This window comes from Dromiciops gliroides, chromosome 5 (assembly GCF_019393635.1).
Source record: "Dromiciops gliroides isolate mDroGli1 chromosome 5, mDroGli1.pri, whole genome shotgun sequence".
NCBI classification, from domain to species: domain Eukaryota; kingdom Metazoa; phylum Chordata; class Mammalia; order Microbiotheria; family Microbiotheriidae; genus Dromiciops; species Dromiciops gliroides.
Genome location: NC_057865.1, coordinates 290,680,361 through 290,751,963, shown reverse-complemented (window position 1 = coordinate 290,751,963; position 71,603 = coordinate 290,680,361). Strand labels below are relative to the sequence as shown.

Below are 71,603 nucleotides of genomic sequence, written 5' to 3'. Positions count from 1 at the left end.
TGTTAAAAATTGTGTTTATGTGTAATTGGGGAAAAAATAAAATATTAAAGCCAATATACTTTCTACTAAAAAAAAGGTATAGTGGAAAGAACACTGAATCTGTTTTTTTTTCTTTATTTAGAATTTTATTGTTTTTCCCCAAATTACATGTAAAAACAAATTTTAGGGGGCAGCTAGGTGGTGCAGTGGATAAAGCACCAGCCCTAGATTCAGGAGGACCCGAGTTCAAATTTGGTCCCAGACAACTGACACTTACTAGCTGTGTGACCCTGGGCAAGTCACTTAACCCTCATTGCCCCCCCCACAAAAAATCCAAACCCCCAAAACAAATTTTAATATCAATTTTTAAAACTTTGTGTTCCAAATTCTCTTCCTCCCTCCCTCACCATCCCACCTTAAGACCTGAAGCAATTGAATATAAGTTATACATGTGTAGTCATGCAAAACATTTCCACATTAATCAGGTTTTGAAAGAAAACAGACAAAAAAAACTTTAGAAAAAGGAGCTAACAAAAAAAATTATGCTCCAATACAATATGTATTCAGATACCATCAGTTCTTTCTCTGGAGATGGACTACATTTTTCATAAGTCCTTCAAAGTTGTCTTGGAGCACTGTATTGCTGAAAATAACTAAGTTATTCACAGCAGATTATCTTACAATATTGCTGTTATTTTGTATATAGTACATTTCACTTTGCATTAGGCTCATGTAAGTCTTTCCAGGTTTTTCTGAGAGCATCCTGCTCAATCACTTCTTACAGCACAATAATGTTTCATCATAATCTCATTCCACATTTTGCTCAGCCATTTCACAATTGATGGGCATCTCCCCAATTTTGAATTCAACTTTTTGGTTTGTTTTTTCAAATCTCTTTTTGGATACTAACCTAGTAGTGGTATTAGTAGGTCAAAAAGTATGCATAGTTTTATAGCCCTTTGGCCATAGTTCCAAATTGCTCTAGAGAATGGTTGAATCAATTTACAACTTTACCAAGAAAGAACACTGAATTTGGAGTCTGAGGCCTGAGATCCAAATTCTAGTTCCAACTCTTGTTTCCTTTGTGACCTTGGGCACCAGTACAAGCAGTGCTAAAACAGTTCACCTGCTAAAGAACCTTGAATCTCATGGCTCACCCTGGAGCAACCATTTGGACATTCTCACTGACTGCAAAGGCCTTGATGGGTAAAAGCACTGAGGCCAAAACAGCAATGGAGGCATGTACCTAAGCTGGGCAGGTCACCAGTAAGCTCTTATTGCTCTTATCACAGTCCCCTCACAGTAGGAAACAAAGCTGGTTTTCACTTTAGGAATATTCTTGCAGACACAATCAACATTATTAATCTTATCAAAGCTTGACCCTTGAGTATACATAAATACTGCATCTGGAGCCCAAACAACAGGTGTTTGTAGCAGCCCCAGGGCAGTGGTCATTTAGGAAAAGCACTTAGAACTGCTGCTTTTTCCTGGATCTGCCATTTTTACTTGAAAGAGATGCCGACTTGGGCATTTGGCAGACATTTTCTCAAAAATGAATGAAGCAAACCTGTCACTTCAAGGGAAACAAATTAAAGTATTTGTTGCCAGTGATAACATTTGAGCTTCCTGGCAAAAATTAGAATTTTGGAAAACATGAATCTGTAACCATGAGTTTAACAGCTTCCTGGTACTGAAAGGCCTAGGATGAGATGGGCGATGAATCTAACAAATCTGACTTGGGATATTATTCAAAAAAATGTATCAACATTTGGAAGACTGGCAGGCCAGTAAGCCAATGTTGTCCAAATGACCGATGCATGAGGTTACAAACTCATCCATGTTTTACTTAATGCAAGACGAACCAATGGACATGAGTGTAACAGGGTGGAAAAGTTTCAGGAGCTACTACCATTCGTTGAGTTTTGGTGCAATCTCAAATAATATTCACAACAATCTAAAAAAGCTCTTCCAAAATTTCTCCACTTTCTACCTACATCTCCTACATCTTTATCTACTTCAACCAAAACAACCAAAATCAAATTGCCTTCTATGAAGCCAGACATTAAAGAGATATGCAGAAAAGTAAAAACAATGCCACTCTTCCCATTAAAGTTCTTGTTTTGGAAAAGTTATTTTTCATAAAAATGTTATTTATGTTCATATATAATGAATTTATTATTAAATGAATTAATGAATATTTAAATATGTTTTCAGTTTAAATGTCTAATATGGAAAATACCAATAAATATAATCCACATAAGTAAAAACTCTGTGTGTGTGTGTGTGTATGGGAAGGGTCCTCAACAATTTTTAAGTGTCAAGGTCTTGAGACAAAAAGCTTGCAAACCATTAGACTAGATGGCACCAAGGTCCCTTCTAGCTATAGAACTTGGGACCTATAAAACAGTGGCATCTTTTTTCTCCATTTCTAGTGATGACCCTGACAGGAAGAGGGCTCTTCATCTGACAAACACTCCAACTTCGTTTAGGCCAGATTGGATTCTGCTGGATGGAGGGTCTGTGAACATTTTCTCCCTCTGAACACTTTCCCACACAGAGATATAAGCTGAATCTACAAGGCACCTCCTGGAACTTTAAACCAGGAAGTCTTCCGTTTTGTGTCCCAATCTCTGAGAGATGGGACTGGCTTGCCCAGGACCACAGAGTCTGTCAGGAAGCAAATTGGAAGCCAGGACATCCCTCTTTAACACGCTGGGCTCAAGTCTTCTTAGTGACCAGCAAGACAGGCTTGCATCTCCTTAGTTAGAAGGGGCAGAATGCCAGCGGAAAGGCCTCAGAAGACCCGAGTTCGAATCCTCCTTTTGATTTTTCTCTCTTAAGTGACGTTTAGCAGGTCCCGCTCCCTTGGCTGACCTTAGCTGCCTCATCTAGAGGATGAAGGAAGGGATCAGACTAGGTCATCTCTAAAGTCTTTTCCAGCTCTGGGTTTGCTATTGTGTAAAGCATGTCGGGTTGGATGCCAAGGCCGTAGGAAACTGGTCCCTGCCCTCGAGAGGTTTACATTCCATCTTCTCCCGCCCCTCTTCCCGCCCCCCCACACCCCACACCCCTCCGCCGCAGCAAGGAGCACGTGGCCTTCCTCTAGATGCTACTGCATAAGACACATACCGGGGAAGGGGGGAATCTACGCACCCCTTGTCCTCCCTAGCTCCGCCACCGGGAGGCGCACGCATCGGGGAGTCCGGCCCCGTGAGATCAGAACGCTGTCGTGCTCGAGGCCCCGCCCCTCCCACAGCTGAGCAGTGCGCCTGCGTGCCGAGGTTCCCACTCCAGGCCCTACGCGAGGGGGCGCGCGAGACCGCCTCAGAATGGCGCGAGGGAAGCCGGAGGTGCCAGCGCGCACGCGCCATGTGAGGGGGAGGGGTGCTGTCCGTAGGCAAGGGGAGGGTCCGCAGCGACGCGGATGGGATGGGAAAGGGAGAAGTCCAGTCAGGCCGAGCTAAAAGGCTCCCTCCCACCTTGGTCGAAGCGGACCGATTTCTCCCTCCCCCCTGGCCCAGCCTATCCCGGCCCCCAGCCCCGTGGCCGGACAGCGCCGGCCCGCGGGTGGCTTCCTCACACTCTGCAGCAGGCTCCTCCTCTGCGCCGCCATCTTGGAGGGAACCAACCCCCTAACCCCTCCACCGCCGCGGCTGAGCAGGCGAGTCGAGGGGCTAGAGAGGCCTCATACTTTGGAAGTGCGCATGCGTGTGTATAGGAGCGGCGACTGAAGCGGAAGGGAGGAGTCCGGACAGGATGAGACCTTGCGGATCTCCCGCTATGGAGCATGCGCGCGGCGACCCCTCGTGTCCATCCGGGGAGTGGCTCCACTGCCTGACTGCGCAGGCGCCCTGCAGGGCTCTCCTAACTTGGCGTACAGCTTCCATAAGAGTTGGGATTTGAACCCAGGGCTCTTTCTCCAAGCCTGTTGCTCTGTTGTTACCAGGTGGTAACGCTGCCCACACCTCACACCTTCCAACCCCCGAACGCCTCCTCCCTAAAACTGGGATCCTTTGTTTACATGTCTTAGCCCTTCTCCAGGATAAAGCAATGATTAAGCACTTACTGTGTGCCAGTCCCTTACTGGGCTGCAAGCTACTTCACAAATGTCCCCTAATCCCTGTAACCTAAACAAGCACTGTTATTTTTGTCCCCATTTGGCATTTCAATGGCTTGTCGAGGGTCATGCAGCTATTAAGTGTTTGAGGGAAGGGGACCAGCATTTATTGCGCGCCTACTACGTGCTAGGCCCTGTGCCAAGTGGAGCGGTATCTCCTAGTTTCATCCAACCCCTTCACTTTACAAATGGGAAGCCTGAATCCCCAAAGCCGGATAGTACCTTTGCCCAAAGGGTCAGGGCGAGGATCTCCACCCCCCACCCCCGTATTTTTTGTGCAAGGATCCTCCCGAGTTTCTGACTGCAGCTCTGGTATTCTTTGTTATGTTGCTCTGTGCCCTCTCCACGGGCATCCACTAGCCCTCTCCAGCCTATCCCACGTTGTCCAGATGCCGTGTCTGTGGACGCAGCAGCTGTCTGGAAGGTGGTCTCACTTCCTCTATCTGTCAAAGAACGCTGGTTTTTCTCGTGAGTTAAAGTCAAAGTGGGGGGGGGACAAACTTCCCAGATACTTGCAGGCCATGAGTCCCAATTCTCACCGGGAATAGGGCTGGACCACATTAACAGTTGGTGGATTACTGAACAGGAGCCCAGAAAAGCTTGGCTGGTCCTACTCATCCTCATTCATAGGAAATACGGCTTAAGACGTTTATATCCAGGAGATACAGTAGAAGATGAAGATTAAAAGGCTTAGATTAGAAGGCCACCAAGAGTCCCTCCCAGCTCCGACCCCTTCCTTCCTCCGAAGTACATCCGTCTTGTTAGAAACACCGTTCTTAGTATTGCACAGCTCCAGCGTTGGCAGCACTAGTGTTACTAATAGGTCACCGTTCAGAAATTCCAAGCAGACAGCAGTTGGTGAGCGAAGGCTTTATTCATCTTCACAAAGACGCTTCTAAACTTGCTAGAGAGTACACTGAAACGAAGACCCTCACTTCTATTTATACCCCTCAAGGGGTTCCCCTCCCACCAATCACATTAAGGCATTTCAATACCCCTTATTTACATATTCCCCACATCACAGCATAATAGTGACCAATCAGATTGTACCAAATGGACCAATCACAGTGCTAGAAACCAGTCAGGCGGTACGAGTTGACCAATCAGATTTTACAAATTACGATACCAGGCCTTAACCCAATTCTGGGCAAGAGTGTAGGCTCTCCCTCAGAACAATACTGTATTAACGGTATGTAACTCTTCAAGCAAGAAAACCTGTCTTGGGGTTTGACCAATCAGATTGCTCCGTTTACTTACCAATCAGATTTTACAAACTACGATACCAGGCCATAACCTATTCTGGGCAAGAGTGTCCGTTCCTCCTCAAAACAATGCTGTGTTAACGGACATAACTCTTCAAGAAGGAAAACTTGTCCTGGAGTTTGACCAATCAGATTGCTCCGTTTACTGACCAATCAGATTGCGGCCTTAGGCCTCAACCCTATGCGGGAGTAAGAATGTCCTCATTCCCCACTAAACAGTGCTTGTGGAAACAAAACCTTTCAAAACTAAACTCGAGTCGGGGCTTGAGCTCTGAGTCACGTGGGGATCACCTCGGGTGCCTCAAGGTGAACTCCCAGTCCAGCCCGACTCCCACAAAACCCAGGCCCTTCTTCAGGCCCTGCTCTGGCCTAAGGCCCGGGAACCTCGGCTCAAAGCCTCGTGTGCCGAGCAGCCCCCTGCTGGGAGGTTTGTGCCACAAAGCTGTTGGGCCTGAAACCGGACTCACTCTGCCTTTAGGGCGCAGAGAGGAGTCCAAATATAGTCTTTTCTCTCGCAAGGTGTTTGCATCCAGGAGACGCTGTCGAAGATGAGCTTTGAGAGGCTTAGACGAGGAGACCTCTAAGAGCCCCTCCCAGCTCTGACCCCTTCCTTCCTCTGAACAGCATCCCCCTCCTTCAAGGGCAGTACCAGGCCTTCGTCCTCCGCCTGGAGTGTATGCTGCCCGGTGGTTCTGTTTCTTCTTGAGCACAGGACCAGCTCTCTGTGCCTCACAAGGTAGCAGCTAGCTAAGCACAATAGAGCGCAAGGGATTGTGGGAATACCTTCCCTAGAGCTGTCTCAACTAGTGTCGATGCTGCAGCAGTTAAGGAAAAACCCCAAAGGTATCACCTTCTATTCTACAGTTATATTTACAACCATATGCTTCACCTTGCCCCGATGTTTTACATCAGAAAGTTAAAAGAACATTCAAACACTGGCCCTGAAGTTGGGAGGACCTGAGTTCAAATCTCACCTCAGACACTAGCTGTGGTGACCCTGGGCAAGTTAACCCCAATTGCCTCAAACATCCTGGGCCATCTCCAGATGTCCTGATGTCTATCTTGCCACTGGACCCAGGTGGCTCTGGAGGAGAGAGTGAGGTTGATGACCTTGTTCAGCCCTCCCTCCCTTAAATTCAATTCAGTTGCAAGGATGACATCACCTCCGGATGTCATGGTCCTCTCTGAGAACGAAGGACAAACAACAGCAGCAACAACATGGCCCCAGCCAGTCAACATGATTTACAAGAGGATCTCTCTGGCAAATTTTAATATGAGAAAAATTGTTAAACTGTTTAAATATTCTCCAGTGAGAAATTCTCTTTGGCAACAGGAAATAATCAAGAGAGAAAAAATGGAACCACAAGCCACTTTGGACTATAAAACATGCTAGGACACATTAGAGAGAATGAGGGAAAGGTTTTTAAAGATCCTAAATCTGATAAAAGTTGTTTTACCCCAGCTGAAACCCTGTGTCTTATGGAAAGAGGAATATTATGAAATAGTGAGAGGCATGTTAAATTGCCTCAAGACCTTTCAACTGGCAGTTGAAGCATTAAGTCATCATGATGCAAATCTCCTAACAGGGTTTTAGGTTTCTTTTTTAGCAGTCTGGAAAAACAATTCTGCTTTGAGCAGTATGCTTTTAAAAGAAATTAGAAATGAACTGATTAAATGTAGGAATAAAGATTTAGTATCCCTTATTTAATATTTAAACAATGTTAGTCGTTTATGAGGGAAAAGACAACTTGAGGCTTTGTCAGACAAGAATAAAATCCTCTTCTTTGGTAAAATCATTAATGAAAAGACTTTTTAAAGGAATATGCAACAGAAGAAATGCAAAAGAGAAGAGACAAGTATTGTGGGATGCTGTGATATGAAATCAGAAACTGATCTAAAATCAGAATTAGCAAAAGCAATAGCAATTTCAGTGGCAAAACCAAAATTGAGCCAAGCAGACAAAGTATTTTTATCACTAAAGGAAATGAGCTTGTATGAATAATGCAACATGTACTCAATGTCAACACCAAATGAAAGATTTTTTTTCTTTTTTTTCTGTGGAATATTTGGCACAAAACAAAGATCAAGACTACCAGATAAGATACTGAAAGCTTTGTGTTTTAAGATTTCATTTTAGGAACGATAACTTTTGGATAGTAAATATTTGTGGTATCATTTAATTTTTAAACTATGCATTTATTTTGCATAATGTTCCCTTCTAAAACATCTTCTAATATCAAATATCTACAATCTTGTCATAACATATTGGCTCATAGTAATGATGTCATGCATTTGTTGTCTTTTTTACAAAAAACTTATGAAACTTTTAGTAAAACTATCACAGTAAATGGTTCACTGTTTATTATTACAGTCATTATTATTTAAAGCAAGCAAATAAAGTGTTATGAAAAATACAGAATAATGGGTGGTTTGGGAAGTTCCCTAGAATTCCTGGGAAGTCTAATTTCTCATTCCTGCATCTCAAAGATTAATATGTTAGGAATTTGTAAACACTAGTCTGGAGTCAAAGTACATAGGTTCAAATCTCAAATCTGTAGTTTACCTAGGGGTGTAATTATGGGCAAGTGCCTTCCCCTCTCTGGACCTCAGTTTCCTCCTCTGTAAAGTGTTGGGGCCAGACTAGATGACCGGAAATCTGTGGCTCAATGACCCTTTGAGTTAATTTTATAGAATACTCTCTCCTAATGAAGAGGGCCCCTTCCTTCAATTACCAGATCCTGTGTACATTTTCTCTTGTGTGAATAAAGCAACATGTATTATTACATTCTGGAGATAATGGCTCTAGGGCCTGACCCGAGGAGAGGCCAGGCCAGGTCAGGAAGGTGGGAGTGATGCAGTCAAGCTAGCCTGGGAGAAGTTTTAAGACCAGAGGGGTGCTCCTATCATATCGTGCAGGCATCTCCATACTCTGGAGCATAGCACTGACCCCTGTCCCTAAGATCTTCTCGGCTCAATAGACCAAATGACCTGGAGGCTTGGGAGCAGTTATCCAATCTGATCAGCCCCTGGGCATCTGTGACAGTACAGTCTGCTCATGTTTGGGACATTCTCTCTCCCCAGAACCCTGCTGCCTTCTCTTCCTACTCAGAGCTATCCCATAAGACTTTACTCCAGTTCACTTGCTACTTTCTAGTTGGCATGATAATTGTCCCTTGAGAGACCACATTGTATCCTTCTGGCCGCCTGCTCAGTCTCCTCTGGAAGCTACTTTGTATATAATACATTGGATCTTGCCCTGTGGAATGGAAACTCTTTGAAGACATGGGATTGGCTTCCAGGTTTTTTTTTCCTCAGGATTCCCAGAATCCAGCACAGTGTCTGCTGGTACATCATGAACACATAAATGTTCAATTGGATTTAATTGACTCTCTGCTTCTTCTAGACCCTCATCTTCCTGCCCCTGTCCTCAGCTGTTTTCTTTGTCATTCACCCTTGGGTTTAGGTATCACCTTTATGCAGGTGACTGGATACAAACTGGGTTCCAAATGCCACACGGCCACTTATTAGCTGGGTGACCCATCCAGGCCTCAGTCTTCTACAAGGTGGAACAGGAGGATTAGAGGCAGTGATTCCTAAAGCCCTTTCCAATTTGAAAGTACCATAAATCCGGTGCATCTAATGTGACACGGTGGATAGAGCACTGGCCCTGGATTCAGGAGGACCTGAGTTCAAATCCAGCTTCAGACACTTGACACTTACTAGCTGTGTGACCCTGGGCAAGTCACTTAACCCTCATTGTCCTGCAAAAAAAAAAATAGCATAAATCCTAAGATTCTCAGATCTCTACCTATGTCCCAGCCTCTCTTCAGAACCTCAAGCCACCATTTCCACAGGATATTTCAAATTTGATGTCTTCCCTGCACCTCAAATATGTCCCAAAATGAATTCAGTATTTCATTCTCTCAATTGAAGACTGTCTGACTTGTCTCTGTTGCTGGCACTGGTGTCTTCCTAGCCCCCAGGAATGAACCTTTCATTTTAAATTCCTTACTCTGATACGTGTTTGGGGTCAGGACTGATTCAAGCCAGGCCAGTCATTCAAGCTCAGTGGAATGAGACACTCACAGACTTTCCAACAGTGAATAAGAAAGTGCATTGAATAGCACAGAAAGGATACTCAGCAAAAATACAGGGTTGTTCCTGTTGGGCACTGCTTCTGGTGGCAATGATATGTTCAGTTGTGCAGCAGCAGGAAATCCATCAAGTCTGAGGAGTACTGACTAACCACGGGTTGGACTCTTAAGCCCTGAGTCAGCAGATTTTGTTGTTGTGGTGGTGGTGGTGGTGGTGATGGGTTTTTTTGGGGGAGGGGAGCAGGGCAATGAGGGTTAAGTGACTTGCCCAGGGTCACACAGCTAGTAAGTATCAAGTGTCTGAGGCCAGATTTGAACTCAGGTCCTCCTGAATCCAGGGCTGGTGCTTTATCCACTGTGCCACCTAGCTGCCCTCTGAATAAGTCTTAAAGACGGTTTCATTGCCTTTTTAGGGGAAAACTAGCTTTTGTGTCAGGGCCCTTTTAGGCTGACTGTCATGGGTCTCATCCAGGTTAAATAATGTTCCTCCTGCAGCATCCAAGCCCTCTTTTTCTAATCCTGCCATATTGCTTTTGTTCATTCCTGTCTCTTCATTCCCCCTACAGCTGTTCTAATGCACACCTTTTTCTTTTTTCTTTCTTTTTAAAAAAAATAAACATTTTTATTTATAATTTTGGATTCCAATTTTTATCCCTCTTTCCCTCCCTCCCCTCTCCCCTCCCTGAGGCAGCAAACAATCATATATGGGTTATACATGCATGATTATGTAAAACATTACCATATTCATCATTTTGTAGAAAAAAACTTGATTTAAAGAAAAAAAATGAAAGAAAGCGAAAAATAGCCTGCTTTAGTCTGTGTTCCATCAATATCAGTTCTTTCTTTGGAAGTAGATAGTATGTTTCAGCAATAGTCCTTTGAGATTGTCTTGGATCATTGTATTACTGAGAATAGTTAAGTCATTCACCGTTCTTCATCAAACAATATTGCTGTCTCTGTGTACAATGTTCTCTTGGTTCTACTCACTTAACAATACATCATTTCATACGTGTTTTTCTGGTCCTTTCTGAAGTCATTCTGCTCGTCATTTCTTATAGCACAATAATATTCCATCACCATCATATACCACAGTTAGTTTAGCCATTCCCCAATGGATGGGCATTCCTTTGATCACTAATTCTTAGCCACCACAAAAAGAGCTGCTATAAATATTTTTGTACAAATAGGTCTTTTTCTCTTTTGGAGGGATGTCTTTGGGATATAAACCTAGCAGTGGTATTGCTGAATCAAAGGGTATGCACAGTTCTATAGCCCTCTGGGCAGAGTTCCCAATTAATGCAAGCCTTTCTCCGACTCACTTCTGAACTATTGTAATAGCCTCTTAACTGGTCTTCCTGCCGCGTGTCTCCTTTCTGTTTGATCCGTCATCCACATAGCCACCCAAAGAATTTTCCTAATGCATAGGCCTAATCGCTCCTCTATCCCAGTATCGTCAATGGCTCCCCACTGATTTTGGAGTGAAAGGATAAACCCCTTAGTTTGCTATTCAGAGCCTCTACCATCTGTTCCCAACCCACCTTTCCAGCTTCCTCTATTGCTATTCCTCTTTACTTCTTTTCCAGGCTGTCTAAAGTGGACAAATTGTTTTTCCCCCATTCTTCCCCTCCCTGGTCCTGGCCTTGTGCTCAGATTCGTGCCAGTGCCCCTCCCTGTCCCCAATCCCAGAGTGGACTCCATGACTTCCTGCCGTGAGGTGATGCATACGACTTACAGGATGGCAGAGATGAAAAGGAGAAATCTATCTGGGATGCCTCTGCTTGGGCCCAGGAACTCAGACTCCAGAGACAGCCCTTGCTCCTACCCCCACTGCTCTGGGGTGTCTGTGAAATCCATATTCCTTCTCCCTTTGACATCCCCAGGTGATAGCTAAAGAGGGTCTCCCCTCCCCTCCTCCCAGTTTGGGTTTGTACCCTGTGCTTCCAGGGAACAGGCACCACCCTTTCCCCACCCAATTCAGGCCCTCTCTTCTATTCCTTCCCCTCTTCCCATAAGACTTCATAGAGGTCATCACCTTCCCAGGGGCGGGCCTGATGCCCCATAGGGTTTCACCATCTGTCAGCAGGTCTGCTCCTCCACCTGGCCATCAGAGTCAATATCTCCCCTCTAAAGAGCTGCAAAAAGTTCTGTTTTACTGCTGGCCTCTGTCCCCTGCTCAGACCTCACTTTGACAGGGTGGGGGTGGGGTAGAAGGTATGTGTGAGCCAATTTATAAGGACAGTTGGCCACAGCCAAGATGGGGTTAGGGTTAAAACTGAGTTTCTCCCCCCTTTTTTGTGATGTCCTAATATATTTTTCAAATTTCCCATTTTGGTTGGATTTCTCCATTACTATGATTCTTTTTTTTTTTTTTTTTTGCGGGGCAATGGGGGTTAAGTGACTTGCCCAGGGTCACACAGCTAGTAAGTGTCAAGTGTCTGAGGCCGGATTTGAACTCAGGTACTCCTGAATCCAGGGCCGGTGCTTTATCCATTGCGCCACCTAGCCACCCCGCTTTGATTCTTAATATGTTTGTGTTTGTATGTCAACTTCCATCCAAAAAACACTTAAGAGCCAACTATGCTGGGTGCTCAAAGAGACATGTAGCTAAGACATAGTCCCTAACCTCCTAGAACCTCTCAAGAGTCCAGAAGGGGGAAAACAAATACAGATAACTACACAAATTGTATGTGAGCACACTGGAGAGTTCCAAAACAGTGTTGTGTGAGGCCAGGGGAAAAAGACTTATCAACGACTATGTGTTGGGGGGCAGCTAGGTGGCGCAGTGGATAAAGCACTGGCCCTGGATTCAGGAGGACCTGAGTTCAAATCTGAACTCAGACACTTGACACTTACTAGCTGTGTGACCCTGGGCAAGTCACTTAACCCCAACTGCCTCACAAAAAAACAAACAAGCAAAAAAGAGTCTACAAGCCTGGCCCACTGAGATAATTCCCAAGGGGAAAGAAGAACACTGCAGAACTCAAATATTGTCTTCTCTACAAATTCTTCCGGCCATCCCCAGGTCTTACGGAATATTCTCTTTTGTCCCTTTCTAATGTGTCATCATATGATATTTTATACTGTTATTGAGTGCTTATATCTCATCTCCCTATTTACTGCAAGCTTGAAGACTCATCTAAACCAAGTATCTTCCCCAAGAACATTAGGCATAGTACACCTGAGTAAATGAGGTAAGATCCTGAAGAACCTTCTTGGGGTGCCCTAGGATTTGGAGCTGGAAAGATCAAATGGAGACAGAAGGTCCCTTTGAGATCATCTCAGCTAGTCTCCTTTTACAGATGAAGGAAGAGGTACAGGGAGGTCATTTATCCACTGTCACCCAGGAAGTAAGTGGCTAAGTCTGACTCTGAGCCCAGATCTCTCTGACCTCAAATCAAATAGCCTTTCTTTTTTAGGATACAGAAGCCTTGGCCTGTAGGGGGACAAAGGGGCTGACCTGGCTGAATGCTCGGTCCTTTACAAATCTATGTCTACTGGGGAAGCTAGGTGGCTCAGTGGATAGAGCACCGGCCCTGGATTCAGGAGGAACTGAGTTCAAATCCGGCCTCAGACACTTGACACTTACTAGCTGTGTGGCCTTAGGCAAGTCACTTAACCCCGATTGCTTCACCAAAAACAAAACAAAACAAAACAAAACAAATCTATATCTACCTCCCACCCTTCCCCATTCCCTTCCCCCTCCCCTCATGTCTGGGAAAATCAAGAACACAGTGGCCAGCCATCGGGTTTGGAACACCACTTTATTGATAATGTCACCAGTAGTCACCACCTTCACTTGGTTCAGCACAAATATAAAGGACGGAGCCAACACAGGTTCTGAGAGTCCCTCTTGGGCAACCAGATGGAGTGGCTAAGGGCTGGTGGGCAGGGCAAAGGTCTGAATACACCAGGGAGAGCCAGATGAACACTCTACTATGGGGTCTGCGTGGAGCTGACCATCCTTTACTATTCTCTCACATTCACTCACACACACACACGCATATATATTTGTATAGCCTTATATTATACATCTTATATATATAAAATATATATTTATACTATACACAGGCAGTAATGCTGCGGGAGGAGGGAGAGAGGGATGTAGGGGACACCCAGTTAGGACCATAGCCACCCCAAGGATGCAGTCAGAGGGAGCAGAGGGCCAGGTGCCTATCCCTCCACAGCTCCTAAAGTGGGGAGCTTTGCCCCAAAGTGGTGCTTGAGGCCACCCTCTGCTTTCCAGGGAGGATTCTTGGACCCAGATTTAGCCAGGAGCAGGAACAGGGCAGAAAAGCAGGGTCTAAGGAGGGGAAGGGACCGAGGACCCTCAGTGAGTTGAGGGAGGTCTGGGGGGCAGCAAGGACCTCGAGATAGTGTAAAAGTCAGGAAACAGATTAGGGGGGGAGGCAGGCTAGGAGGTAAAAACCTTGGGCTCACATGGAAGTAAACAGATGCTTTGCTATAAAGGCATCATGGACCTCTGAAACAGAGCTGGGCCTGCTAGAGGCACTCCAGGAACCAACAAGTCTGGAGCCCCTCAGGGTCCTCCTAGGAGCTAAGTGGAGGGAAATCCGGGGTTAGGACAGAGGGGAGCCATCAGTCACCAGGGCCTGACTGCTTATAAAAGCCGGGGCAGTACACATGGGTTTGGGTATGATTGAATAGGGAGATCCTGGCTGGCGTTGGGGGTCGGGGAGAGGGATGAGGAGTTGGAGTACAGCAAGGAGAGAAAATGATCCCCCATAAGCATCACCTTCTTCCACCGTGCCCCTGCTCTCATAAGCCCCCACCAAGTTGAGAGCAAACTTGCCTCCCTCTCAGAGCCAGGAGGGGTGTCCAGAGGTCATGTGCTCTAGCACCTTGCCTTCGGGTAAGTAGGTAAAGTGGCACTCCCATTTTAGGTGAGGCAGCCGAGGCCCTCAGAAGTTGAGAGCTTTGTCTGGGGTCCCCTGGGCAGTAAGCAGTGTCAGGAGGATCAAAGCCCAGGAATTCTGCCCTGAAGTACAAAATTCTAGGGCCTCACTGGAGGTGATTATGAGACAGGGTGTGTGTGGTAGGGTTCTGGGGTGGGAGTACCCCCTGAATCTTTCACAGATGAACATCACTTTGAGTATTTTCACACTTTTTATCTCATTGGGACTTCATAACATTCTACCAGGTAAGGTGGACAGAAATCAAAACTCCAATTCTGCAGATGAAGAAACTGGACCTTAGACAGGGGAACTGACTTGTCTGGTGAAGCAGAACAAATCCTTGAACTGGAAAAGAATTCAAATGGTATCTAGCCCCTTCCCTTCGTCTATCAAAGCCTTTATACCCAGCCACTGCTGGAAGGCTTTTAGTTACAGAGGGCTGTCAGGAGGCTCAAAGCCCAGGAAAATCCTCGCTACCTCCTGAAATAGTCCATTCTACTTTTAAACAGCTGTTACCTCTACTGAGCCCAACTGTGCTTCCTGTAATTTCCACTCATTACTCCTAGCTAGGTCATAGACCCACAAAATGTCAACATGGGAGAGACCTTAAAGTTCCCCCAGTCATTAGATCATCAATTTGGAGGCTATCCAGTCCAACCTTGCCATTGTATAGCAGAGAAAGTGAAGGCTGAGATAGTGAAAGGGGCGTCTCCAAAGTCACATGGCTGACCAGTGTGGGATCTGAACTCTTTGGAGTCTTCTGACCCCAAATCTGGGCTCTTTTCACAATTGCCTTTTAATGCCTCTTCCCCATCATGGCCTTTCAGATACTTAAAGAAAAGCTTCATTCTGTCCTGCCTGAGGACAGTGAGGCCAGAATGGTCTAGAAGGAACCAGCCAGCCCAGGCTCCCCCCACCCAATTCTGTCATTTGCTGTGTGACATCAGACACATTGTTCTGACTTCTCTGGGCCTCAGGTGCCTCACCTGTGATGAGAAGCAATGGGAATATAGTGTAAACAACACTGGATTTTGGGTTGGAGGCTCCAGGTTCCAAACCCGCCCATTAATTACCTTCCTGACCTTGAGAAAGTCACTCCTTTCTCTGGGTTACTCCTCCAACCTCCAAAGATTGGGGAAGGATGAGGCAGGCACTGGACACTCTCCAGCGAAGTCCCAACAAAAGGGGGATTATGCCAGAGAGCATGAGCAGGCACTCTGGCATGCTGGGACAGGACAGGCAAGTCCACAAGCTCTTTGCCCTTGGATAGCAGGCAAGAGAGGGCATGCAGCTGACATTCAAGGCTCTCTATCAGGCCTCAGCTTGCCTTTCCAAGCTTTTCTCCCCTTCCATCCCTCATTCCTTTTACTCCAGCCAAAGGCCCTATGCTTCCCCAGCCTCAGAATCTAGAGGACCTGGGTTCAAGTCCTGTTTGTGACCCAAGGCAAATACTTAACCTCTCCAGCCCCAGGAGTGCTCTCTGGCTAACTTGCAGAGCCAGTCCATGTCTACATTTTCTCCTTCCCCCAATGTAAGAGGAGGGAAGTCTTCTTCAGAGTTCCCTTTACAAGTGAAATCTCCAGCCCAACCCAATAACAAAGAATGTTCTATGTATAGATGCCTTACCCGCCCCAGCCAGCTCCACCATGAGTCCGTGGGCTACATGAGGACAAGGACCCTAGCTTCCTCAGCATGAATCTCACACTTAGTATCTGGTTCAAGGTTGAACATAGGAAAGACGTGCTGGAAACTTTTGGTGAATGATTAATTCAGGATACCAATGCTTGACACACCCAGCCCATTTATAGTCTGGCTATATACAAGGCAGCTTTGACTTGCAGAAAACATGTGTGTGGGATGGCTTAAATGAGGCAGTGGGATAGACTTCCCTTCAGAAGGGTCTTTCCAACCCTAGGTCTCAGAGATACAAGAATCAATTGTTGGGTTGGATTTGGGGGCAGACAGGATGGGGAGATGGAGGAGGTTGGGGATTGGGGGAAGCATGGGATGGAGGAGGCTGCTCTGGTTTTCCAAAGGAGAGGGATGTCCAGGCAGTGCCTGCTGTTCCCAGAGGATGCTGAGATCCATAGCTGGGTCACTCATGGATGACACAGGCCAAAGGAGCCAGGAACCTGCAGGAGAAGAGCTCGGGACAAAAGGGGGAAGGGAGTTCTTTGAGGGGCACTTCAGCAGCATGGGGACCATGAACTGCTCTCCAATGTTTGGGAGGCAAGTTCCTGTGTGGGCATTGTTGAGCATTGTCCCCGTCCCCTTGAGTTAGTGACCTGGAGAAGGTGATGAGTACCTTCACTTTGGTCTGGAAAGCACTGGGGTCAAGAGGACATACAGATCAGCAGAAACCCTGTAGAGCTGGGACAAAGCCTGGCCTGGGGATGTTCTGTCACAGGCACAGAAGAACCTGTTAATCCTTCCCATCGAAGCCAAGTGGGACCCTGGGAATGGCGATAACACTGAAAGGGCCCCACAGCACCAGGACCCTGGAAAAGGAGCCCAGAGTCTGAGGGGAAAGGCTGTGATGGGGTCGGGATTCATCCCTCAACAGACATCGGGGCTGGAGGGATCTAAGCGGGCAGGCATCAAGGCCAACCAATGGGGAAGCTCTTCTCACTCTTGGATCCAGTGCCTTCCCCCAACACAACTGAGCCTTCTGCCACTGGGCCCTGCTCCATGCCACTCCTGAACAAACTTGCAAAGCCTTCTCTACCACCCATCATATCCAAGTATACTTGCACTTCCTCAACTCTCCCAACTCCTTCCACCCTCTGGTGAGTACACACACACACACACACACACACACATACATGTGCGCGCGCACACACACTCCTCTCCCTCAACCATCCCCCATTCACCCCCAGGATGGACACCGCCATCCTCTCCCTGGATGGTCAGACCCCTTGGATACTCTGTTGCTTTCTCCTAGGACCCAGGAGGAATTCAGAGACAATTTCTAATAAAATTTGAGAGGGGCAGGATACACATACCTCAGCATGATGGAACTATACTCCATTCAGCTGGAGGAAATGAGGCCGGGGATTGAGAGAGAAGAGTAAGTGTGGAGTCTGTGTGTGCGTAAGTGTGTAACAGCTGGGGCTGGAGGATCAGGAGTGAGAAGGCAATGGGGGTATCTTTCTTTGCCTCTGGCCACTGAGGTGGAGAGGCCAAGGGGGAGTGGGGGTGGGGGCCTGAAGGGATTGGGGGAGGGGCCCATCACTGGCTTAATACCCCTGTGTCTGGTACCCCTGCGTCTCAGCATCAAAGGCGTTGGCAGGCTGCTGGTAGGAGCCGCCAATGTCAGGCCCAGCCTCCGGCTCATTGGCATAGGGGGCATAAGGCATGCTTGAATCCTGGCTTGGGTCCGTGTAGTCCTGGGAGAAGAGGGCTGAGTCAGCGCCGATCCGGTACCTCTGGAAGGCCAGCACGGCTTGGCCCACCTTGGGAGCGAGTGGACGGCCAAAGGTAGGAGGGAGGGAGAGGGAACACCAGGGAGGGGAGGAGACACAGACAAAAGCCAGGTTAGTCAGTGTTAATGGTTAGTACGTGCACCATGCTACTCTGTAGGGTTAGTGCCCAAAATAAAGTGGTTAATGCCCAACAGGGAGCAGGAGTGACAGATAAGGAAACCTGCCTTCCTGCATTCTGGGAATGACCCACTGCCATCCGCCAGCTTGCTGGTCAAGGGCAGCATTGTAAGATGTCAGAAGCAACAAGTCAAAGGAAGATGTGTGACCTGTCACACATTGTTTGTGTTACTCACTCTGCAGGATTGTCGTGAGGCAATTGTTCTTTTTAACCTGACCTGTCTACAGATGGGACTTGTTGTTATTACTGCTCTCATCCTGAGAGAAGATTGAGAGGCAGCCTTGGCATGAGGGGGCTTCCCTCAGGCCTCCTTTCATGCTGCCCAAGGGCAGAAGGCCCAGGGAGTTGTAGCCTTTGATCTGAAGACAAAGTTGGGAGTTTGTGTAGATGGATGGGAATTATCCCCTTTTGACAAGCTTATCTATGAGGAGAGTTACCACTTTGCTGCTTCTGCTGCTGCTAAAAGGCATCATCACATTGAGCCTTGACCCTTATAAGCCAGGGATGGGGCTGGAAAGAAATTAGGCCTTAAAGAAAATGCCTAGTGGGCTTTGTTATGGCAAAGAGTGCAAGGTACTGACAGTGCGATCCCCGATAGTGCCGGAAAATGTGACAAGCTCTGGGAAATAAGTGGGCTTGGGAACTGCCCAATAAAGTCCCACATCAATCTAGCGGACTCTGGACAGCCAAGCACAGAATGGTTTCTGTATTTGGGGGCAAACTGACAGTCAACCAGAGATGGTTAAGGGAAAGAGAATGGGGTGGGGCGGGGTGGGGAGGGCAGCTAGGTGGCGCAGTGGATAAAACACTGGCCCTGGATTCAGGAGGACTTGAGTTAAAATCCAGCCTCAGAAACTTGACACAGTAGCTGTGTGACCTTGGGCAAGTCACTTAACCCTCATTGCCCCACCCCTCCAAAAAAAGTTTGTGTAAAAGCTCATGAAAACATGGAAGAAGAGCAGGGCAGTGCCTGGGGGTGGTGATGGGAAGAGAGTGTGTAAATGGGATGGGGGAGTCATGCTCCTGCCAGATGCTCAACACTCCCCAGAAAGGTAGCACCTATGCCACAAATCCAGAAGAGGATCCCCATACCAGCCAACCAGAAAGTTATGGTCAGATCACCCAAAGGGACCAAGATTGTGTAGCTTAGAGAAGAGAGAACCCAGAGGGGACATGAGAAGAGCAGCTGGAAATCTATCCTATGGACAAAGCCCCAGGTGCTAGGATGAGAAGCAGAGGGTAGAACGTTCAGAGGGAAATCTGCCTAACCCTCAGAGAGCACAGTGGGCTGCCTCAGGAGACGGTGAGCACCCGGTTACCCAAGATTCTCAAGGAAGGTCTGGGAGTCCCCTTGTCTGTGATGTTGCAGAAGGAATTCCTTCCTGCAGGATGACCTAGGAGGGAGACTCAGAGATGCCCTGCACTGGCCATGGCTCATCTTCCCTCAGATCCCCTTTCCTTCATCCAGAATACAGAGGCGGCTGAAGCCCTTTTCACAGAACACGTGTGGGCATTCTCTCTATTTCTGCGGCTTAGCCCTCCCAGCTTCCTAAAGGCCCAAAGGGATCACATCCCGCCTCCTTCCCTGAACCCAGCCTTCACATAGGCCAGTTTGCGTGGGCAGGGACAATCGCTGCTGTTGTTCTGAGGGGAAATGCCCCACCTGCCCAAGATGACTAAACCAAAGAGGGGCCTGGGAGAAGTGCCTGATGGGAGAAAGGGGCTCCCCTTAGATGCAGGGGTGGGGGACACGGCGATCTCAGTGTAACACCCATCAGGTAACCTGTGTGGAAGGAATCCTGAAGATTCTGGTATGTGAGGGGTGAATGCACCCATGAGGGTGGCAGGGTCTGCACAGTCTAGGCAAAGAAGAAGAGCTGGAGAAGAAGATATCACATGTTTATCCAATACTGTCCAGGGGAGATGGGGCTCTGGTTTACTAACAGGGGGATGGCTGCCAGGCATGAATGGAGGACTCACAACACCTCAGGCTATTGGGGCTGGGCAACACCCATTCATGGTACTTTACTCCCTTCACTCTGATTCCCTCTGACCTCACCAAGCTCCCTGATCTGAATACAGTCTCCCAAGTAGACCTTCCTATTGGGAAGGGAATGTGCTGACCAGCTGTCACACACACATATTTTAACCTGCTTGGCCAACATGTTGACCTGTAAAAATGGACATGTTAGTCCTCTGGCCTTCTGGGAATTTAGTCATTGTGAATCCACTCTTCAGAGCTTGATCATCCCTTGATGAGCTGAGGAAAGTGAAATCATTTAATTAGCTGGGAAGGGTGCTAGACCTTTGACCCCACTAAAGTACAGGTATGGACACCCTGTAAATGGGACTCAGGGTTGAAAGGGCATATCAATTTCTCTCTGACCCATCTTTGTTATGACTTCTGCTCCTGTCTTTCCCCCACACATGCCAACCTCCTCTCCCCTCTGACCCCAAGCCAGGGACACAGAGGTCTGTGTAACAAGAGCCAGTGTCTGTCCTGAGGCCTAGAGGGGTCAAGCAACTGTGAGGAGGGGAATTATGGCTGAGGTGGAGGAGGTGTGGGGAAGAGCGTGCTGTACTCTTCCTGAAAGGTGATATCCTTGAGTCTCCGGGAGGCCAGGAACGCAAGCATGCTCTGTAAGGAGAGAGCAAGGTTGAGTGGGTGGGGAAAGATCAAGACTTTAGAGCTGAAAGGGGCTTTAGGGAGCCTCTAGTTCAAGGACCCATTTTACAGATGTTGAAATGGAGGCCAAACAGAGAGCAAATGCACTGTCTAAGGTCCCTCAGGGAATAAATGGTGGTGCCAGGATTTAAATGCAGGTTGTCTACCTTTAAACCTGGGACTTTTCACTGTCCCACAGCACTTAACCAGAGGAGAATATGTCCTTAGCCCAGGGAAGGGAAGGAACTTGCCCCAGGTCTTATAGGAAGCAGGCATCCAAACCAGGAGGGGGACCCAGGTCTTCTACCGTATCCTTTCTACCATCGCAGGGATGGATACCCACACTAACTCTTCTGGAGGAAGAGGCTTGAATATAAATCCATGGAATGTAGGTCTGACCAGGGGCTTCTTTGTTTTTAGCTGGGCAGCTAGGTGGCACAGTGGATAGAGCACTGGCCCTGGATTCAGGAGGACCTAAGTTCAAATGTGGCCTTAGACACTTGACACTTACTAGCTGTGTGTGACCCCAGGCAAGTCACTTAACCCTCATTGCCCTGCCTGGAAAAAAAAAAATTGTGTGTGTGTGTGTGTGTGTATAAAGGTGGGTAGCTAGCGAACTGTCTCCCTCACCTTTCTTCTTCATACCCAGGACTCAAATCCCTAATGAGGTTATGGTAACTGTGCTTTTTGGTCATTGCTAGCCAAAGGCTTCTTGGAGATGAGCAGGAGCAGACAAGGCAGGTGGCTGCTTGGACCACAACAAGGGATGCCTTTTATTCTGACTTATTTGTACGTTTCATCTTCTCTATTTGGCTGTAAACTCCCTTAAGGCAGGGACTGTGGTGCTTTTCATTTTTGCAGTCCCAGAAACAAGGACAGTGCCTCGCGCATTTGGAAAATGAGGCACTGAGAGTACGGAGTGAACACAGTTGTTTTGGATCAGGAAAATCTAGAGATCAACAGTATCGCCTTGTTGTTCCTCAAGCTAGTGGCCAAAATCAAAGACTTAATGACCTTGGATTGTGAGTGACCACCCTTTTCTACAGGACACAAAGCTCTCCTTTTGAAACACATCACTTGGTCCCTGTCCAAAGACTGTCATTCTTCTCATATCTATACCTCTTCTCCCCACCCCAATCTCTGTCTCTCTCTGTCTGTCTTTCTCCCTCTTCTCTCTCTCTGTCTCTGTCTCTCACTCTCACTCTGTATCTGTCTCTCACTCTCACTCTGTATCTGTCTCTCTCTCCGTGTCTGTCTTTCTCTCTCTCTGATTCTCTCTGTCTCTGTGTCTCCTCCCTCTGTCTCTGTCTCTCTGTCTGTCTGTTTCTCTCTCCCTCTTCTCTGTCTCTTTCCCTCTCTCTCATCTGTTTCTCTATGTCTGTCTGTCTTTCTCCCTCTTCTCTGTCTGTCTCTCTTTGTCTGATTTTCTTTCTGTCTCCCTCTTCTCTCTCTCAGTCTCTCTCTCTCTCTCTCTCTCTCTCTCTCTCTCTCTCTCTCTCTCTCTTTCTGTTTGTCTCCTTTCTCTCTGTCTCTCTCTCTGCCTTATAGTAACACTGACCAGCTTGCCCATTCCTATCACTCCATACAGCCAGAGCAAGATATTCCCAAAGCCTTACTTGTGGAACCTGCCCACAAGAATGGACATCAAGGGATTACCTGGACAACTGGGTTTAGAGGACTGGCCGCAATTTCAGACCTTCTGTCAGACCTCCATATGTTTAGCTCCATCATTGCTCATAACGCCTACAGTTAATACAGAGACATGCTCTGGCCAAATGCTGGTGTATGGTTGGTGACAGGTGTGGCATGGCAGGGAACGTTCACTGGACTTGGCATCAGAAAACTGATGCTTCACCATGATCTAGCTCATTGGGTCATCTTGGACAAATGCCTTTATCTCTGTAAGTCTCAGTTACCTCATCTGTGAAATGGGGAGAGTAATTTTTTCATTGCCTTCCTTGTAGGGAGAAGAGCACTTAGTAAGGCCCTATGGAAACACAAATTATTATTATTATTTATTATTATTCCTCCTGCAGAGCAGTGCAGATGGAAAGGCTTTGCCAGCAGAGACCAAACTGTGACAAGTCTCACCGAGCTGGAAAGGCTTTTTGGGCAGGGCTAGTGATGGACTATCTGCCAACCAAAGACCAGCCTACTTAGTAGCAAGGGGGTTAAGAACAGATGGGCCTCAGCTGATGTATTGTTTCAGTCACAGTAACTCATGATACAATCAACTAACTCATGCATAGGATGCATCCATGGAGTTTTGTTACAACAATCGTTGGGTTTTATGGACATTTGTTCATTAGCCTCAGAATGGGATGTTCTTTCTCCATTTTGCAGAGGGGCAGAATGAGGCACTGAGTAAGAGGAAGTGATCTCTCTCTCTCTCTCTCTCTCTCTCTCTCTCTCTCTCTCTCTCTCTCTCTCTCTCATCAGCAGTGTGGGGTAGGTAGCCAAGTTAAGAACCAAGTAGAGGCGTTGGTCCAAATCCTGGGCCCCTTTCCTCCCTCTGGACTCACCAGACTTCCTGGCAGTCACTGATTGAAGTATTATGGAGTCCAGTAAGCTCTGCCTGCAAATAGTTGGCTCCTACTGAAACCAACCCAGAGGGAGAAAAACATGCTTTTTAGTAGCTGGACCAGAAGCAAAGGGTCTCAACTTACCCAGGTAAAGATGGAGAAGAAGGAGAAGGTGATGGCAGCTCGAGCAGCATCTGTCCCCTCATTCATAGGGTTGTCCGTAGGTTTGGAGACCTGCCACTGGTTGGCCAAGAAACAGAAACCAACGAACCAGAGAAATGCCCAGAAGGCTGCAGGGGCCCAGGAGAGACAGAGGCAGGGGTGGGAATAGGAGAGGAGGCATGGGAGGAGAGAAAGAGAAGAATATACACACACACATGCACACACATGCACACACACATGCACATACACATATGCAACACACAGAGAAAAATTGAGAGACAGAAGAGAGAAACATAGTCACGCAAAGGGAAAGAGACCCAAGATAAAAAAAAAAGGAGCAGTGAGGGAAATCATTAAAGCACAGGGCAGGAGACAGAGGCATGATTGGAAACATAAGTTATGGTAGGGAAACAGAGATAAAAGACAGAGACAGAGAGAGGAAGGGAGAGAGAGGGGGAGAAGGGAGGGGAGAGAAAGAGAGAGAGGGAGGGATAAAGGAGAGAGGGAGAAAAAGAGTTGACAGAGGGAAAGAGGGGGAGAGAGAGAGAGGGAGAGAGAGAGAGTCAGTCATATTTCCTGCATTTCTCACATGTTCTCTGAGGTCTGAAGATTTTCCAGCCTGTCTCCCAATACTCCTACCTCCCACCCCTGTGTACATGCTATAACTAGGGCCCAAGAGGAAAGTGAGGAGGAAAACCCACTCCATAGAGGAAAGCAGCTGTGTCCTTGCAGAGCGCACTATCCCTTCCGCTTAGGGTGCCTAAGGATTAGAAATGCAATCCTTAAGGTCCTGTCTCACCCAGATGCCCACAGAAATGCAGGAGAAAGTCTCACCCCTCCTCCGAGGACTTCTTCTATTGCCATCCACCCTGGAACACTGCATGCTGGGACTTAGAGCCTCAGAACTGAAAGGGTCTTCCCACTTAGTATTTGAACCCCAGCCACAGACTCATTGGCAGGCAGGCATCCAGCCTCTGCTCTACTTTTTTTTTAGTGAGGCAATGGGGGTTAAGTGACTTGCCCAGGGTCACACAACTAGTAAGTATTAAGTGTCTGAGGCCGGATTTGAACTCAGGTACTCCTGACTCCAGGGCCGGTGCTCTAAACACTGAACCACATAGCTGCCCCCTCTGCTCTGCTTTTAGAAGCAGTTAACTTACTACCCAACCAGTCAGCTCACTCCATTTTGAAGACTGCCTTTAAAGGTCAGTATGTCTCAGAAGCAGGATCTTGAGTCGAGCTCTATAGCCTCCAGCCCACATGGCCTGTCCTTACATTTCCAGGACACTTTGAAGCTTACAAAACACTTTCCTCTCAACAGCCCCCTGAGGTAGTTAGCACAAGTATTATTACAAATCATCTTACAAATGGGGAAACTGAGGTTCAAAGAGATGAAGGGAGTTGTCCATCATCAAGCAGCCTCCTACTAGAAGAGGGAGCTTGGTGGAAGGAATATTGGATTTTAGAGTCAGAGAAGATGAAGGACAGTTACAGTTCTGGAAAGATGGGTCAGGGGCTCCTTACCAGTTTCTACGAGCTGCTCTCCAGAAAAGAGAATTTTAGTCATGAAACTGAAGATTTTAGGAGCATAGGTGGTTTAGCTTCTTGTGGTTTTTTTCCCCCATTACTGTTGACTATCAAAGGCAAGTTAACAGCTAGTTTTAGAAGATGGCATCCAAAAGCCATTCACTTCTAAACAGTCAAAGGTGATCAACAAGTAATTCTCAAAAGAAGAATTAAAAAAAAAAAGAATTACAAACTATAATAATCATTATTGTGCCAAGTCACTAATAATAGGAAAATGTCAATCAAAGCCACTGTGATATTTCACCTCACACCCCCAAAATTGGCAAAGATGATAGCAGTCAATGTTGGAGGGGCTGTGGGAAGACAGGCACACTATTATACTGTTGGTAGAGCTGCAGATTTGGTACAACCATTTTAAAACATGATCTGGAATGGTGCTAAGAAAATTACCAAAAAGCCTATCCTCTTTATTAGATATCCCATTGTCAGGCACATGACCAAGGAGATAAAAAATAGAAAGAAAAGCCCTAAGTACATCAAAATATTCATAGCAGCATTTTTGGTAATGGCCAAGAACTGGAAACGAAGTAGATGCCTATTAAGTTGTGGTATATGAATATCAGGCAATATGCCTTTGCTGTAAGAAATATGATGAAAATGATGAGTTTAGAGAAACACTGGTAGACTTAAATGAACAGATGGAAAGTGAAATAAGAGTCAGGGAAACCATATATACAATGATCATAATGGAAATAACAACAGTAACAAAGATCAACATGAAACATCGTGATGATAATGAGCAAGCTTGGCTCTGAAAGAAAAATATCCCCACCCCTCACTCCCTAAATTGCAGAGGTGAGAAGCTATGGAGGTAGAATGCAGCACACACTGGTAGGCTTAATTCCTGTTAGTTAATTTTACTGAACTGTTTTCCCTTCTCTTAAAAATTTTGTTATTGTTAGGAATGGCTTTCTGGGTGGAAAAAGGGAGGACAATATGTTGAGAAGTGAAAGTGATGTAAAAATATATCCCTTAAAAAAAAGATAGCATTTGAGAACAGGAATTACATTTCAGGACCATGGCTTAAAATATAGTAATGAGCCTCCTGAAGAAGAAAGCTAGAATGCACCTACAAAGGGCTGGGAAGAATTCATTTCTTCGCTGGGCTTGGCGGTGCCACCTTTAATCCCTGCCACTGGGGGATAACCAAGTCTGACAAACCACTTGAGGTTAGGAATTCTTCAGCAGGGAGAAAACCAAGCAGGTATCTGTGCTAAGTCCATCACCACTATGGTAGGTCATTAAGAGTGGGGGTCACCAGGCTACCTAAGATATATAAAAGGTTGAGGAGAACTGAACAGCAATGTATGCATATCAAGAATATATATATTCGGGCAGCTAGGTGGTACAGTGGATAAAGCACTGGCCTTGGATTCAGGAGGACCTGAGTTCAAATCCAGCCTCAGACACTTGACACTAGCTGTGTGACCCTGGGCAAGTCACTTAACCCTCATTGCCCTGAAAAACAAACAAATAAACAAAAAGGATATATATATTCAATGTGAATTCAAATATATATGTATATGTATGTCTATATATGTATGTGCACATACATACATATATTCACACATATACATACACATGTGTATATATTCAGGGCAGCTAGGTGGTACAGAGGTTGGAATGCCAGGCCTGAAGTCAGGAAGACCCAAGTTCAAATCTGGCCTCAGACACTAGCTGTGTGACCCTGGGCAAGTCACAACCCCTTTTGCCTCAGTTTCCTCATCTGTGAAATGAGCTATAGAAGGAAATGGGAAACAACTCCAATATCTTTGCCAAGAAAACCCATGAAGAGCCAGACATGACTGAAAATGACTGAACAACTGCAACTCTCTCTATATATATGTGTTTGTGTGTATGTGTATATACATATATATATAATAAAATGTTATATATACATACATACACACACACACATTCACTGTAAGGCTAATGAAGTTCACCAAGAACAAAAAGTCATGATGGAAAGCATTTAGAGACAGAAACAGAATTAATAACTTTGTTATCAGGATATACCATAGACTGTCTGGACTGAAAGAGGAAATAGATGAAGATCTTGGAAAATCGCTCAGAAGCCTGGCACAGGTTCTGACAGAGTATTTGTGGGTATCTTCACTTATCAGGATATCTGCTGGAACTCTCTCTGCCAAAGGCAGAGGATTTTATCTTTCAGAAGGTAGTGGAACCAACTAGGGAAACTGATCATCTGGAACTGATGATCACCAACAACGAAGATGTGGTTGCTGCAGTAAAAATGGTAAGAATCGGGGCAGCTAGGTGGCGCAGTGGATTGAGCACCGGCCCTGGAGTCAGGAGTACCTGAGTTCAAATCTGGCCTCAGACACCTAACACTTACTAGCTGTGTGACCCTGGGCAAGTCACTTAACCCCAATTGCCTCACTAAAAAAAAAAAAAATGGTAAGAATCCCTGAGTGACTGAAGAGCCCCCCCTGTTTGAAGAGACCCCAGTATGCTGGAGGGTATCCAGAGGAGAATGACTAGGACATTGAGAGCCTTGATTTTATGCTGGGTGAAGGGACTAGAGATGTTTAGCCTGAAGAAAAGGAAACTGATGGGGCGACATCATGGTTGGAGCGCTGTCACATGGAGAAGGGATTCGACTCGGGCTACAGAACTAGGAGCGGTATCTTACAATTGCAGAGAAGCAAATCTAAGAACCAGATCTCTTCCAAAGGGGAATGTGCTGCCTCACTGTAGGTCTTCAAGACAAGAATGTCAGATGGTAAGCTCCTTGAGGGCAAGCATTGATTGGCTCTTGTCTTTGTGTCCCAGGCACCTGGCTCAACGTCTGGCAAATAGCAGACACTCAAGAAATACTTGTGGGGCAGCTAGGTGGCGCAGTGGATAGAGCACCGGCCCGATTCAGGAGCACCCAAGTTCAAATCTGCCCTCAGATACTTGACACTTACTAGCTGTGTGACCCTGGGCAAGTCACTTGACCCTCATTGCCCCAGAAAAAAACAAAACAAAACTCAAATGCTACTCCCTCCAAGAAACCTTCCTCAGTAATGACCTTCTCGAATCTCCTGTAGCATTTATTTGTCTCCTTTCTTATGAACTGGGCATGAAATATTGTGGATTACAGCTATCTGGATGGTAACTCTTCTTCCTCCCAACCAGGCTGAAGGCTTCCCCCACCCAACCCATTCTCTTCACACAGTACACAGCTAATAAGTGTTCATGACATTATACTTACCTTCCTGACAGCCCCATGTCTGACTGAGAAGGGGATGAGAAGTGACTTGGCTAAGGTCATTCGGTATCTCAGAGAAAAAACCAAGGCTAGATCCCAAGTTCCCACCCTTCCAGGCCAAGGCTCCTTCCCTGCCTTGACTCCAAAATGGGAGGGCTGTCTAGGCAGACTTTCTCAGGAGGGGCCCAATGAGCATCTCCTCCATGCAGCTACAGAGAGGACAGGGTATATGGAGAGGGAGGAAGCTGAGAAGGCCCCGCCTCTACCCCACCCACCCCACCCTGCTCCACCCAGCCCTTCTGAGACTCACCTGAGACACCAATGTCAGAGATCACAGCCTTCTTCCGGTCTTTGACACTGCTGATCTGAGGGAAGTAGACATCCAAGGCCAGGTAAAGGACGCAGGTGAGGAAGGCCAGGACACCCACAGTGACTCCATAGTTGCAGGCGTTGTGGTTCCGGTTGTAGATGCAGAATTTCTCACCCTCCCCAGGGTCGTTCAGGTAGCCCTCGTTCACGATAGAGCCAAAGACAACAATGGCGAACACCTGACCAGGACAAAAGGGGGTGGAAATTGAGAACCGGGCGCTGGCACCTTGGCATCCAGAAGCTGCCCCCACCTTCTTAGGCTGGTTTGAGAAAACTGGACAAATAACCCTAGACAGGGGTTTGGGGGGCGGGGTGCAAAGAGGCAAAAAACAGTCTCTGCCCCCAAGGAGCTCACAGTCTGGGCCCACCCTGTGACCTGGTCTCCCCTTCCAGTTCTTCACATAGGAGTCATATTATTCTCCTAAACTTGGGGCAACCATGACCCTTCATGCCTAGTCACAGTAAGGTACACAGTCCTTATTTATGAGAAGTTTTAATCACCCAATCAATCCATCAACAAGCATTTTTTTTTTGGACGGGTCAATGAGGGTTAAGTGACTTGCCCAGGGTTGCACAGCTAGTAAGTGTCAAATGTCTGAGGTCACATTTGAACTCAGGTCCTCCTGAATCCAGGGCTGGTGCTTTATCCACTGCGCCACCTAGCTGCCCCCAACAGACACTTCTTTTTTTCTTTTTCTTTTTTTTTTTTTTAATAAATTTATTTATTTTTTTTTTGGTGAGGCAATTGGGGTTAAGTGACTTGCCCAGGGTCACACAGCTAGTAAGTGTCAAGCATCTGAGGCTAGATTTGAACTCAGGTCCTCCTGAATCCAGGGCAGATGCTTTATCCACTGCACCACCTAGCTGCCCCCAACAGGCATTTCTTAAGCACTGACGTAAGTACACCAGGAATCTGTACAAGACCCTGGGGATACACAGTCAGAGCCAGAAACCACCTCTACTCCCCCAGAGCTCATAGTCTAATGGAAGAGCAAACACAGACACATCTAAGCACGTTCTGAAAACAAAGGGAATAAATAGTGCACCTTGGGGAGGGGGCGCTCTAGCCACTGGGGGCCCACAGAAGAGCCTTCATGTGTGGAAGGCAGCCCAGGAGTTCGAAGGATTCCAAGAGGTGGAAATATTCCCGACACAGGCAACAGCCAGGTCAGAGGGATGGAGACTGAGATGGAGTGTTGGAGGGAAGGAGGGAGGACACAGAATTCAGATGAGGCAGAGTGCATGGAGGGGAGGCAGGTGGATGATCACATGGGAAAGGTAGGAAGGGCCCAGAGGTTGTGAAAGCTTTAAATACCAAGCAATAGGGAGTCATTGGAGGGAGGGAGGGAGGGAGGGAGAGAGAGAGAGAGAGAGAGAGAGAGAGAGAGAGAGAGAGAGAGAGAGAGAGAGAGAGAGAGTAGCAGGGCCTAGAGGCAGGAAGACTCATCTTCCTGAATTCAAATCCAGCCTCAATCACTAGCTGTGTGACCCTGGACAAGTCACTTCAGTCTGTTTGCCTCAGTTTTCTCATATGTAAAATGAGGTGGAGAAGGAAATGGCAAACCACTCCAGTATCTCTGCCAAGAAAACCCCAAATGGAGTCATGAAGAGTTGGACATGAACTGAAAAAATGACTCAGTGACAACAGCAACTATATATGTGTGTATACACATACATATACATGCAAAGGATAATAAACAGATGCATACAAGGTAGTGTGTGAGAAGGGCACTAGCAGTGAGGGGACTCAGGGAAGGCTTCATGCACTAGATGGTACCAGAGTTGTATCTTTTTTTAAAATTGTTTTTTCTGAGTTGTATCTTAAATGAAGAAAGGGGCTCCCTGAGGTAGAGGTAAGGAAGGAGTGACCCCCAGGAATGGGGGACAGCCAGTGCAAGGGGGGCCCTGGAAGGAGAGGTGGTTAACAGTGTCCAATACAGCAAAGGAGCCGAGGGGGATGAGGACTGAGAAGGGGCTGTTGCTGGCAGGTGGAGAGAGGGGGGTCAGCTGAGTGCTGAGGTCAGGAGCTGTAGTGCAGGCAATTAAGATCAGAAGAAAGGAAGTTGAGGCATCAGCTGATAAAGAATGGTCGTTAGTGGGGATGGGGGCATCTAACAAAGGGCTTTTGAAGATGGGGAGACTTGGGTGTTTATAGGCAGACAGACAGGAGCCAGTAGATGCAGCGACTGAAGATCAGAGGGAGGGTATGCAATCTGCTGAAGGAGGGACACAATCAAGGGTTCTCTTTAATTTTGTGTGTGTGTGTGTGTGTGAGGCAATTGGGATTAAGTGACTTGCCCAGGGTCACAGAGCTAGTAAGTGTTAAGTGTCTGAGGCTGGATTTGAACTCAGGTCCTCCTGACTCCAGGGCCGGTGCTCTATCCACTGTGCCACCTGGCTGCCCCTACAATCAAGGGTTCAAAAAGAGAGGTCAGTCTTGGTGAGGAGAAGGAGGAAAAGGAAGAGGAGGAGGAACAACTCTCTTTAGATTAGATTAAAGGAGGAAGTGGTGGAGATGATGTCAGGGGGCTGAGATGCAGAGAAGGGGAGATCTTTATCTCATTTCTCTTCTCTCTCTCTCTGTCTTTTCTACTCCCCTTGTACAAGGTAGATGGTGCAAGTGTCATGATCCCATTTTAAAGATGAGGAAACTAAGGCTAAGAAAGGATATGTGATTGGACTAAGTTACAGCAGAATCCAAGACCCCTCCAAGTTGGAGTGGTCCTCCTAGTGTCCCTCCCAGTCTCTCAGCCTGCTCCCCTTTGGTGATAGGGGAACCACTGCCTCCTGAGGCAGCCCTTCTTATTAGGGGAGCTGGCTTTACACCCCCTCTCTGCCACCCTCCTTCTGGCTTTGCCAGCTCTGGCCAAGCAGAGCAAGTCAGGGCCCCCTCTACATGCCAGTCCTATGTCCATTGGAAGGCAGTGATCACCTCTCTCCGAGACTTCTCCAGGCTAAATGACCCCATGACCTTCCAATGATCCCTGCATGGCCTACTCTCCCAAAGCCCCCCACCCCCATTCTGGCTATAGATATCGTTCATCTCTAAGGTCCTTTCCAGACTTCAGACTATGAGAGTTGAACTATATGGCTCAGGGGCCAAGGCAAGTGATGATCCAGATCTCGAACCTATCACTCGCTTATAGTCCATGGCGAATGAGCCCCAGATTTGGGGCACCCTGTTACCTGAGGAGAAGAGGAGTTGCTCAGCTCCAAGTTTCTGAGATGAGGCCACTCTTTTTTCTGCACCTAGCTCAGTGACTGAAGCAGGAACAAATAGGTAGGGCAGGGCCGGGCTGAGCCCAGAGAGGTTCCAATTTCCCATGACCCTCTCCTTATCTCCTGACTCCTTCCCTGTGTTCTTTCTCCTGAGCGAAGGGGGAAGACTGAGACCAGGGCTGCCCTTCCTGGGCTGGGAATGCCCGTTGAGTTCTGGGGAACTGAAAGACCACTGGGATCCCAGACCAAGCCAGCAGTGGAGAGCCCCCTGTCAGAATCACCATCCTTACGGATTGTTCCAACAGTCCTATTCCTAGAACCCTCACCACAGCCCAGGGAAAGGAGCAGTACAGATATAATGAACTCCACGTGACACATGAAGAAACACAATGGATATTAAGACACCAGAGAGGTGACATGACTTGGATATCCTCACATAGCAAGTTAGTGGATCATCAAAAAGGACAAAGGGGTTTCTTTTTTTTTGTTTGTTTGTTTGTTTTTAGTGAGGCAATTGGGGTTAAGTGACTTGCCCAGGGTCACACAGCTAGTAAGTGTTAAGTGTCTGAGGCCGGATTTGAACCCAGGTACTCCTGACTCCAGGGCCGGTGCTCTATCCACTGCGCCATCTAGCTGCCCCAACGGGTTTCTTTAAGTCAGATTTAGGAGACAAGAAGGTAACTAACTCACTGGGACTCTAAGTCACTACCCAGGGGTCAAAGGCTATCTTGCCAACTCTCTGTTCTGAAAGACAAATAGACCCCTCCCAAAGACTGATCTGGATCCAGGAACAATAGATAGAAAGGAGTAGGGGAGGAGGCAGGGCCTGGAGAGGGGGAAGGGAACTAAGGACTTCACAGGAAATTCTAGATGAGGGAACTCTCTCTACCATCGCAGGCTGGCACCTTCTCCATGACTAACAGCCTTAGAGCTGCCTAGGGCACTGACTTGCCATTTGCCAGTTATATGACCTTAGACAAGTCACTTTCTCTGAGCCTGTTTCCTCATCTGTAAAATGAGAGGACTGGCTTCGTTGGCCTCCAATGAGAATATTTGGAGTCAGACAACCAGGATTCAAATGCCAGCTCTGCCAATGAATGCGGATGTGACCTTGGGCGAGTCCCTTCCCTTCCCTGGGCCTCAGTTTCCTTATCTGTAGGGCTGTACTAGGGAGCTTCCAAGGCCCCTTCCAGCTTGTCATCTATTATCCGATGATGAGATATGAACCATGAAAATGAATCTGGAGTCCCAGACCAGGGGCTGCTTTCTGTCCCACAACAATTCTTCATAAAAATCTTCACTGTCCATCCCCATTCATCCCAGGACTTAGAGCCGGGGGAGGGAGAAGGGACCCGAGATGGTGGTCGTCTGGCTGAAGCCCCTCGTGCACAGGGATCTGCCGGCAGAGTGTGGAGGGTGGTGGCCACACTTGAACCCAAGCGCACGGAACCCACCACTCCTGCCACCCACTAATGTGGTAATTCCAGGCTTAAAATAAGCAGTGACATCTGCCTGGCCTGAATCCTTGCCCGGCTGTGCTGTGCTGTGCACACAAGTGAGTTGGGGTGTAGGGAGAGGCATCCAGAAGAGGGATGGGAAGAGGCCTGGGCACAGCCCCAGAATGCCTGGGTTTCACTTGGGCCTCCTCTGCTTTGCTGGATGTGTGACCTCAGTTACCTCTCTGAGCCTCAGTTTCTCCAGATGATCACCATGCACCCATTACATGCTAGGGCTCTTGGGTGAGTCAACCATAGTAATTGATGTGTGTCACAGTACGTTGCAGAGGATGAATGCATTCATCAACATGTGGGTTGGTTCACCTATGTTATTGCATCAATACAGAGAGCAGTTAAGCCTTCCCAAACCTTTATGTTTACGTCCTCACAACAGACTTTCAGCACTGATGTAACAGGCATTACCACCACCACTAGAGGAGGCAGCAGAGCAGGATGAGAAGAACACTGGCCCTGAAGTCAGAGGACATGGGTTCAAATCCTACCTCTGATGCTTATTCCCAACGTGACTTTGGATAAGTCCCTTTTGCTCTCTAGACGGGGGTTGAATTGTTCATCTATATCAACAATCACCAGCAATGTGCTGAAAGCACCTCAGAACTCAACAGGGACCCCCAAAGGACATTGATATGTTGCATCCATAGAGATCCCCTCATCCCTGAACAGTTCCAGGCTCTTCTCTCTTAATGGGTTTGGGATGGGAGGAGGAAAGAGCAGGGTTTAGTCTTGTGGTTTTTCTGCTCCCTCCTTAGTTCTAGATTTGGAGTTAAGACCACTGGATTCAGGACAGATGTGTCCTCCAGACTGCTTGAAGACCTCAAGTGATGGGGAACTTACTACCTCACAAGACAATCCAGGCATACCACCAATTTTCACTGGGCTTAGATTGGGCTAAAAGCCGCATTCCTGTAACTTCTCCCCCCAACCCACCTTGGTCCCTCTCTTCCATATACTGGCTCTGCAAATACATCATTTCCTCTCCAGGCTACACATTCCTAGCTCCTCACACCAATCTTCATCTGCCCTGACGTCTAGCCCTTTCTCACGCCGGCAGCCTCCCTTGACTCTCTCCACCCTCTACTGCTTTCCTCAGGGGTCTCTATTTAAGCCCCTGGGAAGACTGCCTGGGAAAGGCTTTCCCTGGGTGTTCTACCCTCTCCAAGGTCACCCAGACTCTGGCACTTTCCTGAGAGCATTTCTGAGGCCCTGCTTGCCACGGTCTCCCATGAGAATAGTGGCACTTCCTCCTCGGCAGGTCCCAAGGTGACCAATCAGCCTTCTATCACCCCTCCCCATCACGTTTTCCATAACTCTGGAACATTGGAACAGCCACATTTTCCCATAAGACTGAGGCCTAGTAGGGCAGCTCTGGGCCACTCATCAGACATCATAGCTCAAAAGGATCTGAGGTCTCACCTAGGCCTGCATTTTCCCCAAGAGGAGGCTAAGCAACCTTCCCAGGTTGTAGGTAGTGTGTAATATGGCTGGGATTTGAACCCAGGCCTTGGCCTCTGACCTAGTGCTCTTTCCATTACAGGCTCTTCCTAATTGGGGAAGTCTCTTGGCGCCAATCATTTCCTTTCTTCTGGAAAGACAGTCCCTGGGGCAGGCCCTCCCCTGACACTGAGCCTCCTATTCTTGCATCACCAAGTTCCTTTCTAATTAGAAGCATCCCTCATCACACCCTCCTGGCTGGATTTAAGATTCGGTGACTCTCCCAGCAGCTTAAATACTCCCCAAAGTTGTGACTATGATTCTTTTCTCATCAGGAATCTTTCCAGCCCCCCCCCCCACACACACACACCTACTGATTCCCATCATCCCCATCACAACCTGCGAGTAGCTAATCTTTTCAGACAGCCCACCAGGCCTACGTCCATTCAGAGAATTCCTGGACAAAGGGAGCATGTCAGCAGCATTAGGACATACTGACCTCGGGCCTGGTCATCTTCTCCTATCTATCCAACAACTCTCCTCTACCTAGTGGGCATTCCAGGCCGGCTGTCTCCCTACTCCTTAAGCTCTGGTTTAGCTAAGATTTATAAAGCCAAGCTCACAACAACCCTAAAAAGGAGGTGCTGCCCAATTTATCAACCCCATTTTAGAGATGAGCGAGGGGAGGTCTAGAGAGGTTAAACGGAAGTCCCACAATCACATAGCTGGGAAGGAACAGAGTCTGGAGTGGAACTTGGGCCTGTGCACATGCCACCCTTGAAATCTTGGAAGCCCCCCTGCCTCCCTGCACTGTCAACACTCTGCCCATCTCTTCGGTCAAATGATTCCTCTTTGGCAAAGTCTTTCTTGCTCCTGCTTCCTACTGCCCTCTACCATCAACCCCAGCCAAATTTGATCTCACCCCCTCCTGAACTTTCCTGGGACTTTGCTTATACCTCCATTCATTCATTCATTCGTTCATTCATTGAGCCAACCAACATTTATGCCTACTGTGTGCTGGGCACTGGAGGAGAAAAATAAGACATGGTCCCTGCCCTCCTGGATAAAACAAATACGTAGAAAAGCATGCACAATGACATAATAAGGGTGTAAGGGAGGGGAGGGGAATGTACTTTGAGATCAGATGAGGGAAGCAACTATAATGGAGTGGAAAAAACCCTGAGTCTGGTCAGAGGAGTTGGGTTTAATGTCCAGCTCTGGGGACCTGAACTGTGAGGGCCCCTTTGACACCCCCCCCGCCCCCTCGCGCGCTGGGGCCTCAGTTTCCCCACTTGTAAAATAGAGATAACAGGATTTAGCTCACGGCATTCATTTCACTTCAGCAAACATGGATTAAGCACCAACTGTATGTGAGGCCCAGTGCTCATTGTAAAGGAGCTGTTTTATAAGCCCTATATCAATCAATCAGCATTTATTAAGCACCTAAGATGTGCCAGACTCTATTAAGTGCTGCTTGGCTACATAAGGCACTCTAGCAAGTGAGCAGTTGTTATTATGGGGAAGAGTTGATCTTTAGGTGGGAGCATCAGAGCCGGGAGGGGCCTTAGAACAGGGGTGGTCAGGGCTGGGAGGGGTCTTAGAACAGGGGAGGTCAGGCCTGGGAGGGGCCTTAGAACAGGGGAGGTCAGGGCTGGGAGGGGCCTGCTCCCCAACCTGTACTATCTGATCCAGTGACACTGGAACAAGACCCTCCTTCTCCGCACTCTAGGCATTTGCATTGGCTGGGCCCCATGGCTAGAATGCCCTCCTTCCTCAGCTCTGCCTCCTGGTTTCCCTGGCTTCTTTCTACAAGGGGCCTTTCCTGATCCCCTTTAGCGCCTACAGAGCCTTTCCTCTCCCAGACAGAGGCCTGCATCCTGCCAAAATTTGCTTGTACAGAGTTGTTTGCATCTTGTCTCCCCCATTAGACTGTGAGCTTCTTGAAAGCAAAGCCAACTTTTGCCTTTCTGTGTATACCCAGTGCTTGGCACAGTGTTTGGCACACAATTGGTACTTAATAAATGCATGTCGACTGAGCATGCCTACTATGTACCAGACAAACCTGGGCAGGCCCTGCTGTCAAGGAACTGACATTTCTACCAAGGAAAGCAAATATGTACATGTACGTATGGATATGGGTGGGTGCAGATGGATGAATATATGTGTGTCTATCCACACACTTCAATAATTCATTTCTGAGCCAGCCCCAGAGCCTCAAAGCTGGCACATCTGACCCACTCTTTGCACATGGAGCAGGCATTAGAACCCAGGCCTGCTGGGCCCGGTGCTTCCTCTCCTCATACCAGGCTGATCTCACACTGTCATTTCACATTTCTCCCTTTCTAATCTGTCTCCCCAGATGGATGGAAGCCCCTCCGACAGCAGGGACCACATCTAGACGCATATGCCTCCTCCCATGGCCGGGGCTGGGCACAGGTAGGGGCCTGGTGGACACACACTGACTCGCCTGGATCCACTCTGGCCAGATGGGATTGGGGAGTGGGGGAGAGGAGAGGGTAGGACGGGAAATGGAAGGACCGAGGGAGATGGGAGATGCCAGGCTGAGCAGCCCGTGCCTCTCAGAGGAAGTCAGTCAGACACATGACTTGCAGATGGAAGGCAGGGGCCAGCAGGCTGACCCATCCCCAAAGGGGCAGAGAGTGGACAGCAGGCTCAGGGAGGGCAACCAAGAACAGCAGCCTGGGCTGGGAGGTGTGAAAGCATTCTGATTCTGAGCACCCCCGCCCCCCATAAAGCCCTGTGATTTCACAGAGAACTCCCAGATGAGGGAACTCCCTCTGTCAGTGCAGGTCGACACCTCCTCTACAAGTCAGGGTCTGAAGAGTTCCCTAGATCCCTGAGCAGCTAAGGCAGGTGCCTGTCTGAGGACCACCTGCACAAATGTGTAAGGAGCCAAGCTTCTCTTCCCTTTCACACTCAGCAGCCCACGCATCCCTGTAGTGGGGGCAGATGCTGCTTCTCTTTCCTCTTCTAAGAAGGTAAAACAGGGTGTGTGGCAGCATTTAAAAATGAACTGTCTGGCACCTGGAGCTCCGAAAATCACCCTGAGATCTGAGGAGTCTTGGGACCCAGAGTTGGAGAGACCTTGAAGGCAGAGGGAGCTGGGAATCCCAGAGGACCCTGGGTTTGGAAGAAGGATGACCTGGGGCAAATCTGGCCCCCACAAGTCCCTTCACCTCAATGGGCCTCCATTTCCTCCTTCCCAAGGCCCCTCCCAGCTCTGCCATCCCATGTTCTAAGACCCCTCCCAGCTCTGACATTCCCAGTTCTAAGGCTCCTGCCAGTTCTGACAGTCTGTCTTAAATCCCATTCCCTAACCCAAGCCCCACTTAAAGCAAGCATTCTCTCTATAGCACCATAAGTGGTCACTTAGCCTCCATTTGAAGACAAACCCCCCTCACCCACCCAACCACATGCAGAATTTATCTCAATATAGTGCACTAGCCTATCTGGGTGCTACACAGTACAGTGGGTAGAACACCAGCCTTAGAAGACTTGAGTTCAAATCCTCCTGAAACAAATGAACAAGGTCCCTTCTAGCCTTAGGTCTGAGGTTCCACTGTCTCCCTATTACCTCCAGAGTCAAATATAAAATCCTCTTAGTCTTCACAAACCCTCATCAGTCTGATTGGACCCTGAATAGTGCCATAGGCAATGAGGGCTGGATTTGGAGTTAGGGAGCCTGAATTCAAATCCTGCCACACCTGTTCCCTGTGTAACCTGGGACCAGTCACTCAGCTCTCTGGGCCTCAGTTTCCCCACGGGTAAAACAGAGAGGTCTATAGTCTGTGAACATAATCACCAAGAGCTTCCTTTGTTTGGGGCAGTTTTGTTATGGATTAGTGGCACATGCCCAAGTGTTGGCAGTAGAAGTAGGAAATCAAGTCCTTATTGATGACCCTGGGCAATGACCCTGCTTAACTACCGTGTGCCTCAGTCTCCTTTTCTGAAAACGGGAACAGTAACATTTGCTCTGCCTACATTACAGGGTTGCTGGGAATGAAGAGGTTTGTAAACCTTAAAATATTTACAGAAAACTTGAGTTGATATCATTATATTGAGCTTTACTGTAAATCCCCCCACTGGAGCTAGCTCTGTGCTTTGGAGTTAAGCAGAGCAAGTGTGAGGGGCAAGGGTGGTGTAGAGAGGGGTAAGGCGATAGTAGGAGCCCTAACTTGGGAGTCAGAAGACTTGAGTCAGTGCTCTGGGCCTCAGTTTCCTTATTTGTTAAATGGGGGGGGCTGGTTCTTTGTCTTCTGTCCTAGACCCCCCCCTCACCTCCTGCAGTCAGTCTGGTGAACTAGATGAACCCCTTCTGGGAACCATATTGTTAAATAATTGAAGGAAATGCTCAATTCCACTAAGAGGGGCATGGGTTCCCTGGAATTCATCCATAGTCCCCTGAGGGCTCTGGGGAACCCCAATTTCTAAGGTCCCCTTTTGGGTCTAAATCTGATTCTAGGGATATTCTGGGCCTCCTTCCTTATGTGTAAAACAAGAGGATTGACTAGATCACTTCAAAGGGCTCTGGCAGCTCTAAAGTCCCATGATCCCTCCTCAGCCCGGGGCCCAGAACTAGGCTTCCCCTCCTCCACGCCCAGCCGGGGTACTGCTCTCCTGGGAGTCATGTGAGACAAAACTTCTTCAGCCAACACTCAGTGGACCCTGGGGACCTTTTTAGGACCACGTGACAAACCCCTGGAGATGCACTCTGAAACTTCCTGCTTCCTAGGGGAGGATAAAAACCCTTGGCAAGGCATCTCTGTTTCCTTACCCATCTCTAACACCACCTTTGGCTGCCTCCAGCCCCAGGAGGAGAGAACATTCTCAGCTACCATGGACACCTCCAGAAGCCTATTTGCACAGGAATCTTGGAGACAAACTCCTTTTCCTGGCCACTGAGCCCCATGGGCAGGGCTTCTTCACCTTTGGGGGGCAGCTCAGTAAGATGACAAGGAGGAGAATCCACACTCCTGACCTCCGAGGCTTACAAAGTGCCTCCTACACATTTTCTGATTTAACCATAAAAGCAATCCTACCATATGGGCTAGATATCATCCCCAGGAGGGACGCTTGGCCCCAGGTCTCCCAGGTGGCTAAGAATCAGACCCAAAGAGGCACTATAGAAGATGTGCTAAATTTGGGACTTGGGTTCAAATCCTATCTTTGCCATTTATTACCTGGGTGATTGAACCTCTCTTTGCTCTAGAGCAAAGCTTAGTGCCCTGGAGCACTAAGTCTATGATCCTATTAACTCCAAGGCCCCATAATCATGCTGACTGATAACCAAGGAAGGCAGAATTCCTCCTGTTTTATCCTCAAACTTGCAAAGTCAAAACACTTAGGGTGTGACCTCCCCTCTGGGCCTCAGTGTCCTCTTCTGTAAAATGAGGGGGTTGGATGGGGATCACCTGGTCTGTGAGTGCATTTCAGCTCCAAATGCTGGGACCCAACACACGTCATGAGAGCAGCTTTTCTTCCTCCTCCCTACAGGACAGGAAGGGATGCCCAGCAGCTGTGCCCCTGAGTCACTGAGCCTGGGACTCCTGTTTGTTCCACAGGGAGTGCAGTTGAGGCCAAGACACAGCACACCTGAGTGGGCAGCCTGCAGAATGTGCTCAGGTGTGAGGAGGGGAGGATGGCGGCCAGAGGAGGGAGAGAATGGATGGCCATGGGAAGCACCCAGGAGAGGCTGGATGCCCACTTGGCACAGATATGGCAGAGGGGATTTCTGCTCAGGCAAAGGTTAGAGTATATGCCCAAACCACCTTGTCTTGCTTGGTCTGGATAAGCTTATATCCATTGTATAAGCTTATATGAGGATGCGTCGTGTCCTCAGATAAGACGTAACCTCTCTGGGGGCAGGAGCTGTCTTGCTTTTGATCAATAAAATGTTATTGGTGAATGGATGCCCTGAGGTCCTTTCCAGCTCAGAAATCCTGTGATGTGATGATTCTGAGGGCACATAAGAGCCGCATACCCCAGATCACAGAGCAGGAAGGTTGCTCCGAGGCCTCATTTTACAGAGGAGGAAACTGAGGCCCATAGAGGAGGAGTGATCTCCCCAAATTCACACACTAAGCACTCTGACTTTGTCAGTTTGAGGATAAAGCAGGAGCACCAGAGCAGGGGCTCAAATCCAGGCCTTTGATAGCCAGGTCCGGGTCTCCATGCATCAGACCTTGACTCTTCTCCAAGGGATCGGTTTAGATAGCAGCCAGGTGAAATCCCCCGACAACTGAAATCAGTTCCAGAGCCTTGGCCCCTGAAACCTGTGCCATTGCCCCAAAGGTTCCCCCCTTCGACCAAGGCCAGGAAGGGCCAGCAGAGGCCGTGGGCATCCCTGAGCCTCAGAGCCGGGAGGCTCTTCAAAGATCCTCCTCCTGACAAGTGGTCTAGGTTGGTCTTGAAAGCCTGCTGGGAAAGAGAAGCCCCCACCTCCCTGGCAGCCCACGTCCACTTTGCAGAGGAAGGTTGGGAAGGTTTCCTTGACATCTGATGTCTGCCTCTCTCCAACCCTGCCCCTTCCCCCGCTGCTCCTATCTAGTTCAGCCACATGGGGTCAAACAGAATGAGGCTAATCCCTCTTCCACTTGATGGCCCTTCAGAGATTTAGGAACCTTAGAGATCAGATGCTCCAAGCCCCTTGTTTTACAGATAAGGAAACCTCTCTCCCTCTCCCCCTCCCCTTCTTCTCCCCATCCTTCTCCCCTTCTCTTTCCTCCTCCCTCTCTTCTCTCTTTCTCCCCCTCCCCCTAACAATATCTGGCATATAACAGGCTCTTAATAAATGCTGGTTGATTAACTGATTAAATTACAAAGTAACTGCAGTCAGGGGGAGCCCTAAGTTGGGGAGTGACAAACTGGGGAAAGCTCCTTTGGGAGACAGCATTTGAGCTGAACCTAGAAGGTGGCAGTTGGGGGAGGCATTCCTGGCACTGGGGACCAGAATTGCAAAGGCCCAGAGGAAGGAGAGAAAGCAGAGGCCATTTTGGTGAGAATGTAGAACAAATGAAGGGGAGTAATGTGAAACCAATATGGACAGATAGATAGTTGCATCCAGATATATTGAAGGGCTTTCAATAACAAGGAGGAATTTGGGCTGTATCTGAGAGGTAATAGGGAGCCACTCACACTTCTTAAGCAGGGTCAGCCCTACATCCCAGGCCCTTTAATGTGTTGAATGAATGACTATGAATACCACTTTATGCATCATCTGAGGCTGGGGAATTCCTGCTAGAGATACTAGACTCTGACTATAATGGCTGGGGGACAACTCTTCATCAGGGAGGCTTATGACTGAATATCTGAGATCAAGCTTGCTGGGGTGTGCAGCCAAATGGCCCAAATAGCTCCCTAAAACAAAAGGAAACTCCCAAGTCTCATAGGTTCTTGCCCGTTCTCCCAACCCCAATAGGCCACCATCCCTGGAAGTAGCACCTGGCAGCGAAAATGGAAACACTGAACCAGGGGCAGCATTGTCTGACTGATGCTTTTATTATTTATAGAGTCGATGCTGCATTAGAAGTTGGTGGCTTGGAGACAAGCATAGTCCTGCCGTCCTTGCCCTGGGCAAAGGGCTCTCACTCTAGATTTGGGATCAGAGCACCTGGGTTCAAAGAGAGGTCCTGTCACTTACTACCTGTACAGCTTGGGGCAGATCAGTGTCTTCTTCTGCAAGACGAGGGGCTGGACTAACTGGCCTCTGGGGGCCCTTCCAGATCCTGCCCATCCATGATCAGTGACCCTGTCTCTCATTCTTGGTTCCTCATTTTAGCAAGCACAGTGACAAGATGGCACCCATCCTGAGAAGGGTGGGTGACTTTTGTTCATGATGTTTCTTCACCTGTCGTTCTCCCTCCCCCACCTCCACCTGTCCTTTGAGGCTGGGGGCATGTGCCAACTCTCTCCAAAGCCTTTCCTGAGCAGCCCCAGGCCAGCCGAGAGCCCTCTCTCTCTTGGATTCACTTTTTCACATGGTGTCATCTCCCAAATTTTGGATAGGGAGAATGAGGAGACCTGGGTTCGAGCCCTGTGTGCCCTTGGGCTAGTTACTTAAAACCTCCTTGGGCCTCAGTTTCCTCATTTGTAAAATAGGGGAGTTTGGGTGGCATTTGGAGTCCCTTCCAGCTGCTGTAGGCCTATGAATCCAGGATGCTAACCCCGCTTACTAGCTGTGTGATCCCAGGCAGGTTCTATAAACTTCTCTGAGAGTCATTTACCTCCTCTTGCAAAATGGGGATAAGAAAGGGAGCATTGTCTCTTTCACTTGATGGTTGTTTGGAGAATGCTTTGTGAATTATTGTTTAGTATAATATATAGTGGTATACAGTGGGCCCTTAATAATAGTGCTAGTTAACTGACTGACTGACCTAAGGCTCACATGGAAAAAGTCACAGAAATAGGAGCAAGCAGTAATATTACCCCCACCACGACACTGGAAGCTCTTTGAAGACGAGTTCTAATCAATACTCTCCTTTGTATCTCTCACAGTGCCTAAAATGAGGTCCTGCAGAGTAGGTGCTCAATAAGTGAATAGATTTTCATCATTGTCTTGATGCTTAGCACAAAGTAAGTGTTTAATAAATTCTTGGGGACCATTGATGAATGGATTGGATGCCAACCGCCAGGGGCAGCAAACTTGCTGCAGTGACAGGAGCCCAGGGCTTGGTACCCTTCCTGCTGGGGGTCCCCATGTCCAGAAAGGACACTGAAGCTCCATGCCAACGCTTTTATTTTTATAGCTGAAGCCCCAGAGGCAAACATCAACTTGCCCAAGGTCATTCGAGCAATATTGGAGGTGGAATTCAAAGCCTGGGCCCCTGTCTCCAAAGCTGTTGCTTCCTGCCCTTGAGCCACAGTCAAAACATATCCACAACTCTCATTTGTATTTCTTTTTCTTTTTAAATTGGTGCCTTTCATTTTCCCATGATATTCGCTTCAGCCCCATTCTTAGATCAAGCCCAGCATGCCACACTCTACTTTCTATCTTGATTCTTTGTGGCCATGACGAATATCCTCTTCTAAAGCTGTCAGGCATCTTGCACAGTATTTCTAACAGAGTAGATGCTTAATACTTGTTTGCTGAATGGTGCTGAACTGGAGCAACTAGGTGGCTTGGGTGACTCAGTGGATAGAGTGCAGACCCTGGAGTCAAGAGGACCTGAGTTCAAATCCAGTCTCAGACACTTCCTAGCTGTGTGACCCTGGGCAATTCACTTCACACCCCGTTTGCCTCAGTTTCCTCATCTGTAAAATGAGCTGGAGAAAGAAACGGCCAACCACTCCAGTATCTTTGCCAAGAAAATACCAAATAGAGTCACAAAGAGTTGGCAACGACTGAACACAGTAAAGGTGGTTGGAAACAAGAATTGAACAGAGATTGCACAGATCAGTTACATTCACAGAAGATCCCCAAGTCTCATCTAACCAAAAGTTTCAATCTCTTCTCCCCAGTAAGTCTTTTAAAGGGGACTTTGGGCAAATCCTTTAACCTAACGGAATCATATTTCCTCATCTTTAAAATGGGGAGGGGGGGTTAGTAGGAGCTGACCTTTGCTGACTCACCTAACTCTGACATTCTCTGTTGCTAAGAGTCTCGTGAAGGTGGCTCAGGAGGCCTCCTTCTGGGACCCCCCTCCCCCTCTTTCCTTCCAGGGGTTTCAGCACCGATCTTTGCTAAGAGGAGTCAGGAAGGCTCCTTCCTCCCTGCTCCCCACTGCCCCACCTTCTACCCAGCAGATCCACCTGCAGGGTCATTCTAACGCTAAGAGATTCTACCTCCCTGCAGCTGGCACAAAACCGCTTCATCAGACTTGAGAAAAGAGGGTCACTTCATTGCCACAACGACAAAGCTTTAATGCCCCCCAAGAGGGAGAGGGAAGGGGGAGCGTGCTCCCTTTTCAACAGCCTATAGCAAATCTGAGCACCCCTTCTGACTGGTCACAACAGCCCAGGGATTGGCACCCAGTAAAGTGGAAAAGGAATCAGAAAGGACAGTGAGGAGCCAGGCCTTCTCTCCTCTTCTTGCCACCCCCCTCTCCAGGGCTGGCCACACAATGATCAGGGCATAATAAAGGTCTGCCGAGTGTAAATGCCAGTCCTCCCCACTGGCACCCTTGCTTGGTCAGTGAGCTGGGATGCCTCCCGAAGAAACCTCCCGCCCAGCTCCTGGTTGGGGTCTTGGGAGTGGGAAGGGAGTGGAGGGGGGTCAGAGCCGCCTCCCCCTTCCCAGTCACCCACCCAGCTAGCTCCAGATCGGAGCCGGCTGCTCTCCAGCAGTCACAGCGGCAGCCCAGCCCCAGCGCGGTATAGCTCAGCTCAGCACTGCGGCCAAACCTGCCACCCTGCCTCGGCTTAACCCAACCTAGCCCTAGCCCCACATCCCAGCTCCCCGCCCAGGCCCACAGGCGGGCTCAAAGCTTGCTGCTCACGTCTGACTAGAGCCCTAGGTTTCTATCCTCCCTCCCTCACCAGAAACGGGGCCCATCTAGGTCCAAGAAGCCCTTTGGGCTTCCCAGCTATCCAAGCAACAGGCTGACCAATCCAATCGAATCCATCCCACCCCCTCTTCATTCCATTTAATTTTAGCCCAGAAGACCCTGCTGGGAGACCGGGGAGGGGGGGCAGCGCAGAAAGGGCCTCTGGTGTCCCCCCCCCCTCCCGAGCTGGGCTCTCGCTTGGGCCAAGCTGGTCGGTGCTCTGGTCCCGCTCTGGGCTGAGACCTCAATCTCCCCGTGCACCTGCAGGGCGCTCCCGTCCCCTTAATCCCGTTGACCTTCTGGTACAAACACATCCTCACACAGCTCGGCCTGTGGCTGCTGCGGTCTCAGGCTTTAGCACTGGGGGGAGGGGGCAATCCCCCTTCCCCAATCGCTCGGGCCCTTGTCTGCTCCCAACCCCCTTTGGTCTCTCCACAATTAGCCACTTCCCCCCACACTTGGTTCTCCTTCACCCTCCCTAGAGGAGCCAGACCCTTCCCAGTGCCCGCCTGAAGTTGTTTACTCCCAGCTACCATTATCGCCACCGCTGGGGAAAGCGAAGGAGTCACCCGAGCCCCAGGCTCCGGGTGACTCTGTTTTGGGCGCTCAATCTCGGAGGTCAAGGTGGAGAGACAGCCCCTGAACCTGCCTCCGCCTCGGCCACTATCCAGCCTTGGCCGCACGTTCAATACCCCAGATGCCCTGGCCTGGGAAATAGGGAGGGGGTCCTCTCCGGGGAGCGCAGAGCACTGAGGAAGCGAAGCCTCCCGCCGCCCCTTGCGCCCCGGGGCTTTGGGCCATATGCCTGGCACGCCGGGGTCCCCCCCCCCCACCTCGGCCGCTGGGCACCCACTGCCTGCTAGCCTGGGGGGCGTACTGGCCCAGTCGCTGCTCCCCAACCCCGCCCAGCCCTGGCCCCCGGCTCCCGGGCCTTACCCAGGACACCAGGCGCAGCACGGTGTGGGGTTGCCGAATGAAGGTCTGGAGGTCGAAGGCGCCCCCAGCCTTGCCAGCTCCGTACGCACCGCCTTCCATCCTCGCTGCCCCTGGCCCGGCCCGGCCCAGCCCGGCCCCGAGCGCTGCGCCGAGCTGCGCAGCGCGCGCGCACACTCACACACTCACACACACTCCTCACACTCACTCACACACGCACACACACACTCACACACCCGCCCGGGTGTAAGTCGGGGAAGGGGCGCGCGCCGCGCGCGTTCGTGTCGGTGCCGGGGTCAGTGTGCCCGCGCGTGCGTGCCTGCCCCTGTGCCTCTGGGGCTCGGCCGGCCCGGGTGGGAGGAAGGAGAAGAGGAAGAGGAGGAGAAGGGGGAGGAGGAGGAGGAGGAGAAGGAGGGAAGGGGGAGGAGGAAGGATGTCCGATCCGAACGGGGAGGCCCCCAGGCCGGGTCACCTCTGTGCCACGCTGCGGCTGAGGGTAGGGGAGGAGCCGGGTACATCAGGGGGCTCTCGCTGCTGCCCCCGCCCCAGGCTTGGTCCAAGCACCCAAATGAGGGCGCGAGTCCGCAACGAGCAGGAGGCTGGAGGTGACGTCAGCGCCTCGCTTCCTCACCCCCCCCCCAGGCTGCCCCAAACCCCAGAGCTTAATCTGTTGGGGGGGGGGGCGTGAAGTAAGGAGGAACACGACCCTTCGAAGGAATAGAGATTCGGCTTGATAAGGCCCCCAAATAGAGCCCTATCCTGAAATTGTAGCCCCAATTCATTCAACAAAAACGTAGCACCTCTTTTGTGGTCAGCAGAAATACCGGTGAACCGAGTGTCTCCTGAATCTTTGCTCTGACACTTAGTCCCCATGCGACCTTGAGCTAGTCACTTCCATTTTCTGGGCCTCAGTTTCCTTTTCTGTATAATGAGGGGACTAATCTTAGGGATCCTAAGGCCCCTTCCAGTTCCTAACCCTGAAAGTGTGGGACACACTAGGGAATATAAGGGATGCGGTGGGGCTGGCCCAAAGGTAACAGATATGATCATTGCTCTCAAGGACCTATGTGCTTGGATGCCTCGGTTATCTCATCCCTGTAAGGAGACTTCCCAAGAGGCAGAATCCAAGCCTGCCATTTCCTCACAAAGGATGGAACAGATCCTATGGTCCTGGGATTCCTCCAGAGGGGATGCAGAGTTTTGAGGTTTTGGTCTCAACACTCCTTTAAACTCTGAAAAAATCTGAAGACCCAAGGTGTTTTTTAATAGGTTATATCTAATTGTTAGTTATTATTTTAGGAATGGAAACCTCTGGGTATTGTTAGGACAATAGTTCCAACCTCCAGGACCCCCTGGAAGGGTCTGGGGATCACTTTTAGAGACTGGCTGCTCCTGACATTTTGTTCATCCCCTGAGTGCAGCACACACTCATTCTCCACTGGTTATCACTCTCTGAGGAACTTTTGGACCCATCTTTTTCAGTCACACCTTTCTCTGAGTACATCCTTTAATGCCGATGTTCTGGCCCACGTTTTCATTGGTAAAGGATTGCAGTCTCCTCATTCACACCTTAAAATGGAAGGAGCCCTGGAGACCAGATTTTTCTTTTTTTAAAAAGTCCCAGCAGAGTGTGTGACCTTGAGAAAGTCACCTGCTTGGACCTCAGTTTCTTCATCTGTAAAATGAGCAGCTAGACTGGATGGACCCTTGAAGTCACTTCTACCTCTACACCCATGATTCTAAATCATTCAGCTATTTGAGCCTTGTTTTCTGTATCTATAAAAACAAGAGGGTTTGGTTTAGATGGGCCTCCAAAGTTTCTTGATTCTGACAGTTAATTGATTCCATTTTCCTATCCAGAGTCCAATCATAATCCTAGATAAACCTTCACTTCAATTCAATCCAACAAGCATTTATTAAGCATCTACTGTTTGCCAGGTACTCTGATAAGTACTGGGAATACAAAGGCAAAACTAAAAAGTTCAAGCCCTCAGAGAGCTTATATTATATTTGGTAGGAGTCCAATGGATACAGGGTGGGAGAATAAGCATTTCTAAGCACTTAACAAATATGATCTCATTTGATTATCACAACAAGCCTGAGTGTTGTTATTACCTGCATTTTACAGTAGAGGAAATTGAGTCACAGAAAGGTTGGGACCTGCCCAGGGTCCAGGCCCAGTGCTCTAACCAGTGAGCCACCAACTGCCTCTGCAGTATACATAGCAAGCAAATGTTAAGCAACAGAAGTAGTTTCCCAAAACCTAGCACATCTGTTGCCTTTTTTTTTTCCCCAGAGGACTTATGATTTCACAAGGACAGCTCAGTGGTACAGTGGATAGAACATTTCGCTTTATGAGTTCAAATCAAGCCTCCGACACTTACTAGCTGTATGTTCCTGGATAATTCACTTCATCTTGTATGACTCAGTTTCCTTATCTATAAAATGAGCTGGAGAAGGGAGTGGCAAACCACTCTCTCCTAAGAAAACCCCAAACGGGGTCATGAAGAGTCAGACACCACTGAAACGACTGAACAGCAGCACCATTTCACAGCTCTAGGGAGTTACAGATGAAGAATTTCCTCTCTCCCGAGGCAGGTCAGCACCTGCTCTACAGTCAGAGAGTCGCCCAGGGCACTGAGAGGTAAAGAGACTTGCCTGGCGTCTCGAAGCCAGGATGAGTCAGAGGCAAGACTTGAATCCAGTTCTTTGTCACATCAGCATCAGCCCCCTCTGCCCTGACTAAGGCCTTTGGTTGGCATCTAGAAGCTCATTAGAAATGCCACTTGAATGACACTGAATCAAGAGAAGGTGCTAGAACCAGGAGCAGTTGCTTGTCGGGACAGACTTCAAGGCAAGGCAGGAGCTAGCAGAGCTTTGCTTTGTAGAGAGCCAGAGATGCCACCTGGGGCTTAGGAAGGAACTCCTCCCACCTCCCATCTCTCTTCCCTAGAAACTGGGAGGAAGTGTCAAGAAGAGGCAAGTGGAAAGAAGCGAAGAAATCAACTTCTCTATCAACGTTTACCCTTTCATACCCACAAAAAGAAGGATAATAATAAACCACGGTCCCGAAGAAAGTGGCTGTCCCCCATTGTGGACTCTCTTCTCCCTCTAGATGAGCAGTGGGAACAGATTTACATAACTTCTCAGGGCTAACCTGGGCAGCAGCCCAGGATGCTTCCCTTAGGTGTGGAGGGAGCACTTTGGGAACTTCCCCACTCTACTATACTTGCAAGATCAGCTCTTCTCCCTTAGTGTTTCCTTTCTTTGGGAAAATCCCTTTTCTGGGATTTCCAAGTACTTTCTATGCATTTTACAGGTCTCATCTGCCCTGTATTTATAGCCACTCACATGCCTTTCTTATTCACTGCTACCCCTTCAGGGAGTGGAAAAAGCAGTAGAGTGGGCATTGAAGACCTGGGCACAGTGCCTACTACATACCAATTTCTTAATTAACGCTTAGTGATTGGTTATTGGTTAATTGGTGCCATTCTTACGCTATCTTCCCAGTAAATATCCCTTTTTAAAAACTTAAAAAAAAAAAAAGATAAGTCACTTAACCTCTCTGAGCTTCAGTTTCCTCATCTGTGAAATGAAGGAATTGAACTTTGATGTCCTCAAGAATTTCTTCCACCAGAAGATAAGGATTGATTGATGATGGAGATGATAAAATGTATGGTACTTTTTGCTGGGCTATTGTGAGCAAAGTTCTTTGTAAGGTATAAATGTTATCTATTACTGTTATATAAATATCAATTACTATTGTTGCAATAATCAACCTCATGGACTTATTGTAAGGAAATCTCTCTTTAAAGTACTATATAAATGCAGTTTACTATAAAAAAAATGATGAGCAGGATGCTATCAGAAAAACCTGGAAAGACCTACATAAGCTGATGCAAAGTGGAATGTACTGTATACAAAATAACAGCAATATTGTGAGATGATCTGCTGTGAATGACTTAGTTATTTTCAGCAGTGCAATGATCCAAGACAACTCTGAAGGACGTATGAAAAATGCAATCCATCTACAGAGAAAGAACTGATGGTATCTGAATATAGATTGAAGCATACTTTTTTACTAGTTCTTTTATCTGAAGTTTTGTTTTTGTCTGTTTTCTTTCACAACCTGGCTAACGTGGAAATGTTTTGCATGACTATACATGTATAACTTATATTGAATTGATTGAGTTCTTAAGGGGGGTGGGGAGGGAGGGAGGAAGAGAATTTGGAACACAAAGTTTTAAAAAATTGATGTTAAAATTTGTTTTTACATTTAATTTGGGAAAATTAAAATTTTAAATAAAAATTTTTTAAATTAAAAATAATAATTTCTTCCACCTCTAAATCTATGAACCTATCTTTCTAGATCTTGGAGGATTTAAAGCTATAAGTTTGATTTGTGCATTAGTCACCTTCTCATCTAAATAGAAAGCCCCTTTTCTCTGTCCCACAGGGCCCAGCACAAGTCTTGTGTTAAATATGCAATTAACTGTAAATAGCTGATGATTAGGGTTGATTGGGTGGAGCAGTTATATTAACTTGTTCCAGGTAGCTAGCTGCATGCATAATCTTAGATCTCGGTCTAGTTTTCTTTAAAAGCTCTTCCCCCAGGCAGAGGTGCTATTGAACTGTAAAATGGACCTGAAGAAAGAGAAGCTAACTCCACTGACAGATGAGAGAACCTGCCTCGAAATGGTTCAGGACCCATGTTTGCTTCCCAGGTTGTCTGCTTCTACAGACAATGACTGGGAGGTCTCCTGTAGTTCTCAGCCCAAGGCAGATGAAAGAGCCAAGTCATCTTTGTCTAATGGATGGGAGCATGACCAGAGACTGTGAGAGGATCTGAGTCCTTGCCACAGAAGAAATAAAACAGGGGCAGCTAGGTGGAGCAGTGGATAGAGCACCGGCCCTGGAGTCAGGAGGACCTGAGTTCAAATCTGGCCTCAGCCCCTTGACACTAGCTGTGTGACTCTGGGCAAGTCACTTAACCCCAATTGCCTCACACAAAAGAAAAGAAAAAATGGAAGGAACTGGAGATGTCTGTCCTGGAGGGCCTAACTCAGGACCTGTGGGCCTAAATTGCAGAGGAGCTGATTTCAGCTCAATATCAAGAAAAAGAAGGCCAGCTGAGCTTTCTCAGGGTAAAATGGGCTGCCTCAGCAGGTAATGAGCTCCCTGTCAGTGGAGGTCTTTGGAGCAGGGCTTCTTAATGTTTTTGTGTGTCCTGGAACCCTTGGGTGATCTGTTGAAGCCTGTGGATCTCTTCTCAGAATGATCTTTTTAAATGCCTAAAATAAAATACAGGTGATGCAGTGGATAGAGTGCTGGGCCTAAATTCATAAAGACTCATCTTTTCTGGTTCAAAGTTGGCCTTAGACCCTTCCTAGTTCTTCCAACCTTGGGCAAGTCACTTCTTTGTTTGCCTCAATTTACTCATCTGTCAAATGAGCTGGAGAAGAAAATGGCAAACCCCTTCAGCATCTCTGTCAAGAAAACACCACCAAAAAAAAAAAAAGGCAGCTAGGTGGTGCAGTGGATAGAGCACCGGCCCTGGATTCAGGAGGACCTGAGTTCAAATCTGGCCTCAGACACTTTACACAATTACTAGCTGTGTGACCCTGGGCAAGTCACTTAACCCCAATTGCCTCACCAAAAAACAAACAAACAAACAACACCAGAGGGGGTTGTGAAGAGGCAGACAAGATTGAACAATAGCAATGGAACAAAATACCCAGGATGACAAAGGAAGCCAATTCTATTGGAATACAGTTCTCTAAATACTGAAAAACAAATTCACAGACCTCAGGTTCAGAACCTTGTAGAGAAGATTCTTGTTCAAGTGCAGGTCAGACTAGTTGACCCTTGAGGTCAATTCCAATACTGTCATTCTGGGATTTCATGAGTACTTTGACCTCCCAAGGGAGAACTAATTACCTTTCTGGCAAATTTAAATGATGCAGAAAACATTTTTAAGAGAGCAGATTAAAGGGCAATTAGGTAGCACAGTGGATAGAGCACTGGCCCTAGAGTCAGAAGGACCTGAGTTAAAATCTGGCCTCAGACACTTACTAGCTGTGTGACCCTAGGCAAGTCACTTCACCCTCATTATCTCCAGAGAGAAAGAGAGAGGATCAAGTTCTTCTTGCTAAAATGCAGTGGAAGGCAAGGTTTGTTTGTTTAACAGGACTTAAGGAGGACACCCATTTTTGTCCTTTGGTTTCCTCAGCCTCCTCTGACATAGCTAGGGAGAAAAGAGAAAAGAAAGGAACTCTGAGTTCTAATCCTACATGATTGAGAAATGTACTCTCTCTCTCTCTCTCTCTCTCTCTCTCTCTCTCTCTCTCTCTCTCTCTCTCTCTCTCTCCAGCTCTGTTTTTCAATCTGTAAAATGGAACAGATTGAATTCACCTATTCCATAAGCATGGATTCTACAGTCCACTATATAAAAAGCAATGTGTGGGGCAGCTAGGTGGCACAGTGGATAGAGTATTGGCCCTGGTTTCAGGAGGACCTGAGTTCAAATCCGGCCTCAGACACTTGACACTTACTAGTTGTGTGACCCTAGGAAAGTCACTTAACCCTCCTTGCCCCACCAAAAAAAAAAGTTATTGGGAAAAGTTGAAAAAAATAAATAAAAATACAATGCAACATAGATAATGGGAATTTGTTTTCTAAGACAATATGTGGTTTCTATTTGAGTACTACACATGTACAACACTCCAAAGGTTTGCTGCTTGGACTGTTCTTGGTTGAAAAAAATTAGATAGGTTCAGAAAGGCAGAGATTACTTTTCTCCAACAACAAAGAATCCTGTACTCCTCACCAAGAACTGCTCCAAACCAGTTATCAATGACTGGTCTAATTGCACAGCTGTATTTCCATTGCACATGAAAGTCTGGTTGGTCTGGGGAGGAGACTGACTCATCCTGAGAGGAAGCCCTCCTGTATTACCCCAAACCAGTGGGAATATTTATAGCAGAGTCACCCCAGACTGACTAGAGCACAGGATTCACACACACACACACAAAAAAAAAACAGAAGAAATGGTGCTTTCCATCTGTGGGTGACTGCCTTATTCATCAGCATTCTACCCAAATAGTCAGTCTATGTTTATATAATAAATGCGCCATACCTGTGTTTTTGTTTTTTTTGCAGGGCAATGGGGGTTAAGTGACTTGCCCAGGGTCACACAGCTAGTAAGTGTCAAGTGTCTGAGGCCGTATTTGAACTCAGGTCCTCCTGAATCCAGGGCTGGTGCTTTATCCACTGCGTCACCTAGCTGCTCCCATACCTATGTAAAAAATCAAAGTGGGTCCTGGTGGGCAGTTGCAAACTGACAACACAAAAGGTCAGAACTGGAAAAGGGTCTTCACAAAATGTTATGGAGCTTAGACATTAAATGTTGGACCTGGGAGGGACCTAAGAACATGGAATATCAGAGGATCTCAGAACAGGGGATGGCAGAGCTGGGAGGGGCCTGAGAACAGGGAAGGTCAGAATGGGAAGAGGCTGAGAATAGGAAATATTCAAATCTAGAATGCCACAGTTGGAAGAGTCCGGGGAGATGGGTGACTTTTATGATTTAGAATGTCAGAACTTTAAGGGGCATTAGAAATGTCACCTCCAGCTTCCAAGCATTGCCACAGACTGCTCCCCCAGGCATACCTTCTTCATACCTTCTTCTTTTGGGATCTCTTTCTGGAGATCCCAAAATTGTATTTTTATTTAGTTTTTTCAACTTTTCCCAATTACTTTTTTTTTTGGGTGGGGCAAGGAGGGTTAAGTGACTTGCCCAGGGTCACACAGCTAGTAAATGTCAAGTGTCTGAGAGCGGATTTGAACTCAGGTCCTCCTAAATACAGGGTCAGTGATTTATCCAGTGCACCACCTAGCTGCCCCCAAGATACTTGTGTTTAAAAACAAAACAAAAAACCCACCACAACAGCCATAGACATACAAGAAGAAAAGGAAATTACAACTCAAGTCTGAAAGGAACCAAGGAGTCCTTTAATAGATGAAAAATAAAAAACAAAGACCAGTGAGCTCAAGTGATCTGTCCAAGGTCATGTAAAGAAGGGACCATAGAGGCCAATGAAATCAACCCTCTCATTTAACTGATGACGAAATCTGAGACTCATAGAGTGCTAGTGATTTGCCCAGGGTCACACAGCTTAAGTCTCTCACACAGGGTTTGAATTTAGTTCTTCCTGACTCTATTTCCCAAGTTCTATCTACTATACCAATTTTCTCTCCCTGAATAGTAGGCTATTGATCGATTGACAATTGATTAGGGAGCCTTTTTCAAGTATTAGAAGGACTGTCGCTTGGGATTAGATTTGTTCTGTTTGGCCCAGACGGCAGACCTAGGAATAATAACTAGGAATTCACTTTCAGGCCAGAGGCTTTAAGAGGAGGGGATAATTATAGATTGGGTCAGTGAGGATTTCTGGGGGGTAGAGGTGAGGGTCGATTAGATGATCTATGAGATCTCTAAATCTGAGATGTTGGGATAAAAGGGAAAAGGAATTCTTGGTAAGAGAATCCTTCACGCCCAAGCCTCCCCTGCCTGACCCCCAGCCCCCGACTCACACCCCTTCCTTGGTACGCTCTATGTTCCAACCAGACTACAGCTCAACCCTGTGTCCTCCATCCTCATTCTGTCCCCGGCCTCAATTTCTGGGGAAAATCCCCAAATTCCTTGCCCCGTCTTCATCCCCTGAAGTCTCTCCCTTCCCTTAAGGTATCTCTTCTGCCAGGAAATTGTCCCTGATGACAGTGCCCTCCCCCTTTTACCAGAAGATCTTCAAAGCCCTTTTTTGGGGAGGTCTCAATGACAATCCTTCATGGTTCACCCTCCTTGAGAACAGGAGCTGGGCAGCTGCTCCCTCCATATCCTCAGCCATGATCACGAGGCCCCACAGGAATATCTGCTGGCTACTTGCCAGGCACTTAGTGGGGACTTAATAAAGGATTGTTGATTGAATGACATAAAGTTGTGGAGTGCTGACTCTTTTCCAGTAGGTTTTCATACATATAATCAGAGTGGTGACAACTTGCATTCCTAGAGAGCTTAAACGTTCACCAAAGTACTTTTTATACTATTAAGATTCTTTACTTCACATTATTAACTATGTAATATTAATATCACTTGCTTAATATTATTAGCTACCTAACATTATGGATATAATTCACTCACAATTACTGGCTACTTAATATTGTTGATATTATTACTATCTACTTAGCACTATCAACTTTAATATGATTTATGTTGTTTACTCGACATTAACATTATCCACCTAAGGGACAGCTAGGCGGGGCAGTGGATAGAGCGCAGGCCCTGGATTCAGGAGGACCTGAGTTCAAATCCAGCCTCAGACACTTAACACTTACTAGCTGTGTGACACTGGGCAAGTCACTTAACCCCAATTGCCTCACTAAAAAAACAAAACAAAAGAACAAAAAAACCCCCATTATCCACCTAATGCTTTAATATTATTTAGTATCATGAACTGTCCTATTATTAATATTAGTACCTAAATATTAACAACTCAATATCATTAATATTACTTAACATTAATATTATTCATACCACTTGCTGAATAGTATTAACTTGGTGATATTATTAAGATTAATTATGCACTATTGTTTACTAAATATTGTCAACTACTTAATATGGCCAATATTAATATTACTTACTCAGCATTATTAACTACTTAATATTATTAATTGCTTAATATTATCTCCTTTGATCTCACAATCCTGGGAGGTAGGTGCTATTATCCCCATTTTCCAGATGAGGGAGCTGAGGCCAACAGAGGTGCAGCGACTTGCCTGGGGGTCACACAGTTAGTAAGTGTCTGAAGCTGAATTATATTTTTTAAATTTTTTTTTAAGTGAGGCAATTGGGCTTAAGTGACTTACCCAGGGTCACACAGCTAGTAAGTGTTAAGTGTCTGAGGCCAGATTTGAACTCAGGTCCTCCTGACTCCAGGGCCGGTGCTCTATCCACTGTGCCACCTAGCTGCCCCTGAAGCTGAATTTTTAACTCATGTGTTCTTGATTCCTGACTACTTCATACAAATATTATCACCCCGGTTTTGTAGAGGAGGAACCTGTGGTTCAAAGTAAGCCAATTGTGTCAAAGCCAGCCGGAGGCCCTGCTCTCCCTCTTTAGTTCGTGAGACCAGGTGGCCTCACCAGCAACCCTGGATTTTCACACATGTTGTTATCCTGCTGTGTGGTGTCCCAGCTGGGCTTTTATCTCCATCTGGACTCAGCCGGCTCCTCCCCGCAGTCAGTGGTCCCTCCCTCTGGCTCTCCTAGTGGGGGGGGGGGGGAAAGGGGGTTGGCCTCAGGAATCTGTTCTGACCTGACCCGGGCCAAGGGGCAGCATTTGGACCCCTCGGGCTCAAGTGGGGGCTTCTCAACAGTTCCAAAGCAATGGGAGATTTTGTTTCTCCCTTTAAATTCTCTTTTCAGAACTGTAGCTCTTCCTGAGCCTGGGGTCTCACCCAGCCAGCTCTCCACTCACACTTCCAACCCATGAGTTTTGCCCTTCAGTTTCTCTATCCCTCAGGGAAGGGATTGGACTGTGGAAAGAATGCCGGATTTGGGGTCCAAAGACTCAGAAGGCCTGGGACTAGGTATCAGCTCTATGTGACCTCAAGCAAGTCACTTCAACTTTGCAGGCCTCGGTTTCTTCAGCTGTAAAAATGAGCAGGTTGCAGTAGATGGGCTCTTCACCCTTCCAGCACCAGATCTGTGAGTCTATGATATACTGAACCAACCTCTCGGTTTCCTCATCTATAAAATGGGTGGATTCCTTGTGTCAAGAGTCCAGATTATGAGAGAGGACCCAGGATAGAAGATGGTCTAGGAGATTTTCTCACTCTCTCACCCTGGGAATTGGAGAGAATGTGGGGATGGAACACAGCAGCTAATTATCAAGCCTGACTCTTTACTCCTAAGCAGATTTGTTGAACCACAATAATCTAAGGCTAGCAACTGAACCTGTCATTTTAATAGTATTCCTGGAGGAGGAAAACTCTCTATACCGATGCAGGTCAACACCTCCTTGGTAACTGAGAGAAATAACGCGTCCTCCTCAGTAGGAAGGATACAGTATTCAAGCCCCAGCCCCCGGGCTTCTTGTCCCTATCTCCACCATTCCTTCCTTTTCCTGCTGAGTTAACAGTTAACTAGTAAAGAATGCTGCTCCTCTCAGATAAGAATAGTCTACATTGGGGAAGCTAGGTGGCGCAGTGGATAAGGCACCGGCCTTGGATTCAGGAGTACCTGAGTTCAAATCCAGCCTCAGACACTTGACACTTACTAGCTGTGTGACCCTGGGCAAGTCACTTAACCCCCATTGCCTCGAAAAACAAAAACAAAACCAAAAAAGAATAGTCTACATTATTCAAGCCCTAGAGGCTTATCCCTCCTCCCCCAAATTTTCCTTTCTTTCCCTGCTGAGTTAGGAGAGGTTTTCTAAAATTAGATAACAAAGAATCGTAAAATCTTAGGGTCTGGTTGTCCCATGGGTTGGGGGCAGCAGTGGCACCACATCTGGGGGGGGGGGGTCTACATGTTTAGAAGTATCTCGTTGAATGTGAACCTGCATGGGGGAGGGACTTTGCATTAGATCTAGGATAAAGAGGGAAGTTTGCTGTGGCAAAGCGTGCCACTCTTCTAGAGTGTGTATCCTTTCTTGCAAGATCATAATAAAATAGCCATCCTTCTTTGCACCAGACTGGGAGTCATGCCTCAGTTTATCTGTTTCTAACAGTAACTTATATAGCCTTGATGTGCCTAGAGCAACGAGAGGTTGTAACCCGTCCAGGTTCATACAGCTAGTAAGTGTCTGCAGCTGGATTCAAGCTCAGGTCTTCCTGACTGGGAGGTAGGTGGTTCAGTGTATAGAGTGCCATCCTTGGAGTCAAGAAGACCTGAGTTCAAATCCAACTTCACACATTTACTAGCTATGTGACCCAGGGCAAGTCACTCAACCTGTTTGTCTCAGTTTCCTCATTTGTAAAATAGGTTGGAGAAGGAAATGGGGAAACTGCTCCCGTTGGGGTCACGAAGAGTTGGATCTGACTGAACCATAAAGAACTTCCTGACTCCAGGCCCAGTGTTCTGAGCACTCTGGCGACACCTAGTGGATTTTAGCCCCGCTACTGTGTCCCCAGATTCTTTGGTCAGCAGTGGAGTGGGAGAGGGAGGAGTGGGGTGATTCCACATAGTCTTCCAGTCTTTCACTGTCTGCCCTATTTCCAGTATGGGGCTTCTCTTCTTTGCCAGTTGCCACCAGTCTTTCCCAAAGGCCTCGTCCTCCATTCCCATCCCTCTAAAGACCTTCTTCAGAGTCTTTCCTATCACCAGCCCTGCCCTCAGAGGGGACACCCTTCAGGGGCCCCAAGTGCTAAAATGGGAAACTGAGGGTGGAGGGGCAAAAGACCCCCCACCCAGCTACTAAGCGAGGCCTTCCGGTTTATCAGTTATCCTTTTTTGCAAGTTGGGTTGTTAATATACCTGATGCCTTACATTTTCTTCTTTTTTCCCACAGCCTTTTGATGTTGTGTTAATATTTTTTGTTGGCTTGTGGAGTCATTGTCTTCTATTTGGTCCATTAGAATTTCAGCAAAATCTGTTGCTTGGGCAAGATTTTGTATTTTTCTTTTCTTGACCAAGCTGTTATTTCCCTTCTCAATTTTCTTTCATTGCTCTCATTTCTTTTTCATTTTTTCCTCATGAGCACTCATTCCATTTGTAAAAATCTTAAGCTCTTGGGGCAGCTAGGTGGCACAGTGGATAGAGCACCGGCCCTGGAGTCAGGAGTACCTGAGTTCAAATCCGGCCTCAGACACTTAACACTTACTAGCTGTGTGACCCTGGGCAAGTCACTTAACCCCAATTGCCACACTAAAAAAAAAAAAAAACAAAAACTTAAGCTCTTGCTTCATCACTTCCAAAAATTCCAGTTGAATCTGTGCCCAAACTGTATTTTTTTCTAACTCATCACCTGTGGATATTTTGAAGTTACTCTCTTCTTCTGCCTTTGTGTCTTGAGCATCCCGCCACCATAATAGCTCGCCATGGTGGATTCTTTCATTTTTCCATTCTTTCAGTCTACTTCCTAACTTCAGACTTGATGTTAGGGATGGGCTCTATACACTTCTGGAGGGGAGATTTGGGCTGGTCCCATTGCTGCTTTCTTGGGGGTATTGAGGGTTGTGCTATTCCAGAGTCTCAAGGAATCTCAGGCTGGGAACCTGCACATTTTCAGTACTTCCAAAATAGTCTGACCCAGGACAAAGTCTGATTGTTGCCCTGCTGCTCTGAGTTCTGCAAGTTCTTGCAAGTTGGGTCTGAACAAGAGTAGATGCTGCTGGACTCAGCCCTTATCAGCCAAGCTCTGTTGGCTCAGAGAGGCAGAATTATAGGCTCCCACTTTGGTCTGAGATTCCCACCTTAGACATTTACCAACACCTCTCAGGTCTTTCCAAAGTTTTTTGTACCTGAGTTCAAATGCAGCCTCAGACACATCATCAACACCTCTCAGGTCTTTCCAAAGTTTTTTGTTTGGCAACCTGAAGAGAGGTTGGTCTCCTCTGTCTTCTCTCTCAAAGTTACAGAGCTCAAAGTGACTCAAAGTTTGGAGAGAGCTTGAAAACTGATCGAGAACTGAAGAACTCTCCTCTCTGACTCTTGCCAACACAGGCTCCACAAATAAGTAAAGAGTCCCATAACAACAGGTTTTGGGACTGGAGTTAGACTGATGTAGATCTCTCCTTTTTGTCATCCATTCTTCAGTCTGTAAATCATCTTCCCTTATTCGCTGAAATTCCCTTGTACCCATTCTGCCTTTGTGATCAAAACCTATATAAGGTTGCTGAAACTGATGTTTGGGGCTCATTGATTTTTGTATCCAGTGATGCCTATCCTCTGAGAATAATACAGTTTTTTCATATCTGTCCTTGATTGTATAATTGGCAACAGTAATTATAGGTGGATCCTAGGGCAATTTTTGTCACTAAAAGGAAAATCCAGAAAGTCTCATGGAGCTGAGGACTCAGAAGTACAAAGCAGAAGCACCCCCACAGAGAAAGAGGCCAGGACTCTGGGTTGCTTGGGACAAAAACTTTATTGCTGTACCCCCCAACCCTAACACCCTCTCCACCTGGCTCCACGTAGACACCAAGGCACAGTTCCTTATTTGCCCCATTGAGCTCCTTCATGGGAGCCTGAAGCCCGGGGGTGGGAGGGTCGGGGGAGAGGTCTTAGGGGGAATAACACCTCCCTTTCTTTTCTTTCTTTTTTTTTTTTTTTAGTGAGGCAATTGGGGTTAAGTGACTTACCCAGGGTCACACAGCTAGTAAGTGTTAAGTGTTTGAGGCCGGATTTGAACTCAGGTACTCCTGACTCCAGGGCCGGTGCTTTATCCACTGTGCCACCTAGCCACCCCCACCTCCCTTTCTTTATACTAGGTAAACTCTATCTATAGGACTCATCCCAGTCTAGTAATCTCTCTCTTTTTTTTTTCCTTTTTTTTTTTTTTTTGGTGAGGCAATTGGGGTTAAGTGACTTGTCCAGGGTCACATGGCTAGTGATTGTTGTGTCTGAAGCTGGATTTGAACTCAGGTCCTCCTGACTCCAGGGCTGGTACTCTATCCACTGTGCCACCTAGTTTCCCCCAGTCTAGTAATCTCATAAAAAAGGGAAGCTTTCAAGTTAGTCGGGTGTGAACTGTTTTAGATGGAATCATTTAGGTTTCTCATCATACAGAACAGTCTCTCTGAGGTCAGGGATGGTTTCTTTTTTCTTTTTTTTTTTTTTTTTGGTGTCCAAGGTTTAGGATGGAAACTAACAGAGAATACTTGAGTAGATTGGGATTAATTCCATTGGACTGTCCTCATCAGCATCTCATCCCACCCTGAGCAAGGGGAACAATCACTTTTCCCCATCTTCCTTTTTCCTCCCGGATAGTTTTAAAAATTAGTTTTGTTGTCTTTAGCTTTTAGCACCTGCCTAAATCCATTCTCAACTTCATGTTATTCTGCTGCATCTACCCCAGTGGATCTGACTAATGAAAGACATAGCATAACCATGATCTGTGTATCACATCAAACAATTGAATCAGTCCCAGTTGATGCACAGAAACCAAAGGAGGATTGGATTAGTGACATCAGGACTTTTGGAGGGGGTGTCAAGAAGACTTTTCTAAAGGAACTCCTTGTTTTCCCTCCCTTGAAAGGGGCAGCTGGCTGACTACAGGCTTCGCTGTTCTGTTGTTGTTCAGTGGTGTCCAAATCTATGTGACCCAATGGACTTTTGCCCGTGGGATTTTCATGGCAAAGATGCTGGAGTGGTTGGCCATTATGTCCTTCTCTAGTGTGCCCCCATTCTACAGATAAAGAACTAAGGCAAAACAGGGTTAAAGGACTTCCCCAAGGTTACACAGCTAATAAGTATCAAAGGCCGGGTTTGATCTTCCTGACTCTAAGCCCAGTATTCATTCTACCCACTGTGCCACAATTATACCTGTTGGTTCATATGAAGAACTATTACATGTATTAAGAATTGCAGGGGCAGCTAGGTGGCGCAGTGGATAGAGCACCAGCCCTGGAGTCAGGAGGACCTGAGTTCAAATCCGGCCTCAGACACTTAACACTAGCTGTGTGACCCTGGGTAAGTCACTTAACCCCAATTGCCTCACTAAAAAAAAAAAAAAAGAGAGAGAGAATTGCAGAATTAAATTTTACCCACAATTAAAGGAAACTAGGTCCAGGACAGCTACTCACAGTCATCTTGTAAGTTGAAGACCAGATAACTGTGTGGTACACAATGTATTAGAGAAAAAGCTTCTTCTTCCCCACCCCCACTGTCAGGTTGGTAAGGCTAAGATCTCTAAAGGCAATCTAGAAAGGCCTTTTATGTGACTTTCTAGGCCATTTGTGTTGATAGCAATAAAACAAATATTTGCAAAGCCAGACAGTTGAAGAGAGGAATCCTAGAACAAGGAAGAGTTCTATTATATTACCCATGAATGGGAAAGGCAACGAGGTGGATAGAGCAACAGGCCTAGAGTTAGGAAGACCTGAGTTCAAATCCAATCTCAGGCACTTAGTAGCTATGTGACCCTGGGCAAATCACCCAACCCTGTTTGCCTCAGAAGGAAACCACTCCAGTACCTTTGCCAACAAAACCTCAAATGGGATCATGAAGAGTCAAATGGAGGAGGCTAAAAGGGTTAACAGATGGGGCAGCTAGGTGGCTCAATGGATAGAGCACTGGCCCTAGATTCAGGAAGACCTGAGTTCAAATCTGACCTCACACACTTGACACTAGCTGTGTGACCCTGGACAAGTCACTTAACCCTAATTGCCTCACCAAAAAAAAAAAATTAAAAAAAAAAATAAAAGGTTAACAGATAACCTAAGATCAATAGTACCTAAAAGGGTTAACAGAGAAACTTAGGTTTGTGTTCTTACAGTAACCAAGACAGTTCGAGTCCCTATCAACCAATGCCATCAACAGAGACAGTAACTAGGGACCATTCACCATTAATAGCCATTAATATTCCTAGATGACAGGACACCTAGAAACCAGATCTTAAGTAAAGTGATATCAAAAACACAGAGACTCTCTGTGTCAGACAAGTTTAAGCACATCTTCAGGAACATGTACAGAAAAGACCAAATGTGTCCTTAGGTTTACCTTATGACGTGTAAACCCCCAAAACACACCCCTAGGGAAAAAGGTACCACACCTTAGGGTTGTCTTAGGACCCCAGGAAGTCCAAATTAGGATAAGACCTCCCATGTACCTCCTTAAGGAGGAGATTAAGATAAAGAGGAGATAACCTGCTTTTCTCACTATAAATATAACCATCTTTCTTCTCCCTATTTGAGACACCTTTGGATGCTCGCTCCCTGTGGTCATCACAGTGATTTAATAAAACTTTTGAAACTGAGTCACATAATTCTTTTGGGACATCTCACGCTCAATTTGATCAATTAAATCCATCCCCACTACAAGACATGACTCAACAACAACAAACTCATGGGAAAGTTAAGGATGATAAACCAATCATATAATTGGCATGTGGCATGGCTAGTGCTGGCTCATCCCAGTTCCACAGACTTGGAGTGTTCAGTTTTTAGTGCGAGCATTTCCACCTCAGAAATCAGCAAATGATATAAATCAGGGATTGATCTGTTGTTTTGTTGATTTCTAGATTTAAGTGACCCATAAAAAAATTTTTTTTAAATAATTAAATGAGGCAATGGGGGTTAAGTGACTTGCCCAGGATCACACAGCTAGTCGTCAAGTGTCTGAGGCCAGATTTGAACTCAGGAAAATATTAATAACATTGATTAAACATAAACATGTCTCTAGCACTTGAGTTGGGGGGAGCTTTTTCCCAGCACATCCCTATATGTATGTATGTATATGTGTATCGATGTACCTATGTATGTCTGTACAGTTTGAAAAATAGATCATGTCAAAGAACAGAGGCAGCATTATTCATATACACTCCCCACCCTTCTTCTCCCTCTTTCTCTTTTCCTTGTTGTTGCTTCTATTTTTGTTTGTTTGGTTTTTTGTTTGTTTTGTGGGGCAATGAGGGTTAAGTGACTTGCCCAGGGTCACACAGCTAGTAAGTGTCAAGTGTCTGAAGCAGGATTTGAACTCAGGTCCTCCTGAATCCGGGCCGGTGCTTTATCCACTGTGCCACCTAGCTTCTCCCCTTATCCACTGCACCACCTAGTTGCCCACTTGTTGCTTCTTTTGAGAAGAGTGAATTTATGTTGGGTTATTTCCTTTCTTCTTTCTGGTTTGGAGAGGCACTCAGACAATGGTCCCCAATCACCCTTTCTGAGAACTCTGGGAGGGGGCTCACGATAATCTCTTGCTTTTTGGAATAACTAAGAGCTGCAACACACCCTAGCAAAAACACACAAAAGCACAAAACACATAAAACCAAAACCAGTACAGTGGGACCCTGGAAAGCTTTCTTATTGCCCAGTCCTATCTTCCTGGGGTGATTTTCCATTCAAGTTTCCAGCCTCCCCTATATCCCAATAGTCCATCTTGGTTTGTATTTTCTTCCTCTACTCTGAAATCTTTAAGCTGATTAGCCAACTGTTCATCTCAATCCCTTCTGTGTTTGTGGCCTGGCACAAGCTTGTCGACTGAATGATTTTAGATTGAGATTGATTTTACTATTATAAGTTAGCCAAGCTTAGCTTGAATAATAACTAAATAGTTATCTGATTGAGCTAATGCTCACTTTAAGGAATGATTGGCCCAAATTTGTCTGGGAGCTAAAATTTCGCCAATGTCTATGTATAAATAAATGTGTGTATATTAGAAATATTATTGTGTGTGCATGTATGTATATACACTGTCTCCTTTGGCTTTTTTTTTGGCAGGGCAATGAGGGTTAAGTGACTTGCCCAGGGTCACACAGCTAGTAAGTGTCAAGTGTCTACGGGGCAGCTAGGTGGCGCAGTGGATAGAGCACCGGCCCTGGAGTCAGGAGTACCTGAGTTCAAATCCGGCCTCAGACACTTGACATTTACTAGCTGTGTGACCCTGGGCAAGTCACTTAACCCCAATTGCCTCACTAAAAAAAAAAAAAAGTGTCAAGTGTCTGAGGCCGGATTTGAACTCAGGTCTTCCTGAACCCAGGGCCAGTGCGCTATCCACTGTGCCACCTAGTCGCCCCCTCCTTTGTTTTTTATAAATCGTTTTTGGATCACTCCCAAGCATTGAACCAATTCCCTTGTAACAAAGAAAAAAACAAATAAACTGATTCAACTGATCTCTCTCATCTAAGCATGGAAGTAAATGATATTTATTCTGTCTGTGCAGTCACGACTCTCTCCCAAGGTGGGCAGGGAAGGTTGTTCTATCCTCCAAACAAAACCACTAATAGGGGCAAGTAGAACTGTAAGCAGGATCCAGAATTGGGTGAACTAGACCAGAATCCAGAGCCAACTATCAAAGAAATTGCGGCAACTGTCCGTTATGGGCACAGAGAGGAATGGGAACAACAACATTAAAGGGCTGACTTTTAAAGTGCTTTGAGGAAGCAGCTAGGTGGTGCAGTGGATAAAGCACGAGCCCTGGATTTAGGAGGACCCGAGTTCAAATCTGGTCTCAGACACTTGACACTTACTAGCTGTGTGACCCTGGGCAAGTCACTTAACTCTCCTTGCCCTGCAAAAAAAACAACAAACAAACAAGTAAAGTGCTTTAATGCATGTTCAATCTCATTTGCCTCTCACTAACAACCACCTGACGGAGCTACAGCTGTCTTGCCCCATTTTATGCATGAGGAAACTGAGACTGAGAGAGGCTTAAGTGACTTTGCTTTTTGTCCCACTGTTAATAACCATCTTTCCTTTGTACTCCCAGCTCCCTGTTTGATCACATTGTGTCATCTTAAAGGAGGAGGAGGATACAGTCTATCCCATCATCCTTGCACCAGATGAGGAGCACGGGAACTACAGCAAGGTGGGCGGGGGTGGGGCTGTTGGAACACTCCACCCTACACTAGTGGTGCTGGGGAGGGGACAGGAAACGCCTCAGATTTCTGCCTTCAGTGGGGTCGCCAGCAGCCCCCAGGCCTCTCAAGCAAAGAGGTTTGTGCTCTCAGATTAGCTAGAGGCGGCATGGGGGTGGGGAGCATTTGCATGGCCTCAGATTGAGTGGTGGCATTAAAGGGGATTTACTGCTCCTGTTCTCTTCTCCATCTGGGCTACATAGTATGGGAGGCAGGGGCAGACATCAGTTAGGTGGGCATTAGCAGTAGAACTTCCCAGATGGGTCATGAGGATTCATTAGATGGCATCATTCTGGGCAGGATGCCAGCTCTAGTAGGGGTGAAGAAGGGGGAGGATATATTCATCAGAACTGGTGGAGGGGCAGCTAGGTGGCACAGTGAATAGAGCACCCGCCCTCAATTCAGGAGGACCTGAGTTAAAATCTGACCTCAGACACTTGGCACTTACTAGTTGTGTGACCCAGGGCAAGTAACTTAACCCCAATTGCCTCACCAAAATCAAAAAAACAAAACAAAACAAAAAACTAATGGAGGTGGAGGTAGAAGGAGGAGGGTATATTCATCATTGAAGATGGCTCATCCACTTTTTCTTTTTACAGGGGACTGTGTGGAGAGAGGTCTGAGCCTGAAGTCAGACCTGAGTTCAAATCTACTTACTAGCTGTGTGCCTTGGGCAAGTCATTTAATCTCTGTTTGCCTCAGTTTCCTCATCTGTAAAAATGAGGATAATAATAGCACCAATCTCCCAGGGTTATTGTGAGGATCTGTTGAGATAATCATAAAGCACCTGGCACATAGTAAGCACTACATAAATACTAACTATTGTTATTTTATAACAACATCCCATTTCTCTTCTCAACCACATCATGCATGGTCTATAATAGCTGTTTTTCCAGTTCTCAAAGATCCTGGTAACTGGTTAGATGGAGGTATGGCCACAGTAGAGTGCAAATGCTCCCAGGACTCAGTAATTTGTTCCCTGGGATCTTCCCAGCAGCTGAGGATGTAAAAGTAATGGTGGTCCAGTGGACTTGTCTTCTTGGGTTCGAATCTGGCCTCAGACACTTACTAGCTATGTGATCCTGAGCAAATCGTTTAGCCCTTTTTAATCAGTTTTCTCATCTGTGAAATGAGCTGGAGAAGGAAAACCGCTCCAGTATCTTTGCCAAGAAAATTCCAAATGGGGCGGCAGAGAGTCATACGTCACTGAACAATACCAACGGTGTAATACAGTCATCTAATTGGAAATCAAGTATCTCTTGGCAAGGATAAGAGAGCCTGGTGGCAGAGGCCAGTGGTTGTAGACAACACATTCTATGGTTAGGCAGCTAAATGGCACAGTGGATAACAACGGATCTGAGTTCAAATTTTGCCTTGGATACTAAAGACACTTCTGTTGCCTGACTTACTTCCCTTATCTGTAAGATGGGAACTAAATAGCACCTACCTTTCTAGAGGTGTTGTGAGGATAAGATAATATTTGTAAAGCATTCAGCAAACCTAATACACTATAGAAATACTAGCTATTATTATAACACGAATCAATTTGGATCTAGGGATTAAGGAAAGGAGGGCTTGGAAGTGTGCTGGTCATAGGTCAAGGGCTAGTTCATCTGATAAAGTCCACGGAGGTGGGCAAAGAACACCATGCTGAGATCTGAGGGGAAAGAGAAGGCCTGGCTATCCTGGTAGGGTATATCAGGGAAGGCTGCCTAGAAGAGGTGTCATCTGAGCTGGACTTTAATAGGTGGGTAGGAGGGATTCAACAGGTTACCTTGATCCCCTTGATAGGAAGGCACAGGGTCCCTTATGGTTTTCATTTTCACACTCAGCTGCTTTATTTTTGGATCTAATCAAAGAGTTTGAGGCAAACAAAGATGGAAAGCAGCACAAAGAGAAAGTAAGCAATCTTGGCTTTTCGAGTTAGAAAGCACCGGAGCAATGGTGACAAGCCAGTCTTCCTTCCTGGGAACCTGACAGAGCTCAGGGGCCCCTCTGTGGCCTCATGACAGCAGTACCTGGTTCCTTTGACTACATCAAGATGTACCACCAAGGAGCAGAGGCTTGCTGAGTTGGGGCGGTTGTTCCAACTCAAGGCAGCTGGATCTGGCCCTGGGAAGCGCTGGCTTAGGGGGATGCTGTTGCTGCCACTGTGGCCACTGCCACCTTGGAGGGTAGTCATGATGGAAGGGGAGCCCAACCCTAGGCCAGTGCGTCTCAGGAGCCAGAGGCCCCATACCCTGGATGACCTCACCCACTGGCAGACTGTCTTCTGGAACCTGATCAGGCAGGCCAGGAAGAGGTTCGAGAGCATGTGCTGGAGAATGATGCCAAGGGCAAGCTTAGCAAAGCCTTGCTCCTGGATGTGGATGTAGACCAGCCTCAGCCTGGAGTAAAACCACTGGGTGTAAGAGAGCAGGGCCGTGTCCCCTGCACACTGACTCGGTAGCTGCAGCACGAAGTCAAAGGCATTCCGGACCCAGTGGAGCAGGGCACAAAGGGAGCCCAGAGAACAGGAGCTTGCCTCTAGGAAGGGTTGCCACAGGGTGTGGTGAATGGGCCCAAGAACCTCCATGTAGAGCCTCCTGGCCAGGGGGAAGATCATTCCTCAGCAGCTAGCACCCTTCAACTGCTGCTCCATAGGATGTAACTGCGAATGGTGGAGATGGAGAGCAAGTGGGAAGCCACGTGCACCAAGGCTGCAGAGAAGGCCAACAGCAATGGCATGTAGATTTTTTTCACCCAGCGGGTCTGGGGCAAATAAGCAGCAGGCTCACACCACTGAGAAGTAAGGAACTTGTGAGCCTCCAGGACTCAGGCTACTCAGAGCATCTGACCCCCTTGGCTGGTACGAGGGGAGCTGAACACCGAGCTGTGATCTCCACCAGGCACAAGGCCCTGGCTCTGGTCACAAGCTCTCACCCCTCAATTTATCTGGACACCTACCCAAAGAGAGGGCTGTCTCTTGACAGCACAAAAGCCCAGGAAGTGATGTCATCCCATGGGAGGAGTTATTGTTGACTTGCAACAGGAGGACTGGCTACTTATGGAAAATGACAAGTCTGCTTCCTGGGGACCATACCCACCCCTTTGCCACTTTAAGCATCATGAGTGACCAATGCAACTGGCCTTCTTAGGACTGTAGTTCCTCATTTGTAAAATGAGGCAGATGGATTCAAATGATCTCTAAAAGTCTATTTCAGCTCTAAAATCCTATAATCATCTTTGATCAAGTTCAGGGAGATGGAGGGGATGGTTTCCCAGGTCTCTGATCCTCTCAAATCTTATGCCTAGTGAGCCTGGAACACATCCACACCCACACACCACCCACCCACACCCCCCACCACAAATTTGGCAGAGAAGACCTATTGTTACAGCCTCTCCTCCCCAATATCATAGTCAGGGGATGGTTTAAATCTACTGTCTTGAGGCAGCTAGGTGGTATAGTGGATAAAGTGCCAGCTCTAGATTCAGGGGGACCCGAGTTCAAATCCGACCTCAGACACTTGACACTTATTAGCTGTGTGACCCTGGACAAGTCACTTAACCCTCATTGCCCTGCAAAAATGAAATAAAGAACTTTAAATCTACTGTCTCACTACAACCCACTTGGTTCATAAGTGGGTTCATCAATAGCATTTTCCATCTTTTCTCCCAAAATGCCATTTCTCTTTTTAGGCAGCTCTTCTACCTCTAGCACCCTGGACAGCACCCTTCCAGTCTCAAATAGTATGAGAGACAGTCTAGGCTAGGTGAGCCTCACCCAATAGTCAGACCCTTTCTCATGGGGAGCCCTGCACATAGTGGTCTAGTGCATCTCATTGGTCTCCTGTGGCTCCATCATGAATCTGCTCCTGCCAAGCAGTCCAAATTGACACCTTGGAAAGAGTCCTGGGCAGGTAGTGGTCAACTTCTAACAATACTGTCAATTTCAGGGGCAGCTAGATAGCACAGTGGATAAAGTACTGGCCCTGGATTCAGGAGGACCTGAGTTCAAATCCGGCCTCAGACACTTGACACTTACTAGCTGTGTGACCCTGGGCAAGTCACTTAACCCCCATTGCCCTGCAAAAAAAACAAAAACAAAAAAAAATACTGTCAATTTCTGGTTAGGGAACTTCAATTTCAACCCTTATTCTAGTCTCTGGAGTGCACATGTACCTTAATTACACAGGGGATGTGATAATGACTCACACCTGTCATGGCTCAGAACCCATTCCACTGAGATTCTGATCTCTTTTTCAATAGTATATGACCTGAAAGGAATATTTATTCATGGGTAGCTTAGCACAATAGTATTCCATTATATCCATATACCACAATTTGTTTAGCCATTCCCCAATTGATGGGGAATGAATTTTAGGATTAGCATTTTAGGGAAGTAGATATAAATTGAACAGTGTCTTAAGACATCTGAAGAGGAGGATAGGCAGTCTGAAAGTTAAAATCCTACTAAAAAACAAAAATGACATTGTTGAGTGCAGTGTCCCATTGCTATTAGCAAGGTCTGAGAACTTCCTCCACCTGGCTTTCCATGGATACCTCAATACCTTTTGAGGGAAATAAGTCTCCAACATACTATGTTCAAAATCTTCTTGGGAAAGGAGGAAGAAAACATTTCATGACAATTCTGCTCCTACACAGAAGTCCAGTCAAAAATTCACTAGGTGACAGGGAAGCTAGATGGCGCAGCGGATAAAGCACTGGCCCTGGATTCAGGAGGATCCTGAGTTCAAATCCGACCTCAGACACTTGACACTAGCTGTGAAACCCTGAGCAAGTCATTTAACCCTCCTCGCCCCACAAAAAAAAAAAAAATCACTAGGTAATGCTACTACAGCAGACTGATTGCCTCAGGTCAGGGGCCATTTTTCAAGCATCTGCTCCAGAAAATTTTTGCAGCATCTCAACCAAATTGGTGTTGCCTCTAGACCAAGGGGTGGTTCTACACTCTTTCCTTCCCCACCCATAATCTTCCCATTTCCATCCCTGGTTTCTTTCTGTAAATATTTTGCAACTCTTTCAAATGTAGAACATATGAAAGATTGTTAGAAATACTTCAGACAAAAACTCCAGCTTCTGAGGTAGGAACTCGGTATTTGACAAAAACTTCTGGGAAAACTGGAAGATAGTATGGCAGAAACTAGGCATAGACCAATATCTTACACCATATACTAAAATAAGGCCAAAATGAGTACATGATTTAGACATAAAGGGTGATACCATAGGTAAATTAGGAGAGCAAGGAATAGTTTACTTTTCAGATCTATGGAGAGGAGAACAATTTATGACCAAACAAGAGATAGAGAATATTATGAAATGCAAAATAGATTATTTTGATTACATTAAATTAAAAAGGGGTTGTACAAACAGAGGCAATGCAGCTAAAATTAGAAGGGAAGCAGAAAGCTGGGAAACAATTTTTACAGCCAGTGTTTCTGATAAAGGCCTCATTTCTAAAATATATAGGGAACTAAATTAAATTTATAAGAAAGCAAGTTATTCCCCAATTGAGAATGGTCAAAAGATATGAACAGGAAGTTTTTGGATGAAGAACTCAAAGCTATCTATTGCCATATGAAAAAGTACTCTAAATCACTATTGATTAGAAAAATGCAAATTAAAACAATTCTGAGGTACCACTATCAGATTGGCTAATAAGACAAAAAAGTAAAATAATAAATATTGGAGAAGCCGTGGAAAAATTGAAACACTACTGCATTGTTGGTAGAGTTGTGAACTGATCCAACCATTCTGGAGAACAATTTGGAACTATGCCCAAAGGGCTATGGGACTGTTCATACCTTTGACTCAGTAGTACCACTACTGGGTCTGTATCCCAAAGAGATCATAGAAGAGGGAAAAGGACCCAAATGTACAAAATTATTTGTAGCAGCTCCCTTTGTGGTGGCAAAGAATTGGAAATCGAGGGAATGTCCATCAA

General features: G+C 47.0%; 1 protein-coding gene across 2 annotated transcripts; it reads right to left on the bottom strand.

Annotated features, from left to right (window-relative positions):
* Positions 1-13,194: 13,194 nt before the first annotated feature.
* Positions 13,195-46,680, bottom strand: SYNGR1 (synaptogyrin 1). Of its 2 annotated transcripts, none has more exons than XM_043968237.1 (4): positions 46,090-46,680; positions 28,426-28,663; positions 23,297-23,442; positions 13,195-17,817 (listed from the first exon to the last, which is right to left on the bottom strand). In XM_043968237.1, exons 1-4 carry the CDS (start codon positions 46,186-46,188, stop codon positions 17,602-17,604), a joined length of 699 nt encoding a protein of 232 aa, XP_043824172.1. In that variant the 5' UTR covers positions 46,189-46,680; the 3' UTR covers positions 13,195-17,601. The 2 variants fall into 2 exon arrangements, with proteins under 2 accessions (XP_043824172.1, XP_043824173.1); XM_043968238.1 differs by lacking the exon at positions 13,195-17,817 and adding an exon at positions 19,848-20,603.
* Positions 46,681-71,603: the final 24,923 nt, after the last annotated feature.

Coding starts and splice junctions, on each gene's coding strand:
- SYNGR1 (XM_043968237.1), bottom strand. CDS start 46,188: ATGGAAGGCGGTGCGTACGGAGCTGGCAAGGCTGGGGGCGCCTTCGAC. Junction 28,664..46,089: donor TGCTGCGCCTGGTGTCCTGG/GTAAGGCCCGGG, acceptor TGTCCTGGTCAG/GTGTTCGCCATTGTTGTCTT. Junction 17,818..23,296: donor TCTTCTCCATCTTTACCTGG/GTAAGTTGAGAC, acceptor CTCGCTCCCAAG/GTGGGCCAAGCCGTGCTGGC.